This window comes from Passer montanus, unplaced genomic scaffold, assembly GCF_014805655.1.
Source record: "Passer montanus isolate IOZ18808 unplaced genomic scaffold, ASM1480565v1 scaffold2, whole genome shotgun sequence".
Taxonomy (NCBI): Eukaryota; Metazoa; Chordata; class Aves; order Passeriformes; family Passeridae; genus Passer; species Passer montanus.
Window position 1 is genome coordinate 16009115 of NW_024366591.1, and position 60318 is coordinate 16069432.

Below are 60318 nucleotides of genomic sequence, written 5' to 3' on the forward strand. Positions count from 1 at the left end.
GGAATGGAGTCTGTGGAGATAGAAGATAATCCAGCCATAATATCAAGGGATCTTAATGTATATTGCCAATTGCCAAATACTTAAGCCTTTTCCCCCTTTTTTTTTAATTACCTGAGCTTTTAAATGAGTCTGGCTCCAACTGAAGTAATAATTTGTGTTTGCAATGTGATTGATGTAGGCTCAGTTTAATTGCCTGAGACTTGTTCTGAGAAACATCCCTGCTAGCTGATTACTTTTATAATGTTTGCAAACCTCCCAATCCCCACATGACAACCTCATCCTTTTGTATTTGTATATTTAGGAAGTATCATTTTGTTTGCACAAGACACAAGTACTAGCTGAGGATACTTGGATAATATCAAGGGATCTTAATGTATATTGTCGATTGCCAAATACTTCAGCCTTTTCCCCGTTTTTTTTTTGTTTGTTTGTTTGTTTTGGGGTTTTTTTTGTGTTTTTTTTTTATTAACTGAGCTTTTAAATGAGTCTGGCTCCAACTGAAGTAATAATTTGTGTTTGCTATGTGATTGATGTAGGCTCAGTTTAATTGCCTGAGACTTGTTCTGAGAAACATCCCTGCTAGCTGATTACTTTTATAATGTTTGCAAACCTCCCAATCCCCACATGACAACCTCATCCTTTTGTATTTGTATATTTAGGAAGTATCATTTTGTTTGCACAAGACACAAGTACTAGCTGAGGATACTTGGTGTCTCTGAGCCAAGCTCTTCCATGTATTTTATGAGACCTGGAGACAGACAGCACTTCTGAGGTCAGAAATGAGGAAGATTGAGAAACTGAATCAGAATCTAAAATCAATATTTTAATAACGAGGGAATATTTTCTTTAAAGCTTCATTTAAGTGATTGCTATGGTTACAAGCCCTGTAACAAGGATATTCCAGTTATACAAATAATTGAATTTAGCCTGCTTTTACATCTGTTTTCTGCCAAAGAATATATTGAACTGTGTGGAAGTCTTTCCTTGCCATTGGTCAGCCTCTCCATTTGGTGCAGTCATGGCTAGTTTGTCTGCCAGGTTGCTGGCAAAAGGGGATCAGGCTGCAGACCTCAGCATACAGCCGGGTGGAACAGGGAAATGGAATGGCTGGGAGCACAATAACACACAAAGTGTAATCAACTGCTGGAGGCAGTGCAGCAGCCAGGTTGGTTGGAGTAAAAAGTGCAGAGTAAGGGCCATTTCCAGACGTAAGTTTTACAGCAATTCTTCCTGTTGATTTTGTATTCAGTTCCTCACTTAAAAATTGGCAATGCTTGTGCCTTTTGTTGAATTTAACTTCCTCTGCCTGTTCCTTACCTCTGCTGTCCCACCCATGCTGGAGTTGAGGGGATGCTCACAGCTGGGGGGGATCATGGACCTGGCTCTGTGCACCTTAGTGCTTGCAGGTCCAAGATGCAGTGTGGGGAGTTGGAAGCCTTGGAGAGGGCCAGCATGGACATGGCTGAGCTGAATTGTCTTGCTTCTGTGTTCTGCCTCGTCATCTCTGATATGCTTGTGACCTTCTTCTGAGAACTATTTATCTAAAAGGCTGTCATGGAAAAGCAAGGTAAAAATCAGCAGCACTTAACCACCTCTGTTGCTACATGTCAGTGATGTGAGACCTGTTACACAGGGAACCTAGAGCATCATGAGCCTGCTCAAATTCCCAGCACCATGCAGGTGGAAAGGGTCTGGAGAGGGTCCTTGCTTTGTTAGTCATGCACTGGAAGATTGGTGGGAGCACACTGTCACTACCATGGTGTGTGTGACTGCTTAGTGCTCATGGAGAGGGGGCGGCCCAGCTCCGCAGCAGGCGGAGCAGGATTGCCCACCCACCTCTCTGCTCTGTGGGAAGATCCTAATAGAAGTAGGTTTCAGCAGCTGCCTGTTTGTGGCTGGAAAATGTGAGAAATGAGTAGCTTGCAGCAGATCTAGGAAGCCAAGACAGGATTGCATGCAGTTGTCCTCTGTCTCCTGAAGTCTGTGAAAATGGGTTGTGCCTGTTTATGCCAGATTTGTGCTAGTGCTTTGGATAATTGATGGACACCAGAACTTCAGTATTGCTGAGAACAAGCACTGTACAAATTAGCCTGGTCATGTGTTTGGCAGATCTCTCATTAGCCAGGAATTCTTAATAAGAATTATAGTATTAATGGGGGTTTATCTGCTAAATCCCTTTCACAGGAAGAAAAGAATCAGAAATCTGACTCAAACAGTAGGTGAGGACATTTGGCTGAAGGCATGGAAGAGGTGATGGGAGAATTAACATTGCAGTTCCTCTCTGGATTGTGTACAGCAGAGCAGGGCTGGAGGGAGAGACATTCTGACTCAACAAACTGGGGGAGAGGTGGAATTAGCACTTTGGTGAAGACTAAGAGTGCTTCAGTCAAGCTGTTTGATGACTCATTTAGTTTACTTGCAGTATAAAGTTTAGCTGGTGAGAAACCTTGTTCAAATACGAAGAGCTTCCTCTGGTCTCTGTCTTGTCATTAAGGTCACCAGAGCTGGTGGGAGTCACCACCCACAGCAGTGGTCACAGCCGAATGCAAGGACGCCATGGGAGGGGAGTTTGTGGGTTGCAGTCAGCTTTTGCTGAGGATGGTGTCTGCATGCTAGCACTCTCTGCAGTGTTTGCCTTACTGGAGTTCTATAATTTGTGTGGATTTTGATGTGCTTCATGTCTGGCCTCTGATGAAGATGTGCTGGCAGGAGAGGAGTGCTGGAGGGCCCAGCCCTGCTCTGCTCCTGGGTTGGGAGCAAGGCTGCCCTGTTGTCCCATGACCACTCAGCTGCCACCTCGGCACAAACACACACCTACACGTAAAGCAGCTGGACTTTCTAGTTCAGATTACTGCTGAATCCTCTCTTCCCTCTGTGCTCAGCTGCTGAGTAGTGGAAATGCAGTTTTGTGAGGTAAGCCAGAGAGAGTAAGCCAAGTTTTAAACTATGTGTGTATAATCTTCAGAAAAAATACTGTGTAACTGTGAACTTTCATTTTTTCTGATTATTTTGATGGCTGCCAAGGCACGATAAATGTGCATGTGGGAACTTACACTGGCTTGACCGTGTCAGTTTGAAAATGCACAGGATCCAGAAATGTCAGTATCACACCTTTGGAAACCTGTAGTGTGGCAGTGAGGACCCCAAAATAAGTCTGGCTTTCCTTTGTGGTACTGTTGCTCCCTCTGACTGCTGCAGGTGCACACTGCAGCAGCACAGGGGAAGATATTTCAGACAGGCTTTTTTGAGTCCTGGAGTCAGTAGTGCTAGGGCACAGACCATGTGAGAGCTTCATCATATTGACTTAACCTTGCCCCTGTCTTTTGGGACCAAGCTGATTCCTCACAAGTCCTTGCAGTTACGTAGTTCATCAGCCATGACTGTTAGCTAAGTTGTTTCAGCAGTTTTCAAAATAAAAGTACACATCCAACAGACTTCTAAAGTGTTATCACACATATATTATTCAGACTTTGGTGGTTGGAAAACCTCTGGGAGATGCCCTGTAGGATATGTTCATGTTTAGTATATATAAAATGATCTGGATGCAGCAGTTGATTGTCCTCTTGGCAGGTTTGCTGACAGTAGTCAGCTGGGAGGTGCTGATGACTCTGGAAGGAGGAGAGGCCTTGCAGAGGCATCTAGATAGATTGGAGTACTGGGCAATGATTCATGGGATGAAATTCAAGAAATCCAAATACCGGATTCTGCACCTGGGACAGAGTAACATCAGGTACAAGTATAAATTGGGAGAGTGGAGAACAGCTGTGCTGAGAGGGATGTGGGGGTGTTGGTGGGCAGCAGCTCAGTGTGGGGCAGCAGTGTGTGCCCGGATAGCCAGGCGGGCAAACTGTATCCTGGGGTGCATCAGACATGGCACCACCAGCCTCATCTTGGGCACTGTGAGCAGTTCTGGGGCCCACAATTTGAGGAGGATGTGAAGGTCCTTGAGTGCATCCAGAAGAGGGCAACAAAGCTGGTGGAAGGGCTGGAAGGCATGTTCTCTGAGGAGTGGAGAAGGACTTTGGGCTTGTCTGGTTTGGAGAAAAAGAGGCTGAATTTTGACCTTGTTGCTCTCTGTAGCTGCCTGAGGGGACATGGAGAGGGAGGTGCTGATTTCTTCTCATTGAAATCCAGTGATAGGACACGTGGGAATGGTTAAAAAATGCAACAAAGACTGGGTATTAGAAAGCATTTTTTTTTAGCAAGAGGGTGGTCAAACACAGGAACAAGCTTCCTGGAGGAGTGCTTGATAGCACAAGACTGTCCGTATCTAAGCGGCATTTGGACAGTGCCATCAACAAAGTGCTTCAGTTTTTGGTCATCCCTGAAGTGGCCAGGCAGGTAGGCTAGATGACCATTGTAGGTCCCTTCCAACTGAACTGTTCTATTCTGTCCTATTCTACTCTAGTCTAGAGTGGCTTCTCAGGAATAGGCTGGTGCAACAAGACAAAATATCTTTAAAAAACTGACTTAAGCTTCTGAACCTTTAAGGATTAGAAAAGACTTTTGCTTGTTTTGCTTTCTCTGTTTGAACATAGCACGTGTGGGTGTGCTTTAACTAAGTTCTTGCGCTGCTGCATTTTTCTTCTTCTTGATCCTTTGTAACATTTTGCTTGGCAAGCAGGAACAGTGTGTGTGGAAAGTTCGTACACCTGTGTAAATGTTATTGTTAACAATTACTTGTCTGCTGAGGACTCAGAAAGTTTTGACAAAACCTCAGGAGAAAAACTCTATCAAGCACAGGAGTCTGAGCCTATGGGAATTAGTGCTCAAGTAGCTGTTGCTGTGCCACTCATCTGGTGGGAGCTGCAGCCGCAGAAGGATGAGGATTTTGCATTCCCAATGGACCTGGATGAACCCACCTGTTGGCCAACAATGTTTTCTCTGCTCATCTGGCACAGCTGCCTACAAAGTCATTCCCTGAGCAAAGCCAATTCAAAACGATTTGATTTGCTTAAGCATTTTCATAACAATCTAAAGCTGCCTGAGGCATTTTCACCAGGCTGAGTTAGAAAATTATTACCATGAGCTGCCATGCTGCAAAAATAGGTGAGAGTTTCCACTGTGATGGAGTTCATGCTGAGGTACTGGTGGATGAATGGGAAGTGGTGGCTGCTTTACTTGGATAGCAGCAGTGTGAACAGGCAGGGAATGCACTGCTGCAGTTAAACATGTATGTGAGTTCTCTTGCTGTGAAATGAGAACGTCCTGTGTCATCTCAAGGGCTGGTTTTGTCCATCCTGGAGAAGGCTCAGAGGGAATCTTGAACTAATGATGGGATGCTATAGAGAAGACAGTGATGCATAATGGCAAGGAGAGAGGCAAAGGACATCGGCTGCACCAAGGAAGATTAGACAGAAAGAAAAAAAATCACTGTGAAGAAAAATCAAATACAGGAACAAGTGTCTGGAGACATGCAGTCTCTATCCTTGGAAATGCTCAGAACTGACAAGACCTGAGCAACCTGATGTAGTTTCAAAATGGATCCTGCTTCCATTAGGAAGGGGAGGTGATCTCTAAAGTTCCCTACCAATATGATATTACATGATTATAATTTTTAATGGCATCTTAAATTAGATGAAAGCAATTGGTCTTATTGAAAAGCAAATGTTACTTGCACTCAAAATAATTCACAATCATATTCACTACCCACATTTTACAAGCAGCAATATGAGGCAGAAAGGTCATTAATTTGTGTGAGACACAGGGTCTCAAGAGCAGAGATCATAGTGCAAAATTTGCAGGAGTTCCAGGTGTACCACCACCTGATGTCTGCATTCTATGCCTCGCCCTGCTATCCACTGGTACTTGTGGGATCCTCCAGGGTGCTGCATGAAACCCAGGGCCTCTCTGGTGTAGAAGGGTGACAAGGAGAGCAGCAGTGTCCCTGCAGCTGTGATGTTGCAAGGCTTACACCACTAAAATATCTTACTACAGCTCTGCAGGTCTGTAACAAAACACCTGCATCACTTGATATGTTACATTAATACATAATTAGGATGTCAGTGTGGTATCTGTCAATTCACTGGTAAGTGTGGCTTAAGCTGTGCTTCATTAAGAATCTTTATTGTTATATGTGTAACAGAGACACAGAAATAGATAACAGCAAACATAATAAACTAAAGATGTGGTGGGTGGGTTGTCAGCTGCTGTTCTGCAGGCACAAGGTCACTGTGAGCTTTTACAGAAAGGGAACTTCAATATTCTTTTGTCCTAGCTTTGTCCGGAATAGGGTTAATTTTCTTCCTAGTAGCTGGTACAGTGCTGTGTTTTGAATTCAGTATGAAAATAATGTTGATAATACAATGATGCTTTAGTTTTTGCTCTCTAGTTCTTATTCTAAGTCAAGGAATTCTCAGTTTTCTGTGCTCTATCAGCAAGCAGGTGCACAAGAAGCCAGCAGGGAACATGGCCAGGACAGCTGACACGAGCTGTCCAAAGGGTTATTTCACACCACAGAGTGAAATGTGCAGTATATAAACTGTGGGGAGCTGGCCAGGAACTGCTGATCACTGCTCAGGGACAGGCTGGGCATCAGTCAGTGGATGGTGAGCAACTGAATTGGGCATCAGTCAGTGGATGATGAGCAACTGAATTGTGCATCACTCATCTTCAGTTTTACTTCTCTCTCACTCTTTGCTATCTCCTGTTTCATCTCAATAATAATAATAATAATGATAATAATAATAATAATAATGGTTATTGTTGTATTTTAATCTATCTCAGTTGTTAAACTGTTCTTATCTCAGTCCATGAGTCCATGGGTTTTACCTTTTCTGATTTTCCTCTCCAACCCACAGTGGGGATGAGAGTAGTGAAGGGGTGGCTACATGGTATTTAATTGCCAGCTGGGGCTAAACCATTACACCTTTCTGAGGAGACAGCTGAACATACCATGGTGTTGTGAACCATGCTTGTAAACTGCAGTTATTTTCATCTAAAGTGTTATGGGTGTATTTAATGATGCAGAAAATGCCAGGTGAGATAAATGGGTTGACCAAGGCAGGTGCAGAGATCTGCTGCTAAGACATCTTTCATGATGGCAGGTCCATCTCTTTCCAATTGTGTCAAGCTGCTATTTCTGTCATCAAGACTTTTCTGAACAGACTTTCTAGCTGTGCAGAATAGCAGCAGTTAAAGGTGTGGGTTTGTGCAATGGTCTGGCAGTCTAGTGATGGTCTAGAAGCACAAACTTAAAACTGTCTTCAGTTGATGTAAATGTGACCTTGGATTTCAGGAGGTAACACTGCATTACCAGCCCACAAATAGAGGCTGCTAGTAAAAATGTCATGGACTTCACTGTTTCTCTTCTTTCTGTGAAGAAAAAGCTTCATTTTTTTGATATTACATTCAGCCTCCAGTGTAACAGAAGCAGAGTTCTGTGTTCTGGAGTGCTGTGGTCTATAAACTTTGATTTAATAACATTTTGGAAGAGAGAAGAGAAGAGAAGAGAAGAGGAGAAGAGAAGAGAAGAGAAGAGAAGAGAAGAGAAGAGAAGAGAAGAGAAGAGAAGAGAAGAGAAGAGAAGAGAAGAGAAGAGAAGAGAAACTCAGTACATGCATACTGCTGAGTCATTTTGCCAATTAGCCTCTACCACAGCAACTGGGACCAGAGACATGATCCTTGAAGTTTGAGTGATCACCCTGCTGCTGGCACTTGACCTGTTCTGCTCTTTGAGATACCAGGGTGTCTGTGTGGAAGTGTGAGAGCTTTCTTTTTATGCAGAAGATGTAACACACAGTTCCAAAACCTGCAGCTGTCATTACGATTGTGCGTTGGATATTGTGTCTTCCCTGTCTTTTATGCGGGGTCAGACTGAGTTTTAAAATACAACTTTCCAAATTCTGTATTTGGTCCAGGAGAAGTCTGTTAAAATAGTCAATGGAAAGGCTGCCATTAACTCTGAGAACAGCATTATACTCCAGAATTAACATCCAAATGTGTGGATTCCTTTATGAACAAAGGATGGGTGGAGTTCAATTAGCAGTTATGGTGACCAGAATTGAGGTCATGTTTCCCTAGATACCATCAGAACAAAAACCCAGCGGGATCACTGCAATGATCTGAGTTAAAATTAGCTCTTCTTGGTGATTGTGGTGGTGTATTTTTAACCTGTATTGTTTGAGTGACCCAATTCAAATGCAGCCATGCAGTGGCACACTGGTGAGGGCAGTGGGTGCAGCATCTGAGTGGGAGCGATGCCTTGAATGGGGGCACGGGGGACAAGATGTAACTCACACTTCTGCCAGAGATGGCATTTTATTTTTGTTTGTCTGGAAACTGGTGGGAAACACATGGGAAGAGATAGCATGATGACTAGCAGCACTCGACACTTGGGACTTAAGGTTCATTTCTGTGTAGGATTGACTGTGACACTGGAGGTGTGTTCAGCTTGCAACTTTGTTTTTCAGAACCTGAACTAGCTGGCAGTGTGCAGGCTGAAGCTTTCCCACGTCAGCCATAGGGCACCTGGACCACCTAACCTGAGAAAACAGAAATTCCAGAAACCAAATGAATGTCAGCAGATGCTGATTTTAAAAAAAGCTATTGCTTCTTAGTAAGGAAGAAATAGCTACCATCACCACCTCTTCTCACCCCCAAATCTGTGCCTGTGAAGGTAAGGGAATAACTGTGTGAAATAAAAGCAAGACTAAAGGAGGCAATCACAGAACACAGCAGGACTGATGAGAGTGCCAGATTAGTAGAATAATGATGATAACAATGAACACTGGGGAGACACAACTCACTGTCCCTTACTGCTTCCAAATGGGTGTTGAAACCCACAGAAGTGTGGGTTTCTGTGCCTTGAGTGCAGAGGCACCTGGGGAAGGGCAGCAGAGCTGTTGTGCAGACTGCCATCCCAAAGGCTTTTCACAAGGATACTGTGCATAGTCAGTTTTATATTGGGTACCAGTGGAAAAAAAGAGCAAGGGAGGCCAGGAATTTATGTTGAAGAAGAATGAGACGATCTAGGTTAGCACACAGAAATCTGTGATGGTGATTTAATCTTCCAGTCTGATGCAGTGGATGATAAAGAGATGCTTGGTTATATTTTACAGATTTTCCACTCCAGTTTTCCACAGCTCTACAGGCCATGAGATTACACATGAACCATCTCCATAGTTTGACTCTAAATACTCTATGCAGCCTGGGATCAGCCAGAATCTTCCCTACAATTCTCATCTCTTGTAAACACATGAAGCCAAATCCTGAAACTAAAATCTATGAAGGCCACTCTTCTGTGCTTTCAGTATTGTATGTGTGCATACATACTGAAAATGAGGAGGAAACTGCTGGGGTAAAATTCACTTGGTACTTGAGAAAAGAAGAGAAGCAACAGGTCTGTGAGAGAAACTCATAGTAATAGGAGCTGCAAGTATGTGAGTGTTAGAATTTTGCAGTGTTAGAATTTCAAGGGCAAAAATGAGGAAGGTGGAATAGAGTGGGAGTAATTTTCCCAGAAGGCTGTGTATTTATTCATGAGGAATGATGCTGTAAGAATAAATCATAACTCTGTAGGAAGTTTTTATCTGCAGGATCCTTGTCTCCCTGCCTGCTGAAGTTGGAAGATATGAGACATGAATTACATAATTAAAGATGTGACCATAATGATTATGTAAAATGGAACCAACCTAAAGTTGCAAGTTCATTATTATTGCATTAAATATATGAATGTATAAGAAAACATCAACAACTGAAGGCTATTTGAAGAAAAAGAAGGGCGTATTTAAAGAAAAGAAGTCAGTTTCATGCAGGTGGTTACTAAAATGGCAACAGAATCAAACAAGATCAAGAATTAAAACCCCCAAAACATTAACAAGTATACAAATTGCATTAATTTTAAAAGTCACCCTGATAACAAACAAAACTTGTAACAGAAACAATATTTCTACCAACTTAAGTCAATGGAAACTAAAAGAAGTGTATCAGGTGAGTATAACTTTTTATCTTAAGATACAGATTTGTTATAATGTTTTCACAGGCACAAAACTGGCTTGGTTTTTAGAGATGGCCATTCACTTAGGGCTTTGAATCTGAATATTTGATGGAATTCACGTTGCCTAATTTAGACACCGACAACAGAGGAATTAAATTTAAATTAGTTGTCTTAGGCTGGCTCTAGTATCTGAAGGGAAAGATCATCTCCAGAGAGAACGTAATTCCTTCTGACTTGGATGCCAGTCTTATAATGGGATAACTTGTCCTCAAAAGATGCTTTTCCTTCTCCACTGTTTATAAAAGGAGCTTAAGATAAATAAGACTCAAATTATCTACTTTCACATGATTAAAGACATGAGATAAATCCTGTAGGTCTTGTTATCTAACGTGAGGCATTCACAATTGAAAACTGTAGTCATGATAGCTACGGGCCATATCCAAACACTTTTGCAGTTTTTGCTCTGTATACCCCAAGGATCAGCTTTGTAACCAAGCAGTTCATGGACATATTTAATCAGGACCATGTTGGCAGTAAGCAAAGATTTAAACCCCATTTTTGGAGAGTGACATGCTGGAAGGACTGTGTGGCCACTGTTTCCCACAGTGTGTCAAAGATGACATCTTTCCTCTTGGCTCACCTGTACTTCAACTTTGGCTTGAACAAGTTGCTTTGTCTTTGGGTCTTCTTGGGATTTATCTATAAACATGGGTTTCTTTGATTGTAATATTTCCCTTTCCAACCTCTAAACATCTTGTTTAATTGCCCTTTTCAAATTCTTAAGCTGTTCCCAGCTAAGACTGAAAATCCTGGGTGGAATTCAGAGGAGGGAGATGAGAAACAAGGAATGTCCCCCAGGATTATTTTAACCTTCTTTCAAAAAGCTTGCTTACTCTCCTTGCTTGAGACAGTAGAGCTGTCTTGGTAGGTATCCTCCCTTGCCTCCTTCCTTCTTCATCTCTGTTCTTGGCACCAGCATAAACCAGTTTTGAAAAGGTGGCTACATTATTAAGCAATAGCTCTTGGCAGGCAGATGGGAAGAGCCAGTTAGACAAGAAAGGGGATGGGAATGTAGCCAGCCCCTGGAGGTATCTGTGAGAGGCATTCCTGCTTTCCTGGTTCCTCTTTGCTTCTGGCTTATTGACTTGTGCTCTGCTTCCAGAATGGGGTGACAGGTGAGTCCTCATCCTTCTCCTGGGAGCATCAGCACATGCAGCAGTGCCAGGAGGAAGCTGTGGTTCATGTGGCTGTAACTGGGATGGACAGTACCATCCAGAACCATGATCCCAGGACTATTCTTCTGTATTCTTCTGGAATACGTCCTGGTACCTTTCACTCTTCTTTTTGCTCCTTGCCTAGAAACTGGGATCTGCAACCAACTTCTGAACTTCTCACCTCGTTTGTGAGCTGGAAACAGGCATGATCCCCACTGTCGGCCTTGTGATTCCAAATAGTAGGATAATGTAGCAGTTTTCTGTTGGATGTAGAAAGAGAGTTGTGACCCCTACCTCAGGAATTGCCATCAATTTGAAAATTGCTGTTGTTTTCAGTTATTTTATGTCAATCTAGAAAAGCTCTTTTCCCTTTCCCTGTAGTTTTGTTGAAAACAAAACCTGTTCTAGAACACTGAGCAGAAAAGACCAATGGAAGGTAAGGCTGAAAGCTTGTGGGTGTTTAGGTTACAGTGCTGAGTGGTCATTTCCTTGCCCAAAAATTCACCTTTGGTTGTTGCACTGCTCCTTGGACATGGCTGACCACATTTATGGTTTCACTATTTTACTTTGTAATTACAAATGCCTTTCACCTCATTTATTAAAATCACTGTGTGTCCAAGTAGGCCATCTTTTATGCAATGTCAAAATAAATAGAATTAATATGAGTCTTTAAATATATGCATGAGAATTGCAATGGTTTTTGAAACATGGAAGTGCAACACTAAAATTATTTTCCTGAATGAGATGAATCATCATGCCTGGCAAAAAAGATCCTGTGAATTCATTGTATTTCCATGTCATTAAGAAAATATTATACTTCAAGCAGATGAAGGACTGCAAAATTTGGAGACCCATTATTACTGGATAGTGGTAGCAAAGAGAAGTGAATTGCATTTGCATACAAATACATGAGTGTGTTTTAGGAATCAACTTTTGTTTCTTAAAAAAAAAAAAAAAGGTATCCATTTAGAGGACAAAGCAGAGCTCTGGTATGCAGAAGACAAGCCTGGAGACATGGTGTCTTCAATCCACTGCTTCCATGTCTGTGTCCCCTGTTTGCTCCACAGACTGACCCTGGACAGATCTCTCTGCTAGGTCATCCACACATTCTGCAGCTTTTGGTGGACCCTGAATGGGTACTGGCATATTCCCAAGGGAGATGGGTGTGCTTTGTGAGGGGGTTAGCACATTTTCAGGGGCTGCTGGCATGCTTTCAGTGGGTATTGGCACATTCCCAGTGGGTACAGGCACACTCTGAGGAGGCACTGGCACACTTTCTGTGGGTGTTGGCACCCTGTCTGGAAGTGAGGGCGTGCTTTTGGTGGGCTTTGACACGTTCTCAGTGGGCGCTGTCATACTTTCAGTGGGTGCTGGTGTGTGTTCAGTGGGTGTTGGTGTGCTCATGCTGGGCTGCTCAAAGTTTTTCCCAGCCTCTGAATGTGGAGTGAGAGGAGCAGGAGGTTCTGGCACCAGGACAGGGTTACATGTTTGAGTGTCACAGGTCTCTGGATTGCTGCTGTTGCTTGGGAGGAAGTCCTCTGCCTTGTGGGACACCCTGAAAGCTTCAGCCAGCTGCTTCAGCATCTTCTTGTCACTCTCATGCAGCTCTATGCTCGCCTGCTCAGAGGGGGAAGAAATTGTTTTAGTATCATCTTCTTCATCGTCTTCTTCTTCTTCTAAGATGCCATTTCCATTCACCTCTTCTGGGAACTGTGCTTGCTTTATTTTTTTGTACAATTCATTTCTCTCTTCCTGCAGAGCACGGCAGAGGTTCTCTAGTCTCTGGATTTTCAACACGAAGCACTCATATTCCTTGGACCTCATGGCTTTCTGTAGTCAAAGACATCAGGCAAAGGTACAGGCTCAGTTTGGATGCATGCGATTCATGAGTGGAACTGACAATTAGGAAATTATTTGAGCAGCCTTTAAAGGATGCTGCCAGGTGGCTGGCTTTCACCAACTGCTCTTCAGTAACTATGGTGTTTTGGACCAAAACTTCAAGAGGAAATTCATCCCTGTAACTACAGTATATTAACATTCTGGATACATATTCAGATAAATTTCATTCAAATATATTTGCAGGAATACCTGCTGATGATCTGGAGAGATGGAAAAGCATAGTGCATGTCCATACAGATAAGCAACCAAAAGCCTGCTTAGACTTTTGGTTGATATGGATGTGAATTTGGAGGAAAACAAGCTGCTTTATTTTTTTTTTTGTTTATCTTGCTTCTGGGCTCTGTAAGAGCATCCTGAATTGGAACATTTTCTACACCCAGTGAGAAACAAGAGATACAGAAATCCATAAAAATAGAAATAGCAATAGCACAGAGCTACAAAGCTAACCAGAAAGATCTGGTCCAAGTTCAGCTTATGTTAGGAGTGAAACTTCAGGCAGCCTCTTATCTTCTTTGAATGAGTTCCAATGTGCTTATGAACTTCCTTTGCAATGCCCCTGGGACAGCACATTTAAAAGTATGGTGAGACACAGTACTTGCTTTTGACTCTTAGAGTCTGACTACACAGGAAGTTAATGAAAGGCATGATTTTAAAGTTCATTAGCTAGAACACATTAATTCCCTGTGTGGATGCTCTTATGTAGAAAGTAGCATGAAGTGAACTAATGCCAATTTGCTTGTATGGGAGAGCATTGAGAATCACCCATTTTTAGAGCACTTAAAATTCAGAGTTACATAATTCAGTTTCTCACGGATGTAGTGAATGTCTGCACAATCTAAAAGCACTACCACTTGGGATTGTCTTTTTCTCTAAAGACATCAAATTATCAAGGTAGCTTGAAAGAAAGACCCTTAGATTCAATAAGAAATTTTTCACTGACTTCTGGGATTATCTCATCTCCTAATTAAAGCTTTATGTGGGAAAAAGGATGCATCTTGAGATGGGAAAGACTGCTCACCTCTTCAATCATGTCCAGTAATGCTCTGTTACAGTTCTCAAACCTGGATTTCCATGTAGCAGTATCCTTTTCTAACTTCTTCATTTTCTTTGTCATCTATAGAATCAGGAAGAAAAGCTGAATCACACCGAAATTCCATGCTAAAGATGAAATTAGGACAGCCCCTTTATTCAAGTCTTTGGCCCTACTCAGAGCTCTGCTACCGGCTGTAGTGTCTCTGCTAAGTAATAATTAATGTTAAGGGATGGATTTCATTTGAAATAGCTTCTATATAACTTTCAGCCCCTAGTCTGTAGTCCCAACAGTAGAACCAGTTGATTTTAGCCAACTTCCAACTTCCATACAAACTACCACAAAAACAAAAGGCAAAGATTTTGGTGGAATCTGTTTGTCTCTTTGCCAGACTACAGTGTTAGATTGCCAGGAAGTTAAAGATGGGCTCTTCTGAGCCCTCAAGGCCAGGGAAATTTCCTCTGGACTAGTCACCCCTCTATACTACCTCCAGAGCACACCACGAGCTAAATAGCACCATTTTTCCTGTTGATTTTTTGCAGACAGAACTCTCTGTGAAGAATTATTAGGTGCTGCCTGGCTCAGGGCATGAGGATTTTGAGCCTTGGTGGCAGAGCAGAGCATTGTTTATTACGAAAGCAGGTACAATATGTAGATGTGTTTGGTTTTTAACTCCCACTCATGACAGGAAATAAGAATCCCAGCTGCAAGGAAACAGTCTCTTGGACTGTTTCCACATGGTGTAAAGGGGTTGGTGGGCTTCAGCTGTGCCTACACACTCTAGTAGAAAGATGTGTAGCCTATGTCAAAGTCTCTGTACCAGTGTCAGTCATCCAGAAGTTTCTGGGCGCTCCTGGGAACATGGTCTGATAAATGTGGCTCCAGACTCCCTCTCTGGTATGTCTCAGCGATCTGTACCCAACCACCACATTATATTTTAAATAAAATATTTATTCTTCCAGGCATTTTCAGTTTTAGCTGAAATTGAAAGCTTTCTACTCTCCTTTCTGCTGTTCAGCTTGCAAAGCTGAAATCTAACCTGCTGTCAGTCATGGCTGAGTGTGTCCTAAATCTTATTTGAATGTTGATGAAATTGTTCTTCAACATGTGCAGAGATGGTCCCATCTCAGGTAGAATTATTAGAGTGAGAAATATCAAAATCTAAAAGGAAAGTGTCAATTACAGAGTTCAGGCATGAGCTCCTACTCACTTTTTCCATCTCCTGTTTGAATGTGGCAAACACTTCATTGCTTTTGGCCAATGTTTTCTGAAATTCTTCAAATCTTTCAGAGTAGAGAGTGATCTATATTGACAGAGAGAGAGAGAAACAAAAACCCCTCACTAATTTCAGAACATCCCGGATGGTGAACTTCTACTTTGGTAGAAGATAATAAGTATTGTGTTTGGACACAGAAATTAGTTTCTGTGTGGAGACCAACCTAGCACAAACATCAGGGAACAGAAAGTCTTTGCAACTTTTTATGCTTGCAAACTATTATGATTTCTCCATTGCAGAAATATAAACTGAGTAAGAATAGAAAGAGCCAGGCAAGTGATTTTAAAAAGACCTGGGAGTTATGGATGCTCTACTCTCCTGAATGTTGCAGCTGTGGTATCCCTATACAGGTGTCCAGAAGAAAAGTAATTCTGTAGATATTAAGACTTCGGAAAACAATTCCCTTGCTTTGATCCCTAGCCCATCTCCATGGGCAAGGACTAACCTGAGCTGGTCCAACCACTGATGCTGTGGAGGACAATCCAGTGTGATTAACTCCAGGTGAGAGCCAGCGTGAGCAGAGCTGTGCCTGAGCTCTAAGCCTTGCTTCACCATGATAAACTGAGTAAGAATAGAAAGAGCCACATTTCCCTTGCTTTGATCCCTGGCCCATCTCCATGGGCAAGGACTAACTAACGTGAACTGGTCCTGATGCTGTGCAGGACCATTCAGTGTGATTAACTCCAGGTGAGAGCCAGCCTGAGCAGAGCTGTGCCTGAGCTCTAAGCCTTGCTTCACCATGCAGATGTTACCAAACCCCAGCTTTAACCTGGGGGTTTCAGCCCTGACAGAGGAGGCTGATACTGTGTGGCTGCCTGGCTGTTCACCTGCCTCGTGGATTTTTCAGAGTGCTCTTCCAGCCAGGCTGGGACTTTGGTGCTGCCCTGGCTAGGATGCTTTTGATGTCCAAGTGAGCTGGGGGAGAGGCATCCCCCACACCACCTGCAGTCATGGTTTCCCTTCTTCCATCTTTCCACCTGGTGGCTCAGGCTGTGGCCAGGGGCTGCACAGGCAGTGCTTGATGTGCTTCACTGGACACCCCTGTTGAAGAGGAGTGCCACTGCTCACTTTCTATGTTACCTGGCATATAAACAAAGCCCACCCTTCACTTTCACGTCTGGATTCCTTCAGGAGGCGTCCCTGTACCACAGCTTGAGCAAGCTGAGAGGGCACCTTGTCAGCTCTGTTTTGGACTGCAGATGTAGGCAAGGCCAACAAAGACAGAGCAAGCCATCCCCAGCCAGCCTCTTTTGCCAGTTTCACTTCACTCTGAGAAGCAGAGCAGAATGAAGTTCTGATGCAATGTGCCAGATTTCAGACTACCAGGGCTCCATATTTTGCTATCAGTTTATACCTGGCAGCCATATGAAAATTTATCAGTGGCTGTATTTTGTCATAATTACAATTTTTTTTTGTATCTAAACTCATCAGATGGTTTTGGGCCAACAAATGTTCTAAAGATCGGAGGTTAGATTTTCTGTTTATCAGTGGCTGTATTTTGTCATTATTACAATTTTTTTTGTATCTAAAATCATCAGATGGTTTTGGGCCAACAAATGTTCTAAAGATCTGAGGTTAGATTTTCTGTAAGATTTTCTTGTTTTCAGCTTTTCCTGCATGGTTTGTTGTTTTTTTTTATTGTTGTTGTTTTGTTTGGTTGGTTTTTTCTGTTTCTTTATATTTTCCTGCATGGTTTGGTGGTTGTTGTTGTGGTTTTGTTTGGTTGGTTTTTTCTGTTTCTTTATTTGTTTGTTTGTTGTTTTTTTTCTCTTTGGAAAAGAAGACCAGCTCCAGCTTGTTCTGTTCCTTCTGGTGCCAGAACATTCCCAGCAGTGTTTCAGTTATCAGACATTTCATCTGTCCAGCCTGGCAGCTGTTAGGAAAAGTGATTGTGTCACATGTGCTGGCTGAGGCAGGGTGGCTGCAGAGCACTGGGAGGGTCAAGAGCAGCCTGCAGTATTCCAGGGGTGGAATACTGGGCGGAAGCTGGTTGCCCTCTCTCTCCACACTAGCAGGGAGTTGGATAAAGGATGACCTAGGAGTTTTTCTTTAGTATAGTACCAGCCAACTCACCCCCTCCCCTGATACTACTGTGAAGTTACTGAGGAAAAGAAGATTTAGAAAATGTTGCTAATAGTGGAGTGGGTTTAATTCAGATTTTGAAATCAGGTACAGTTACATTATGTATCATGCATGTTCAAGCTAGTTGTTACGGTGCCTCTTGCCACAGCCACGAATGCAGGGTTTGCTGGTTACCGTGTCTCTTCACACCAGCAGGGAGCTGGATAAAGGATGCCTTAGGAGCTTTTCTTTAGTGTAGTGCCAGCTAACTCACCCCTGATACTACTGTGAGGTTACTGAGGAAAAGAAGATTCAGAAAATGTTGCTAATAGTGGGGTGGGTTTCATTCAGATTTTAAAATCAGGTACAGTTATATTATGTATCATGCTTGTTCAAGCTAGTTGTTACGGTGCCTCTTGCCACAGCCACGAATGCAGGGTTTCAGCCAGGCATTCCCTGGGCTGTAAGGGCCTTGGAGGCTGAGAGGAGGGCACAGAGCTGGGTGAAGACACGGGAGGTTAAACCCATACAGAGCACTCCTTGGTGCCAGTATCAGAGCTAGCTGACACGAAGCTTGCATGTTTGTATTTATACGCTGCAGCCCTTCCCCACGGAGCACTCATACAGAGCACTCCGTGGTGCCAGTATCAGAGCTAGCTGACACGAAGCTTGCATGTTTGTATTTATACAAGGCTGTAGTCAGAGCTGTGACCTAGGCACAAGTAAAAACTCAGAGGGATTTGTTTTAGCAGCCCAAGTTCCACAGCCTAGGTGGGACACTGCTACCAGGTGTAGCAGTGGAACATTGGCATTTGGAAGAGATGTCACAGCTCGAAGAAGAAATGCCTTCCCAAAGCCAGGTGATGGAGAGAGATGGGAGTCAGAGAACTGAGGCTCCTAGCCCAGATCTGTTTTAAGAAATTCTCACCTTAATTCTCACCTCAATTCTGTCTCTGCTTTCCCTTCCAATTTTTGCGTATTGTTTAATTAGGTCAAAAACATTTCACATTTGAACAGGGCAAGCTCTGACCTCAGCTGAGTCCCTAAGGAGCACCACAGCACTAAGAATAGCTTCTGCAATTTAAACTGAATAATAAATGAATGTTTTCACAGTGGCTGGGAACAGGCTGTAGGAGATGTCACTCACTGGGAGCATGCACTTGTGCTCCAGGATCAGGGAGATAAGAACTGCCTTGCTGTATCCAGCAGGACTGTGTGAGAAAAGAGAGCAGAGACAGCACTGCTATGAGTGCAAGGCCTTGGGAAGTGAGGGCTCCTCAGCACTGCCATGCTGAGAGAGTGCTACAATGGGGACACTCCTCTGGCCTTGTTGTGCTCTTCTTGGTTGTCATGGTTTAGTGGTTGCCCTGTGCTGGCTACCAAACATTAAAGGTCTTGTCTGGCTTCTATCTTTTTATTTCGTTTCAATGCGTGAAGCTAAAATAGTCTGCCTAAGCATCGTGCCTGGGGAGAGCATGCAGCATCCTGGGAAGCAGCACCACAGCTTGGGTGTGCCTCCTCAGCTGTTGCCAAATCCCTGTCATCATTTGGAGTGCCGGATTTGGCTGTATCTGGCACACTGTGCCATCCACACACTGGCTGGCATGAATATGATGTCCCCAGTTCCTTCCAGCTCAAGGAAGAAGCGGATGTTCATCACCTCCTCTGAAACAGAGTGATATCTCACTGTGAAGGTTATATTATTATGGCTTCTCCCTATTTCACTGACCCAACATCATCTCATAAATTTCCATGCAGCTGTTCCTCTGTTAATCATAGTATCATAGTGTGTTAGAAGGGACCCCAAAGACTGGCAGGGACACCTTCCACTAGACCAGGTTACTCAAAGTCCCATCCAACCTGTCCTGGAACACAGGGATGGGACATAATATCAATTTATTGCTTTGCATTGTTTGTATCAAAGAGCTCTTTATGCTCTTTCTGTTCTGCACAACACCTTGCATTACAGCATCTTGTCCATGAGGAAGTCCTTTGGTGCTACCATACTGGAAATAATAAATTTTTTAAAAATAATTTAAATAATGTTATTATTCTCAGTAATTCCAAATGAAGACTGGTATGTAAGTGACAGAGCTCTCACACTTGAGCAACACACTTAACTGCATATTTCATTTCAGGAAGCAAATTACCTAATTTTTGTCTGCACAAGTCTGTGAGGAGCACATGTATTCTCAATACTTTTACAGACTTGACTGTGTTTCCTAAAAACACCTTCTGTTTTTCAATAACTCCAGCTTCATTAAGCTGGCTATGGAGGTCTGCCTGCATATTTTTTTTTCTTCTGGTTGAACATAAAAGTTTAATTAAAACCACTCTGAGAAAACTGGGAGCAGGTTTGCAGTCAGGACAGACTCAGTTGGAGGCCTTGGAGGTTTCATTGCAGAAACCATCAAACTATTGTCAGCAGCAGTTTTATATGATGTTCTTCGGTGTGCCACTGGCTTATCTCAGCCTCTGAAAAAACACACAAAAAACTAAACCCCTCTTAGCATGTTTCCAGGTTATCAGTTTAACACTGAAATTTCTTGATGGCTCAACAGTCATCAATTAGACCATCTGCAAGGAAAAAGCTGGGACAACTGATACTCTCTCTTTTTGATGTCATCTATTGTTCTCACTCATTGATTCAAGGTCTCACTCAGCAATTCAAGGTGATTATTGTATTGCTCCCAAAGTATAGTATATTCTGCCTATGTCTTGGTTTTACTGCCTTTCACTCCAGTTTAACTCCTGGCGTAATTTTGGCAAGTAATTTTATTTTATTGAAGGTTTCAAATTACAGTTAAGCACTGAAATCCTAGAGACCCCTCTCTATAAGCCTTTAGTAGACAGAATTCCTGTTAAAGTTAATGAGAATGCTGCCTTTGCAGCCCAGTTCAGAAAAGCATATGTGCACAGCAGCTCCAGTTTGGTACACTTGTTTCCTGATATGTATGTACTGCAGTGCTTTGCTGTATAAGAAACCTGCCTGAAGGGTAGTTATGGTGAATAATCAAGGCACACATGTTGTTCTGTGGTTGAGCACTGTAGATACTCATAAATCAGCACTTTAGAATTATTAGGGTCAGAAGGGACCTTTAAAGATCAAGTGGTCCAATCCTTCTGCCTTAGGCAGGGGCACTTTCCACTGCAAGGTTGCTTCAAACCCCCTCCACCCAGTTTTGAACACTATCAGACACAGGACATCTACAGCTTCTCTGGGCAACCTTTTCCAGTGTCTCACCATCCTCACAGCAAAGCATTTCTTCCTTATACATAAAAGAAGTCTCTCCTCTTTCCCTTTAAAACTGTTACCCTTTGTCCTACCACATACCCTGGCAAAAAATCTCTCTCCATCTTTATAAACCTCTTTTAAATACCAAAAATTTGCAAAAAGGGCCTTTTCTTTTCTCTTTAAACTAAACAACCCACATGTCAGAGTATGATTTGCAGTATGGGCATTACCTTACAGTTGGCTTGAAAATAACCTGCCTCCTTTGCAATAGTCTATGGGATGTAGAATGAGGCTAGAAGGGATACACAGAAAGTAGTTTGGGTACTTTACCTGGGATGTGCCTCATGGGTTAAAAACTGGCAAACAAAGGCACACCATGCAATCACCTCTGCTACGTCACCTGTGCCTGTAGGACAGTCTCTTGCTCCTTTAACATTTTGGCCTGGAGCTTCCATTCTGCAGCTTGGTTCAGGAGCTGTGTTTTGGGCAACAGAGAAAAAATTGTTAGGTCCCCAGATTACCAGCTGGAAATCCTCATCTTTCAGCTACTCATGTTACTGTGATAAGGAGTGGTCTAACTTTCAGGTGAATATAGTTAGAGCAGTTAGGTAAGGCAGACTATTTAGTTTTATCCTGACACATGGGACAGGCTATTTGCATTCCATAGGCATATTTGAATAGGAGTTCAAAACCTACTTGGAATTAAGTGTGCAGTACAGTGGCCTATGAAAAGTGCGGTATTTAACCACATCTTCACCAGACCTCTAGAAAATGGTTATGATACCTTCTGGCACATTCATTTCAGCACAGCTCCAGCCAAATTCCTGCTCTGTAGTGAATGGCAAACTTCCTTTCACATTAACAACCATGAGTTAGCATGTGGGGATGGTCACAGTCAGACCTGCATCAAAAAATCTGGGAGTTTTCAGGAACCCAGTGCATAGCAAATGTCATACATTTACTGCTGTCTGTTATCTTTGGGCTCTGTTTGCACTGGCAAATGGAGAATTCCAGCTCAGGGTGATAAATGTCTCAGGTTAAGTTGGCAGTCCAGGAGGAGCTTGACTGCAGTTTCTTTCCTGATTTCTCCTGGTTAGGTGTGCTTCCCTACTCCAAGGTGTTTGGCAAAATCACATTCTGAAGGGCAGGCTGCAGATAAAACAGGTGGAGGATTGGTCAAGGCTGTAGGAATGGTTTGGTCAAGAAGGAACTGTAGGAATGAGGTTTGCAGAGACCTTTCCTGGCTACAGTTCTGAGTCAGCACTTCCAAAGTATACAGTAATATTTTAGCAATTGGTTTAATCTAAAAGCAGGAAACATTTACCAGGGTGTTAAAGAAATGTCCCTGTTGTCTCCCAAACATTTATAAAGTGTTTTATTAGTCAGGCCAAATATATTTTAGAAAAAGAATGCTAATGATAGCTTGAGAAATGAGACACAAAGAAGTTATTTTACCACAGGATTTTGCTCTGTTGGATTAAATTGAACTCTAATTGTACTGTAAATTGTATTTAAAATAGCACAGCTGGGCTCTGAAAATATATTGATAATTAAAAGGACTGTGTACGTCAGTGGATCTTATACTGGAAGTGAAAGGCAAGTAGAAGCACATGTAGAAAATATATTTGATCCCCAGTAAAAACGTTTATTCTAACCATTTTATTGGAAATAACACATGTATACCATGCAAATACCACCTGGTAAAAGAGCTGAGGATGAACCTTAAAATGCTGACGGTCTCCAGCTATTTGTGGCATAGAGCCTGTCTGAATTAGATTTGCTGTGTATATCAAGATATGTATATTGGCTCTAGAAAAATATTTCTTCCATCAATTCGGCCCTTTGATTTGCACCCACTGAATTTTTACCATCTAAAATTTCCTAGACTTTTTTTTTTTACAGCTCAATTATGAAGAAATGATGTGTTGTACTAATTTTATACCTGCTTCTTAATATTTATTTTGAGAATTTAATTTGATGTTTGATTTCATGGAGATAAGTCAAGTTTTTTAATTCAGGTCTTGTTGATTAAAATTTGAAATAGGATATGCCATGGCCAGTAAAAAGAGTTAGCACAGGTTAAATGAGCATCAGTTTTTGCATTTATTTTCTCAAAAAAACCCCAACCAATTTTTAAAAAATCTGGATGAAATCTGATTTTTAAATTTCACCTTTCTTTGATACCTACTTTTTTTAGAGTATCTTTTAGAATTTACAGGGTTTGAATGATTTAATGAAAGTGCTTTGAAAGCCTTCAGAGCTACCCAGTCCCTAGGCCAGTCATTACTTCTAAGGACTGGACTTATATCTGAATTGCTTTAATCTCAGCTAGGGTTACCTCCATACCCAGTGTGACTGGAATAACAAAAAGGTCCCACCTCCTCCACCATGTCTTTGGCCACAGCACAACAGATGGACAGAGAAGGCAAGGAAAAGTTGCTTTTTTTGCCTCTTAATGAAATCCCTCTCTCTTATTGACCCACATAACTTCTGCAGTCAGCAAAATCCAAGCATTAATAAACTCTTCTGTAATGGAAGCAAGCCACAGAGAGGCTTGCTCAAATTAGCACACGTTCTTATGCAGCCTGCGGTCATTTGCAAACACCAAGCTGGGAGAAAATGAATCAGAACTGATACATTTATTAATAGACTATGAAGTGGTAACAAGGAGGCTGAAGTATCAAGAAACGAATAAATATTGCATGTGGTGTTTACAGAGCAGCACTTTAGTGAGGGGTGGTGATTCTACACTCTATTATTAGAGCTATGGTAGCTGCTGGAGGCCCAGACAGTCACAGGGGCTAGCTTAGTGAAAATTAAGCTTCCCTTTTTGCCGTCAGGCTCTGTAAATTCCAATTATGTAGTGCTGACCAGTTGTGGGATGATGATCAAATTGCATCCTTAGGTCAAGCTGTCCCTTTGTGGAAACCACACATTAGGAACCACTGCTGCTTCAATAGGGAATTGCATTATTTGCTGCATATGTAGAGTGAACTGTGCAAACAATGAGATGACCTTCTTTTGAGGCGTACATGCTCTGCAAGACAGATCGTCTCTCATTTTCTGAGGTAAAGAAGTTTTGCATAGGGGCAAGGATTCCCACATGGAAGAAGTGCATGGGAAGGCATCAAAGTGAGCCTTCAAAGAGTAATCAAATAAATGAAAGCATACAATAATTTTCATTTAAGAACACTTGCAAAATTCTGCAGCAAAGGTCATGCACAGGGATGAGAAAATTCTATGGCGAGAAAGGTTCTGAAAGCTGTTCTAACTTTGCACATTACTGAGCTGGTGAGAGTTATAGCTAAGTGAGAGAACTCCATCAAAAGCACCTTGATTTCATACATACATGTATATACATTACTCCCACAGACACTAGCACAATAGCTGGGTGGGTGGGACTAAGAGCACATCAATAGAATGGAGGTGGGAGCCAAGTGTAGGCCAGCTCTCTGGGTGCTGGGCTACCTGTGACGAATTGTGACATGCCTAATTATGCCTTGACTCATTGCATGGCTTTTGGCCTTAATTTCTGCAGCTAAATCTACCTTGCTTGGAGGTGATGTTAGCCATACATCACCAGCCTACCTCAAGGACAGGATTTTTAAGCATTCATTTGGACAATGGGAAAAATATTCCTTGTACACTGTGCGTACCATTATACACCCACTGCGTAAAGGTTTTTGGCTTGTTTTCAAACCTGTTATTTCTTACACACAGCAAAGCCCAAAAGAAAATCTTGGGCTCCCAATTATAGACAATGATGACTTTCAGTGCTTTAAAAGAAATGAAAATACCAAATCTGTGCATACCACTTCTGGATAATACATACGAAGAAGTTTTGGCTAAAACAGGGACAGTCAGAGATGACAAGCAGCCCCAGAATTCATGTTCTGAGAGGTGCAGCATGAAAGGTTATTGACACAAGGCTGTATATGCCAGTTTTCCACAGAGACAATGCCTGGTCTTTTATATCTTTTGTTCTGAGTTTTTTTCTCCCCTCAGTATTTGAAATCTGGTACTCATTAGCAGAACTCCCAGTGACATTAGTAAAGTAAGCTCATATTTGCTTTGCCATTGTAAGTGATTTCTTTGACATCTGGAGATTTCTGGAGTTTAAATCTGCCAAGAATCAATGGTCATGAATGAAATTTTGAGGTTTGGCTTTATGTAGGTTCCAGAGTGAAGGAGAATTAAGTCAGCTGGACTACAAATTGTCATGCAGTGATGTGCAGATTTGCATAGAGAAGCCCCAGCTCGTTTTCACCCTCACTCTTTAGCAGGGAGTAAAACAGAGCAGGAGTGGGTGTTCCAGCTGCAAGATAAGTGCAGAGAAAGAGGATAAATGCTCTTATGGACTGCTTTTGGTAAGAGGTGTATGCTGTGTTTCCATTGTGCTCTAACTACAAGACTTAGAGCCCCATGTTTTCATCTATTTTGAGTATTTCAAGATACCCGTTAGAGCCATGCTTGTGCTAATATATCTGTTTCCAGATATGGGGAAGGGATAAATGTCCTCTCTTGATAGAAATCTCTCATGCTGCTCCCGAGTTAGCTGGAGGACTGGTAAAAACTAAAGCTTTCTTCCAGCTGATGAGAGCCTGTCACTCCCTCTGAGAGCTACTGCCTCCACGGAGAAGAGGGACTATGTGCCTGCATTGAACTCCGATCCTTTGTAGCTGTGAAAATACCAGGCAGTCTGAGAAAATTATTTTAGTCTGGTTGAGTCACAAAATGTGTGAGACTACAGATGGAGGAGTGTCCTCCTTCCATCCCAGATGTGCCTGCAGAAGACACCGCTCCTGCTTTTCCCTGTCCCCCTGCTAGAGATGTCCCCGCTTCCAGAAAGGGAGGAAGAGCAGACAAAGCTGATAAATGGATCCAGACCCTGCCTGCCTGAAAGAGGCACTGGAAAACCAGTACAGGGAGGGAAACAGTGAAGGGAAGGCTTTGTAAGAGCAAGTGGCTCCTGTGGATTCCTCCATGGCAAAAGTGGATCCATGGCAGGATGCCTGGGGAGCCTGGAAACTGGGGTTATAGCAGCCTTCAGCCATTTCACTTCAATCCCACATTCTTGGGCTCCTCTCTGATGGCTTAGATGTGTGCATTCATTGTGTGGGGAGATGGAGTACCAAGTACCAGAGACAACTGAAAATCAATGGCACCACCTGACCCAACATCACGATGCACCAACTGCACAGTAACAGTGAGTTAGCTGAAGCAGTCTGGGCTCTAACCCACTGCTCTGCAGCATGCCTCTAAAACTGTAAATGCCAATGAAAGCAGTCTTTCAGAGGCTGTTCCTTCGCACTGAACACTGACGGTAGCCAAAAAAACTTCTCTGCTACTGTACACCAGATTGGACCTGAATATATTAGTGAAATAGCAGGCAGGGCTTGTTTTGGCCTAAAGCTAGATAAGAGACAGACAAATTAGAAGGATAGGTACATACATATTCCTTCTCTTTCTGGTGTCGCTCTTCGGCTTCCTTCATCATTTCCTGAGACTGTTCCAACTTGGCATCCACCAGTTTCTGTTGAAGTTCTCTGTGCTTAAATATTTTGTCAAGGTGCTGGAAAAAAAAATCTGCTGAATGTGCAGGTTTAATTATCTACATAGATGTTCATGCTTGAACATGTACAGCTATTTACTGGAACATTTAAAAGACAAAATCATTGCAAAACAAGAAGACATTCCTATTGCAATTACTAAAAAGTTACAGTTCTGATAACATTAAAATGTTAACAATAAAAATGAATTAGCATGGGAAGGGAAGCTGGTATACATTATCAATTTTGATTTATTGGAAGGAAAAAAAAAGCCTTAGTATCTTTGCCAGTTCTAAGATCTATATATGCGGTCATCAGTACAATCTAGTATGACTGAAGATCAAATAATTGCTCATCAATAATAAATATGCTAGGGACACACTTTTTTAGCTGTTAAATGGCCAGTGGATCTAAGCCACAGTGTGGATAATGGTGTACTCCTATTGCAATTACTAAAAAGTTACAGTCCTGATAACAATAAAATGTGCCAGAATTAGCATGGGAAGGGAAGCTGGTGTACATTATCAATTTTGATTTATTGGAAGAAAAAAAAGCCTTAGCATCTTTGCCATTTCTAAGATCTATATATGCGGTCATCAGTACAATCTAGTGTGACTGAAGATCAAATAATTGCTCATCAATAATAAATATGCTAGGGACACACTTTTTTAGCTGTTAAATGGCCAGTGGATCTAAGCCACAGTGTGGATAATGGTGTAGATGCATTGCACCTACTTGGGACCACATGCACAGCCCATGGCATCCTCTGTGTAAGTACAAGCCCTGCACATCCCCTTTGGTCTGGACAAATCTGTGTAATGGAGGGCCTGGGTGACAGGGCATGAGTGGGGATCTGGAGCTAAGACCAAACAAACCAGAGGCCTCCTCTAGCCTGTAAAATGTCTGCCTCCATGGTGACTTTCAGGAGATAAATGTTGCTGATAGCCTTCTTCACTCTTAATTCACTTAGATAAAATGCATAGGAGCAATTATTCTGTGTGTGTCCCTCTGGTTTACATTTTCTTCTCGTAGACACCACAAGAGAGGAATGTACATTTCCTTCATTCAGTATAGGAATTCATACATGATTCAACAGATTTGGAAAAGCAGGTATTGTATCAGTCATTCCAGATTGTAAAGATAGATAACTTATGTTTTATTCAGTATGGTAATATTGTCTGATTGCACTGAGGCTCACAGTAAATGTATTTAGAAACTATAAAAAGACCCATTGTGATATTTGTTGATGTTTGCCATATAATAAAAAAAAGGGTAGTTTGGGATTTTACTGGAGGATTTTTTCTGGTGTCAAAATTTAAAAAAAAAGAATCTATTTAAACTCAAAGGGTCTACTTTGTCTGTCATCCTAATTTTCTGCTTTTGGGAAAGGGTCAAATAGTTTACCTCAGAGCCCTTCTCAGCAACCTGCTTCTAGAGGGAACAAAATATATTTGTTGTCACCTGCAGAACAGGCTGCCTAAAGGAAAGGGAGATGGGATGTACCCAGAGGGAACTTTGTGGGAAGGAGGAAAGGGATGCTGGGGGAGGTCCCCAGGGATTTGGGGGAACTATGATGGGGTTGGGCCAGCTCAGCAGTCAGCTGGCACAGCTTGGGTGCCTCAGCCCCTCTCCCCACCGCGGCAAGGCTGCTGTGTCTGTCCATCACAGTTCCATACCGCAGAGAGCAGAGGGCTTGCTGCAGGCACGGTGCTGCTCAGGGGGCAAAGCATGGTGGGGGCTACCCTGTGAGACAGCCGAAAGATGGCCAGGCTGCTGGCAGTGCCTCCTGCTTGCCTTGGGACTGCCAGGTGTGCTGCCCATCCCAGCCAGCGGCCAGGGCACTGCTCACCTCTTCCCGCAGCTCATACTGGTCAATGATGCTCTTCAGCTTCTCTGCCAGCTCCGTGTTCTCCTGGCAGAGCTTCATGTTCCTCTCACTCTGCTGCTCAATCTGAGCCTGGATTTCACTCAGTGTGCCCTGGAAGTGATTAGTTATTTCTTTCCTCTTCTCATCTTCCTCCCGTGCCCGCTGGATTGTTTCCTCCTGTTGTTAAATGGGAGAGAACACAGTAAGTGAGAGGCATAATAAGCAGTTCCAGAAAAATACTGTTTCAGAGTAGCATAAGGCTTCCCTTTGAAGGATTATACGTGTTTGCATTCCTCTTTGGAGATTTTCTTGCTTTCATCTGCTCCAGCATTAGGCAAGATTCTAAATTTACAGAGCCAATTACACAGTGGCCTTGAAAAAATTAGGGAACTAAGAATTTGCATTTATAAAGATGGATGTAGAGCAGAGCTTCAGGTCAAAGCGAGCCTGAAGGAGAAGACATACATGAATGACTTGATTCATGATATGGCATCACACCTTTTTCTTTGGAAAAAGATATTTAGTGGAAACAGTCAAAAGCTCTTTTATCAAAATTCTCTTTGACTGAATTTAAGGAACAAGGAATCTTCATATCAAATTCATGGCCCTTAGGAATTAAATTTTCAAGAGAAATCCATCACTTGCTGAAGAATCCCTTCCAATTCCTCAATTTCCTTCCCTAAGTTTTTAACTGACATAAACATTTGCACTAATTTACTAGCTAGTGAATTCAATGAAAGCTTTTAAGCTGTTTCCTACAGAATTAAAGCAGACATCCAGATTTAATTTTTTCCCTATTATTGAACTTCTGTTTTAGATTTGTTTAAATAAAAGACAATGCAGAAAGGATCTGGATTCATTGCTTTGGATCCAGTAATGCAGACTATTTTTATTCCTGCCTCATTTTCTCCCAGGGCAGCCTGCCCTTCTGGGGAAGGTAATCCTGATATAGAATTGCTAGACCATATCTGCTGTAGTTACAAATCAGGCCAGGACCATGTTAAAAACTCACTCCCCAGCATGCAAATGGCATACTCTAATAAGGTTTCAACTATCATAGTAATTTGCATAAAAATCTCTGGTAACACTGCATATGGATATTTTCTATAAATATATTTGAATAAAGCCTTAGCTGACTCTAATAAGGTATAATTTGTATCATGAATGTGACACAGCAGGCGTTGATTTGGGCCCTGCTCATAAAGAAAGGTGAATACCAAACAACCCAATTTCTGCTTTGCATGCACAACACGAGCCTGATCTAGGACAGCTGCTGTTCAAGGTAGGGCATGTTTGTCCTTTCACTGTCCGGGGAGCGATAGGGATGCCAACACCTTGGATGATGGGAGGAAAGCAATGAAGCCATTAATAACACCCTGGTGCACAGAAATTAATAATACCCTGGTGCACAGAGCCCTGCTGTGCTCTGCAGTTCACACAAGAACCTGTGTGTGTATTCATAAAGAGTAATACAAAGTGTGAACCCAGAAGGACTCTCTCTCCTAATAGGAAGGAAAAATTTCATGTAGAACTGGGCAAATGACTTGGGGGTTTTGGTCCCGGTTCAGTATCCGGCTTGGAAATTGGACTTCCAGAAAATTTGCATCAAGATGAAAGAGAAGCTCTCCAATTTTTCTTTTCTCAGTTGGTGAGAATGATTTTGAAACATTTTGCTTAACCAGCAATAGAGCTGTTTGTAGGTATTTTTTGTTTAAATTCTTTTAGCAGAAGAATGACCTTCCAAAATAGAGTTAAAAAATGCTGCTCAGAAGACGTCTTAGATCTATTGCTTTAGCATTCCCGAAAGGAAACATTTAATTTTCTTTTGAAAGGGCATGTTTACAAACAATGTCATCCTTTTTTTTTTTATTTGAAACTTTTTCCAAATTTGACTTGAATTCCTGGGTAGTTTAGATTAAGTCAGAATTCAATTTTATCTCTAATACACTGTTTAAAAAACTCCTCATGCCTTTTAGTTCTCCATTACATAGGTGCAGCCCTGAGCAGGCAGAAGAGTGCAGGTGCTTCACTTCCAGAAGTCAGAGTGAGAAATTTAACTTGCATGTCTGAAGTTGTCTTGCTGTGGCTTCAAAACATCCTTCCTCAAAACCATTTTATTGTTATAATGCAGGTAGCCTTATAATGTGTCACTACTGTGATTAAAGCTCTCCAGAGTAATAAGTCCATATGAATATAAACCAAGAAAGGTGGATTGTGCATATGTCATACCAAACAGTTCTGTTACAAAGTGAAACGAGACATCCTGAGACTACCAATCATGCAAATGTAAAAAACCCAACCCTCTGCATACATCTTACTCAGAAGATCTTATTTCCTGCTCTTCCAAGGTAGAAAAATGATACAATACAGAGCACAATATAAAGATTCATGGTTAAAGACACTGAGCCAGCCAGCATTTATTTGCACGATGTAGGATTTCTCTGTATCTGTTCTGCTTTGGAGAAAAATATACTTGAGAAGGATATTTGCTTGGGATGGGAGCTGGTATGTGTCCTGGGGAGCTCTTCAGAGGCCCTTATTTGTTAAATCCTTGAGATCCCAGTCACGGATTAAGGGGAACTAGCTGAGCAGAAGGACAACATTGTGGCTACAGCACTGAGTAGAGCCCAGCCATAAACTCTTGTTTTCTTTTCTCTGCCCTTTCTGAACCTTTGCACTCCCTGTTTACCCTTTCAAACATATGTTCTTGTCCTAGTGCAGTACTGCTTTTGCTCTCATGTTTTGCTGCCAAGAATGTAAGATTGCTTTGAGTAAAACCTTGTTAAAATTAAGACAGGATATTTTGCAGTTTGGGATTTAGCACAGAAATGTGAGATCATTTGTGAACAGAAGACTGTGATTGATACTGGAGTTGTTCTTGTGCCTCTCTGGGGCAGTTCCAGAAGACTATTGGTCTGCTGAAGCCATATCAGCCAAGATGATATGAGCGAGGAATCCTTTTTTCAATGAGCTGTGCTCTTCATTCCCAGGCACCACGGTCTCAGCCAGTTTGGAGCTGAGCCCATAACTAAAGCTGTTTACTTTTGTGGCAGCATTAAGCAATGACTTTCATTTGTATGAAAGTCATTGCTTAATGCCTGGTGGCAGGGAGGACGAGGGACCTGAGATGTTCATGTCACTACAAGATGCTAAGTAGCTACCAAACTGTCAGATAATTGGCAGAACATGAACTCCATGCAGAGAAATGAGTTGCTGTTGCTCTTAGCAGAGCTGCTCTTTATTGCAGTGGGAACACATTCCACTATTTCACAAACCTTTATTCTGCTTTTCTTGGAGGGAGAGTTAAACATCTGTGTAACTGCAAGGAAATAATCAGAGTAGCTGGACTGTATGTAAGGGAGAATTTGAGGCTGGTATCCAATACTAACCAGAAATTTTTCTCCTCTGATCTGTCCTGTGAATTTTCAATGCAGCTTTGCATTGCATATTCATCACCACTTGGCTGCATGGTTCTGCAGTTAATGGGAATTCCACACACCAGATGAGTGAAGATGACATTTACATGACATGATGTGCATATAATGTACCACATGGTAAGTCAGAGGGGGTTTCTGATCTGGGCAGGCCAGCTTCCTCCTTTGCTAGCTTCTATTTTCCACGTTTGAAACATAATCAAACTGCTAATCCCAAGTACTAAAAAATTATGACTCTCTGTCCTGCCAAAACCAAAATAAAAATATTTAAGCATAAGATTTTAAAAATACCATTTGATGGATTTTCTGGTTTTGGGCCCTCTCAGTACAGTCATAAGTGAAAGAAAATTGCACTCATATAAATAGAACATGAGTTTCTGGACATTCACAGATTTCCAGGAGCTAAAGCATAAAGGCATATATTCCAAGAACTATGCTAAAATTCTTAGAGAGACAAAACTGGATAAAGATAATGAATGCCTTTGTTTCTTACTTTATTTCTCATGCAATCTGCAAGTGTATTTTGTCTTACTGTCTTATTTAATTTTGGGGTTTTTTTTACACTGATAGCATGAGAACCAGAGGAAAGATAGTATTCTGGGTTTCTTAAAAGGTCTCCCAATTTTTAGAAAGAAGTGATGAAAATGTGAACATTTCTTCCTAATACCAGATCACCTCAGGCATATTCCCTGGCTCAGCTAGCAAAGATACACAATAAAAATAAGAACTGAGCCTGAAGTTTATAGGTTAATTTAGAGAACTTAGTCACAAAGTAAAGTAGTCCAAGAGGTAAAAATATGTTGAAAAGAGACTTTCCTAATTGTAAAGATGAAATGTGTAAGGAAGTATTTATATTCAAAGAGAATGGAAAAATCATGCTCTGTCTTAGGAAGATTAATAAGCATAACGTAGCTGGGAAACTGTATGAGGAAATCAACAAAATTTGTTCCAAATGTTTTCCAAATAGGATTAGTTGCCCCAGTCTTCACTGATTTGTTCCACCGATATGATTTGCTTAGGAATATCAGTTAAGTCTATGCAAAGCACTGTACACTGTATCCTTAATTCACTTTAAATCTGGCTTGTATTTCTTTTGAAAGATTTTACCCACAGGTGGCCTGGTAAATCACTGTGGATCAATATTGAGGAATAGCTCAGGTCTAATACAAATGACAGGTACAAATTTAATTTTCACTACCAGTTCTGCATGACTATAACTGAGCACTGAGAGATTTGCTTCTAGATTCCCTATGTGTTAAACTGCTTTTATCCTTCTGCTAGGACATACACTAGTTTGAGTGTATGTGTAACTATTCCCTCTCCCAGCTGTATTCTTAACAGCACACAATGAAAGTCAGAGCAAGACCCTGAAGGCCCACTCCTGAGCCAGTGGAAATGAATGAAAATGCATTACCAGTAATAGAGGTTATATCAGGTGGAATTCTTGCTGCTGACAATTCCTATGAGTAATTCTATGCATAACTATATCCCCATAAAGAAAGGGCTTGAATAGATCAAAGCAGAGGCCTTTTGTATACTAATACCAACACTATCACTAACATGCACTCAGAAAAAAAAGGATGATCATAACAGAAATATTCTTCTTGAACATACTTTTTTCCAAGGAGCATAATCATATTATAAATTACACATTTAAGTGGCGTGATGCACCAAGCAATTGGCAGACATGGTGTATGGATCCCAGCATTTTGATACTCCTGAAAATTTTCTCTTTTAACTGATTCTCATAATCCAAACAACTTCCACAAATAATGTTGGCATTTTTTCTGTCTTGACATTTGGTGTCTTTAGGCAAATGTCCCGACTGACTGACCCTCACACATCACTTGAAAAAGTGCAAGTGCTTGAATTACATCAAAACACCCACCAGCCTCCTGTGAGTCCACTGGAGCAAAGCTGGTGTTCCTGTGGTTCTGTCCATGCATGTGCACTTGATCTGCACTCTGAGGGACGTGGTCTGTTAGCCTCACTACTCTGCAGTGAGCTCCCTAATAATGCAAGGAGGGAGAGCTTAGAGCTAGTGTGGGCAAACCCAGTGTCCAAAAGTGCTGGGATATTTTCAAATGAGAAATAAAGGGGTCTTGGTGTAAACGGACCTCAAGATCAGAGTGTATATATAATTATTATATATTGCATGTGCAGATGCAAAAATCCCTCTGATTTGGTACTAGAGGGAGATGGCAAGGTGTCAACATCATCTGTCCCCTCACTTCTGGGTGCTGTGATGAGGCTCCCACTCACCTTGAGGTTCTTGTTGTGCCTCTGGAGCTCCCGGCACAGGCTCTCGAGCTTGCTGCGGGCAAGGATGGCTCGGCTGTGCTCACTCTGCAGCTGGTCCTTCTCCTTGGTGATCTGGGCCTGTCTCTTCTGTAGATACTTTAGCTTTTTCTGCTCAGCGCGATGTTCTTCAAGCTGGGCAAAACGGGGATTAAAACAGGGAAACATTGATTAAAATGAAACAAAGAGGGATAGAAAAGAATAGAAAATTAGCTCTTTTGGTTTGGGGAAAGAGTTCACATTTTCTTACCCTCTTAAGAAATCTTTTCCATTTATCATCTCTAATGTGATAGGAGAAAAGAACCTGGAAATTCCCAAGTCTGCTTGCTGCAACAGTCCCAAGTGTGCTGTACTGTGGGCGAACATAATTTTTTAACATTCTTAAATCACCATTTTAGCTCTTCCTTCTTCGGTTTGAATTTCTTTGAAGGACATCTATGAGGTTTTTATTTTTGTTTCTACATTTGGAACTAGAGGAGTCTAGTGTCTACTACTAGAGAGTAGGGCTTTATGTGGTGAGATTTCTCCAGATCATGAGGTGATACAGTAGCTGTTAATCCTATTTTATTTTTCCTGAAAAAGAAGCAGTTTCCTAAATATCCGGGAACCCGCTGGACAAAACAACAGAAGAGGTGCTGGAGACCAGGAACGCTGTTCATGTGGGGGCTTTGTTGCCGATGGAGGAGAATTCTCTTCAGAGAAGGGTTTCCCAAAGTGTCATGTGCCAGATTCCTCTGGCTGACAGGACCATGTGAGAGCATCTGTCAATTGTGTTTCTGAAGGTCCTGTCATCAGTGAGGGTGGGTCATGGCACATCAAACCTCTTTTGGGCTCTTTGTCTCTGTATAATTCCTGCAGGAAACACAGACAGTCCCTGATGTTCCCTTGGGAGCCTGCTGTTCTGTGGGTGCATGACTCCTGCCTTCCCTAGAAGGCTGGTAGGGAGTGGAGTGTATTTAGAGGGGGCAAAGAGGACCAGCAACACAACTGATAATAGTAACCCATGCAGTCTTGTTTCTTTTGATGCGTGTCCATCACTGGATGTTTCAAAAAAAATTCCTGTACTGTAAATTAACACCCTAACAATAAGGTCAAAGAAGTCTTTCACCTCTGAAGCTTTTAATGATTTCACCTTCTGTTCCAACACACAATAACCCTCCTCACTGTATCACAGATGTGCATACATTACAAGGTATTTCTGAAGTCCAGATGTTTTCTGATCAAAAAATGGTAGCACATGAGCTTAAACATGCAAACCTTAATAATAACAGTTGCTGTTAGGACTACACTATCTAATGATATGTTACCACTTGTACTAGTTAACCCCAGTATGACTGGGAAAGTCTGTGAGCACTGGGGAATGATGTGCAGCTCAAACAAGACAGTCAACAGCATCATATTTTACATTTTCATCTGTTTTCTGCAGATGTTCAGTAATTTATGCTTACAGTTGAGAGGTCGATGCATTATTAATCAAATCACAGCTAAGTGTACCACAAAACAATGCTCTCACCAGCTTGGAGTATATTTACAGTTTATGTCCAACTTTTAACAGGTATATTGTCTACTTTTGCTCCTGTACATCACAATATGGGTATTTGCATCTAATCAAGTTGCACTAGCTGAAATAATTTTTCTAGTACTGTAGGAAAAGAAATTTCTTTTCTGTATTTAAGGCTGAGATCTTTTTTCTTCATAAATTTGTTTTTGTCCCCTTCCCTTTTATGCTGAAAAACAGAGAAAGTGTTCTTTCTTTTTGCTCCACATTTTGCATGCACAGCCTGTGCTCAATGGATAATGATTTATCCAAATCTCATGATTCACTCAACCTGTGCTTGAGATAGAGGGCTCAGAATAAAGTTCATCTTAATCATGATATGAAAAGTCTTCCATGCTTTTTTTTTGCCTTTTTTATCCTCCATTAATATTACTTGCACTAGAAACTTGTATCTCAAATTTCTCAGGAATATATAAGACACGGTGTTACTTTTGCAATGAAAAGGGGAATTTACTGATAAATAGGAATGCTGAAAGGGTCCCAAATCATAAATTTTTAGAATAATCATTTAAATAGAAGCTAAAATTAACTGCAAATAGGAGCAATTTTGATTTTTGAAAGCTGTCCTAGAGAAATAAACAGTCAATTTAAGAAAAAAGTTTTATCTTGATCGCACTGCAGACAATGTCAGAGCTCATATTTATTTTTTAGCGTATTGCTCTTGCACCCAGCACTTGTGAGACTTGCAGGACATCTGAAAATAATCCAGTTATAAACAATTCTGCAACAGCTGTTTGTAAGCAAAAGCTGTTGTAAACCATAGTCTGCTTTGCTAACCCAACACACCAGATTATTTGCTGGATAGTGAATGAAATGTTCTCTGCTGGCGAGTAGTGTGGCAGAGCTTGTGCCCAAATGGCTGTGCCATCTCACTTCCCCATCCCTGCTGGTACAGCTTCTACCTTCACCAGCCCATGCTCCAGCCTGCAGTGTACCCACAGTCGTACAGACTGTGCCAGAGCACAGGCTGGCAGGGACATAACATTGCTGGGTGGCCTCTTCAGCTACAGCCTGCCCCAACACTACTTGAAGCAGGGGAAGCCACTGCCAAGCACCCAGTTCCATGGAGGGGAAGCCACTGCCAAGCACGCAGCTCCATCACATCACCTTCCCCTGAGCTGTGCTGCAACAAGTGTTTGTGTCACCACACGGCTCACCAGACCAGGGAGCTGATCTGGCTGGAAAACAACTCAGCAAAAGCAAGATGTGATCTGAAGTGTGTGATGGGGATGGACAAGAGGGAGCAGGGAGAGAGGTCACAGCTACAGCCAACTGCTGACAAGCCATTAATCACCACATGCCCCTCAGCCGCTTGGAGTGAGCAGGGTAAGGCTGTCTCCCACAAGGTTTTTGTTGTATTTAAGGAATGATTTATTTCAGTGACATTGCACAGTATGTCAGAAACAAGTGTTCAGTACTTTTGTTTCAGCACTTTCTCCTGCATGGGCTACTGGCAATACAGCCCCTCTTTTATACAGTGCTGCAATGCCATTTGAATGCAGTGGAGAGTACTTTGTAGAGAAAGAAGAGCCATTTCAGTTAATCCGTGAGCATGAAGTCCCTTTAAGCATGAGATAAACTATGAACAGCTTGAACCCAATTTATGAAATCAGAGGATTTTACATGGAAAGCTAAATTTCACTTCACACTCTGATGAGACATGGACACATCTGTGCATAAAACCAATTAAAAATCAATGTTCTGCTTTGCACATTTTTCAGCACTCCACAAAGCGTAAAATGCTGCAGCCTTGTCATTTGGAAGATTTCCACAGCTTATGGTCATACAGTCTTTTGACTACAAATGAAAATATCCCTTCATCTGAAAATAACCCATCTTACGTGTGGAAGGAACAGTCAGGTAGGTGGCATTGTTACAGGAGTGACATTATGATGGTAGGGGCTTTGACTCTTCATTTCATTGTGCTGTGGCTTCTCTTACAATTAGTCTCAGTTGTCTATTATCTACTTCCTAATACAGGAAGCTTTATACCAAATCCTGTATTATTTTCATTTTGATGAAATCACCAATGCATAATTTAAAGCAATACCTACAACAGAAACATGCAAAACTCCTGGCAGGAGGTGAAGGCAGGAGCCTAGACACCAGTCTCCACTATGGGTCAGTTTGATAGATTTGCCTTTAAGTACAAATATTCTGCCTCATCAACTTTCTGGCCCAAATCTTTTTTTCCTCACTTTTTACTTTTTTTGTCTTTTTTACCCATAATTACCTGTCCATGTATTTGGATTCACTTATCAGGACAGACACTACTGGTATGTGAGGTTTGACCATGCTGCATGTCATGTATTTTTTATACCTTCTTGTGCAGGCAGTTTGTACAGAAAAGAGCCAACATTTTACTCACCAGCTCAGCATACTTCTTAAACAACAGGTCCAGCTTCTCTTCTGGAGTATTCAGCTTATTCAAACTTTGCATCAGTAAGGTGGCTTCTTTTCCTTAGAAAAAGAGGAAACAGAGATTTGATGCTAGAGATAGTTTGTAGTTGATGCACTGTTATAAAATTGGTTGTTTGATGCATGGGTCTGTAAAAACACAGGGTGAAATGAGGCATTTTGGAAAGAAAGGAATAATTTTTACTGTAAATTTCTGAGTTTTTCTTTGCCTTATAAGAATAAACACGCTAGGACTTTCCTCCACTTCAGATCTCAGTAATGGGCTTTTTTCTAACAAAAGCATTGTCTGTGAAATGCTTTTGTCCTGTGAAATCTGATTTTCATTCAATGTCTTTGCAAGATGATTAGGTTAGACACATGGCACATTTGACTGAAATAAGACTGAAAGGCCCTGGACCCCAAAAGTTCAGGAAAAGCTCTCTTTGCAAGTAAACGTGGATCAAGTCTGGTGTATTCAGCTCCTTTGCTGATAGACCCACACAAGACATCAAGAATATTAATTCAGATGTAGAGACTATGGTGTGGAAGTAAACAATCAGAGAGTGGTAGGTGCTGCCAGCCAGGTCTGGGCTACGTGATGCTCGTGTAAATCAGTTCCCTGACTTGGTGGAGAAAGCTTTTATTCCAGAGAGAGTCTAATAACTCCCTGGGTGTGCAAAGCTAAATCACTGGACAGCCATTTAGGTATTGTTTCTCCTCTGATACCTCTTGGTTTTCATTTCAGCCCCAGGTATGAACTGCAGTGCTTGTTCATCAAATACAAAGTATCCCTGACATCCCTGGAGATAAGGTTGCCTGTGGTCCCAGGGGCTTGGACATGCTTTTCCAAATATTCCTCCCTCCTGAGACTGTTATACAAAATCTGCTTTCTGCTTTGGGCTGGACATTTTCTATGTTTTTAATTCCAGTGCAGTACAGCCTCTGGAGAAAATCCTTTATTTCACACTAAATTCTCTCTACAGCATCAGCATAAATAAGTGGAAGTGAGCTAAAATCAAATCCTGGTGTGAGCTGTCACAAGGGCAGATGGAGAACTGTGTGTTGGTAAGGTTTTCACTGAGCTTGCTGAGGTACCAGTAACAGCACCAAAGCCAAGGCAGTAGAAACTGAGGAATTTTCTTCTGGATATTCAAGAATTTTTGAGGAAGAAAATCCATTCCATGTCCTATGCTTAGTCCCTTGTCTGTAAGAATGTGCTGTAGTGATTCCTTTACAAGTTTAGTCTGCATTTGGGTTTGGGTTCTCATGCAAAGGAGAGGCTCGAAGATTGGCTGGAGTTAAATGCAGGAAGGGAAATAATTTACATCTATATTAGATTAGAATGTAACTACATTGCTCTCTAGTGGCTGCCCAGCAGAAAGTACATGAATACAAAAACTTGCTAAGACTTCTTTCTAGCTCAGCTGACAGCCCTGCCAGGGCTGAGGTGTTAGAGAACAAATGTATTGGCTTATTTCATATATATTATATAATGAGTCCAGGGGTTTACTAAATGAAAAATAACCTGGTCATGACAGTAAATTTATTCTGCAAGTCCCCATGCCACATAGTAGCACCATTATGACTGTTGTGACCAGTGAGTAGTCATATCTGAGCAGACAGGAGAAGAAAATATTCACTAAGGTACAAATGAAAGGCTAGGTTTTTCTTCTTCTAAGTGACTTTGAGTTTGTCATTGGACTGACAGCTTTGGCTAACCAATGTGGGTGGCCCAGTAGTATATCAGTGTTGTATGATACAACATTTTTTTTAAGAACTAATATCTGATATAGGCTACATGTTGGGTAGTGCCAAAAATAATTAGCAGTTATAGAAAAGCTGTAATGGTCACTGTCATTTTCAGTGGTAGCTGGAGGTCCCTATCATCCATACCAGAAACTTAACATGGTAAAGAGCAAGGACCAGGGAGTTCTCACTTGTGTTTGCAGAAGGGCTGCGTGAGTATGTAAATATTTACCTAGTCCCTTCAGGATTTTCTTCTCCAGCTTTTGCTCCTTGTTGCCACTGGGCTCCTTTGCTTTGGAAGCATCCCCAGGAGCCAGCTTCTCTTTCTCACTCTCTTCATTTCCATCTTCATACTCTGCATCCTCCAAGCTGCCTGGCTCTCCTTTCTCAGGTCTGTCTGTTCCTGTAGCAGTGCTTTCCTTCTCCATCAGGCTGGTGGCAGACCCGTAGGTTTTAATGATGTCCTCCAGCTGCCGGCTCAGCTCCTCTGAGATGTCACACACGGCTGCTTCAGGCCAGCTACTTGGCTGCTCCATGGGGACTGGAGCAGGGGATGGCAGGCCAGGGGCAGGTTTGTCCCCACTCTGCCCCTGGATGTCCTGCCCAGGTGAGGTGGTAGACTGGTCATTCTCCATGCTTAGTGCAGCACCTGACAGAAAAACAAATGGAGGTTTAATTTAAAGGCATAGAACTAGCCATATAAAGAATTAGCCATCAAGTTGTTCTCAAAGCTTGGCCAGGATGTGAGTGATTTAGTGTGAAATTTGGGATGGCAACTTATCCATTGGTTCTGGTTTGACAAATATGTCACACTTAGATAAATAACCAAGGTGATTTGCCTGCAAGGAGAAAGGCAAATTATACACTTTCCAAGAGGAAAGCCTACCCAAATCTAACACTTAAAAATGAAACCCTTTTATTCCCACTGCCAGCAATGACACATGAAGTGACACCCCAGTCACTTATACTATTTTCCTCCTTGAATAAAATATTTGCCACATGTTTACGTTTCTTGATCTGTTTACTGGCAACACTGGCTTCCAATATGGGCAGCTTCACTTCAGAGCCGCGTTAGTTTCATTTCCTCTTTCTCTCCTGTTGACACATCTTAAGTCAATAATCACAAAAAATATTTTAAATGAAACTGGTGCACTGAAAATTGCACTGTGCCCTTGGAAAGCCCAGCATGGTGCTTGATCTACAAGAGACGTGCTTTGGTACCGTCACAATAACAGCAAAGAATAAGATTAACAGCTATAAACCACCCTTCTCTTGTACTTGCTCCATGCTGCTGACAGATTCTTTGACAAAGTACAAACTGCAGAATAAATCACAATGAAATAAACCCAACCACACATAACAGTTTGATAGTCCATGGTGTATTGTGGGGCGAATTTCAGCTAATTTATTCCCAGTTTGCAAAGGGAAGCGATTGTTTTCTCAGGTTTTTGCACAGCTGTGCTCAGCCAGGCATATACAGAGCCCCCAACATATCTGTGTTCCTGCTCTGGCTTACCCAGGACCTGGTAAGGAGGTTGTCAGCAAGAGCATCCTGGGTGACAGGAAAACTCAGAGTAGAGAAGGCCCCTTCCCTCTTAGAGGGAGAGGCTGCTGGCTCCTCTGTGTTGCCCTCATGAAGCAATGCAGAAGTGTGGGGTGCACATCTGGACCTTGATCTGCAACTAACCCCCACTACTGCTTGATTGCAGATTCTGTACTCTTTCCAGCCATGAGTCCTTTCTCTCTCTTTTCCAGACTGACATTTTGTTCCTCTCTTTAATAACATGATTTATAAAGGTGCTAGTGGGGAAGACGGGAAGAAGCTTACTTGATTGATTCTTTCCAGCATCTGAAGTGGTTGCTTTCTTATTTTTTGAAATATTTTGAAAACATGGAGCTAACTGGGAAGCATTTTGTTCCCTGTTCAAACAGGCTGCAACATATGTTTTCTATAGTACAGTTTCCAAAACTGTAAATAACATGACCAAGGGCATTATATGATAAGAGAGATGTCATTTACTGTAATAAATGACTCCGTGTTCTTAAATTCTCCCCAGTCAAAGTGATGTTTGGAAGTGCAGTGATGGCCATCAATAAGCAACATTTTTGAAGATTTGATTTTCTAGCTATATGATGAAGCTTGCAGATAAGATGGTCAAATGAGTTATCATCTCTCAAGCAAATAATTGAAAGCTTTGAGTGGGCTCAGGAGGGGCTTGAAAACTATTAGTTATAAATATATGCCCCTGCAGCCCACCCATAGATACAACTTGCCAGCAGAAATGGCTCAGGAATTCATCTGGACCTGGTCTCACAGACCTGTCACACTATCGCGTCCCATTCTTTCCTCACTCCTTGTGGCATAGTCATCATATCACTGCAAAATGATTGTAAAATTATATATGATTTGATATCATATCGAGTTTAATTGACATTGAAAAATTAAACCCTGTATGTGCAATTTAAGTAAATAATTCCAGATAGCACAAATGCTAGCCTCCTGTTTGTGATCTTTTTAAACTAGAGTTAATTGACTTCCAACTGATTCAAGGTCAGTAAGAGTATTGTAAAGGCTAAGCTAGACACTCCACAAAATATGTGTTTATCTCTGACATGTTCAGGCTAGTGTTTACTGTTGCAATCATTAATTTGAGCTAATTGACAGTTGGCAATCAATCAGCTAGAAAACCCAGGACTACCAGCTCTTGTTTAGGCTGAATAAAACTCTCAGAAAGTATATCCAAATTCAAAATAGCTATTTTTGTAATATGTTTATCACAAAGGGAGATCAAGACTGCAAAATGCTCCATTTCCAAATATTGATTTATTTTCTATCTCCCCCTCTTTGTAAGAAGGCTCAAGCTGATGTTCTCTCTGTACCCCGACTCTCTCCCTTGGCTGCCTCCCAACTTCATCACTCATGTGGTAGCATTCTCTGGCTAAAGGTTTCCTCTTATGTGAATCACAAAGCATGTCTCCAAATACTGCAGGCTTTAAATCCACAGTGGCAATTGATCTGTGCATGATGTGCCTCAGTAACAAGAAAAAAAACATGGCTAAATGAAAAAGAAACTAGATTATTAGAATCAAGGACATAAGATGTGTACAAGCAGGCCTTGCAGGAAATCTTTGCTAACATACATTCCTGGCTAGAAAGGGATTAGTTATAATCAGTCTGAAACCATGGCAATTCACAACTGCTGAGTTTCCATCCACCAGCCCAGAATGGTGAGCAGGAACCACAGAAATACACAGAAATGAACTTCTAACCCAAAGGTGCCCACCCACTGGGTCATACTAGCAGTTGTATTTACACACACAAATAAATATCCTAATGTTTTATTTTGCTCTTCCTCAGACTAAACCAGAGGTCTGATAGCTGCTTCCCAGCACAAACAAAATGCCTGTGAAGACTTCTGTACCTTGTTTTGAACAACAGCTTCCACAGCACTGCAGTTCATGTTGAGGGAGTCACAGCATCTGAGAGTTACCTGTTTACAGCCTTTGATGCTGGGAGTTTTTAGTGCAATTGGCCCCAGTTCTCCCTTGTACTCCATCCTGCTTAACCTTGATGTACACAAGGAATTCTCCCTTATGAAGCCATAAAAGACTTTTGGTGCCAATTTCAGCAAGACACAAAGTGTTTACATTATACTCTATCTTAAACACAGTGATGCCTAAAAATTAGGTGACAGAGTCCAGAAGAGGAATTCCTTGGTTTTTCAGACTTGCCCAATTTTAGACTGGCCACCTCTTCAGTTTTGCAACTCCTACTAGCATTACTGTTGCCTCCAGGCATCTGAATTTCCAACACAGCCTTATCCTGTTTGATGGCAAGTGAGAGAGAGGACTGCCCAGTCTGAGTCTGAGCATTGCATCTTGTTTACTCTTTTTCTCCTGCATTCCCAAATCCTGGAACTGTTCCACAGCTGTGAGATCAGCACCTTTCTTGGCCCTGGTGTTTTGGATGGAAACTTGACACTTGTGGTTGCTGCCTGCAAATAGTCACTGTGGTCCTCCTCTCCTTCAGTGGGGAACACCCCCAAAAGCCAGAGGGTGCTGCTGCCTCCCCACTGTGAGAAAGACTTTTCTCCATTCTCTCTGTCAAGAACTTGGGAAGACTCAGGACAGAAATGCAGCTTTCAGCATAGCTGAGCACACAGCACAGCCACAGCTGCAGCCAGAGGCAACAGCAAAAGGTGTGTGCCTCAGATCAGTCTGGTTACATGCTGAGTTTGTCTGCAATTATATCCCTCAATATTTCACATTTACAGCACAATTTACCTTCACTGTGCTTTGAAAACAGCCAGTATTTCCAGCGTAAAAGGTCAGTATGCAAGGGCCAATGACTCATTTAGCAGAGCTGCAATAGCCATCCCACTGCTGCTGGGAAAACTGTTCCTGTGCTGGGGTGTGCCAGCCCACCTCTCACACTGCTGGGAGCTGGCACTGCTGCCCAGGCACCCTCCTGGCATGACCAAAACACAAATTAAACATCTTCTTCTTAGCTTGCAGGCTGCCTTGAAGAGGTTTACAGAGTTTTGTTTATCTTTTATAAACAGTGTGCTTCCCCTTCCTTCTGATGGGATTTGCTTCCTGATTTCCTTCTTGCAGCTTGAACTTCTAGAGGGTTTACAGACCAGTCTATATTTAGCTTTTGCATCCCCATGTATTCAGCAGAAGGACACATGGCACCTGCTCTGCAGCCAGGAGCTATTTTAAGCCCTTCTAAAATGGGTGATGGTATTTAGCACTTTATGCTCAAAGTTCACATGCATACACATTTCTCTAAAACAAAGCTTTACATATATTTGCCCCAGCCAACACATGCTGATAAAATCTGATTTTTAATCTTTATATAAGACCAGATTGGTCTGCAGTGACACATCAAAGCAGCAAACATTAAACTCTGGAATTGCCCCTGCTACCGTAACTCTGACCACCCTCCAGAAAAATACAAGTACCTTCTTACAGTCTAGATAGACGGTGCCCTATGTGTTACCTTAGAAAGCAGAGATAAACCCAGCTATATCAGCTACTCACAGCATTTGAATAGCTTTATGATTTATGTGCAATTTTCTGGTACAAAACTGAACAAAAGTTTGGAGGTTTCATGGCAGTTTTCCAAGACTTGGAGGCTTTCTGAAGCCTCCTACCTTACGTCTCATATTGCTCCTGAACCTTGACCATTGTTGTAGCAGACCACACATGGCCCCCAGTCTCAATTCAACAAGTGCTACCAAAGTAATCTTGAATTTTTCTGATTATTCTTGATATAAGAATTCCTTACTTTCACTAACAACCTTGGATTACCCTGTTTTCCTCAGATGTGACATGGTGCCCAGACTTTCCTAGTTCTGTTCCTAGAAAATGCAGGTTGACTCTCCCAAAAGGAAGTACTCACATTAAAGCTCTTGTGCCATGTCACAAAGCAGTGACAGCAAGGAAGCTGTTCATCAGACTTACCGGAGCAAAGAGAAGATCTGAGCAGAGGAAAAAAGCCAGGCAGAAAGCTCAGACAAGGGCACGCCAGCAACAGGTTCTGCAATCCTGCCACTGAGGAAAGAGAGACAGGAAGACCAAGTGAGGCGGGAAGGACAGAGTGACACAGGAGGAGCAAATAGTGCAGGGACTGAGCACGCACTGTGCAGGGACTGTCTCTGATAGGCGCAGGGGAAGCTGCCTGCTGGCTGGCAGCATGAGCCAGCTATGTTGGCTATTCCCTGCTCTGACAGAGATAGCACGAGACATTAGAGACTTGCGCCCTCAGAAAGAGAAAAGAAAGGAAGCATACTTACACAGCTGCTACCTTTCAAATTTAAGTCTTAATCCCTCAATGACTTGAGGCGTTATGCTGTGTGAAATTTGTCTGTATTGACAATGGATTGGTCGAACTTGGTTGAATTTTTCTATTTCTGCCACAAAGACTCAGATGGATTTCCATACGTGAACTCCCAGCTGTGACTGCCCTTTGCAGCCTGAGATTTGGGCAGGATTTGTTAAAAACAGACAGATTCTTAATCATAGACTCACTGGCTGGAAGAGACCACAGGATGTCTTTAGTTTAAGCTCTTGCTTGAAGGAAGCTCAGCTGTGATCTCAGATTAGGTCTCTCAGGGCTTTAAACTGGTCTTTAAAACTTCCATGGATGGAGATTGCATGACCTCCCTGTGAAGCCTGTTATCTGGCTTGTCTGACATGGCACTGAAAAAGTTTCTCTTTCTACCTAGCTTTAACTTCCCTTGTTCCAGCTTGTGCCTATTATGTCTTCCTGCTTTACACTCCTATAAAGACTGTCTCTATCTTCTTGATAATCTCCTCCAAAGCTGTCCCTTTTCCAGGCTGAACATCCAATCCCTCCTGACAGGACAAGTGCTCCAGTGCCAGCCACCATGGTGATCCTCTGTTGAATTGATCAACTTTTCCATTAAGGCAGTGATGCTAAAAGAGGTGACTGGTGTAGCTGCCCCTGATCCCAGCAGCTCCCAAACAAATATTGTAGCCAAGATAACTTGCCTGACCTACTTTCTGCATGTGACCATGCTGGCTCACGTTGACCCAAAATTGGTGATACAAGCAAGGAGAGTACTTCCCAGGGAGCTCAGCTGCATGCTGCTTTCGCAGCAACCAGCACTTCCCACCTCTGTGATCCACAAGCTACTCAAGCACCATCTTGAGATGCCATATCACCTAAGCACCATCTGCTACCCACTCCCTAGAAGGAGATGTAGGTCAGTTTAATGCACAGATATGCAAACAATGGAGAAATGATAGGCTGGCACTGGAAGTGGCAGCCAGGGTTATGAGAAGAGAAATGGCACTTTCACTGGTCTCCAGTGAAAAACAAAGAGGCTCAGAACAAAGGGTGGCAAAACCAAATGTATACTATAATGATTTGGAGCAGTCAGACAATCCATGGCAACAGAAAAACCAGAAATGCTTTGTGCCTGATTTAAAAGGGATGCCAGAGAAAGCAGTGCTGGGCAGCTCAGTATCAAGAACTTCCAGCTCAAAAATAGTCTGTATGTTAGCAGCATCTCAGAGTTTTACTGGAGAGGACTAAAAGTCTTGCTATATTTGTGGAAATGGTGGGGCAAAAAGTTCACGCTTGAGGTGGTTTATCGTTAGTCTTATTTCTCTGCTTGGAGAAGGCAGCTCCTATAATGTGGGGATGCATGGACACTGTGGCTTCAGGGAGAATCAATTCTTCCAATTTTCTTCAGACAATGGTGGTAGCTTGGTAGTATTCCCAAGGAAGTTACTGATTTAGGGGTAACAAAAAGGAGTGAGCTTGCAAGGTCAAGGGCTTCTGTAGAAAATCTTTTGGAGAGGGTTGGAAACTGGCTGGATATGTTTTGAGAGAAGATAAAACTCTGGTGATATTTGTGACAGGGTAGTGTAAGAGATCAGAATACCAGTGAAGATAAGAGTGTTTGTATGGGCTCTTTGTGCTCCTCCTGATTTGACTGAGGAATTCTCCTGTTCCAGTCCCTGTTCATTTTTCTTTTGAAATAAAATCAGCTCTGAGATCAAAATGCACAAGTGAGCTACCAAGGAGCTAAGTAACAGCTGCAGAAACTTACTCTGGCATATTCTCACTCCTTGGCAAAGCAAGGCAAGACAGGTTCAGCTTTGCTCTCTTTCACTGGCGTTAAAGCTATCACGTGTCAGCTCATTTTTGCAACAGCCTCACAGCATGCATGGGAACCCTTATCACAGCTCAAATGAAATGATGGGATTCACTGGGCACTGGGAACTTGATCATGTCCCTGAGACATCAGAGTGCACTGATAATGGGAAGTGAGTTGGGGGTCATCATTATAAAAATCAGCTACAAGTAACACAAAGCCACATATTCTGAGTTGTTCCTAAATATGCAATGTTCCTAAATAAAGCAGTCTGTGGTAGAGTCAGGAAATAGAAAGGCATAGATAAAATCAGTATTACTAAGTTTGTGGGGAGTATTTGGGTTTTGTTTCAGAAGATTAAAAGGGATCTGCTGGATTTTGGGCTGTGAATTGAAATAACTGTCTTAGAAATGGAAAGGGAAACTCAGACAGAGAAATGTAGAGTGTGTTGAAACTGCCATGAAATTTACATGCTGAGGACAACCAACTGACTGGCATTTACAGACAGAGAAATGTAGAGGAGTGTGTTGAAACTGCCATGAAATTTACATGCTGAGGACAACCAACTGACTGGCATTTGGACTATGCCATGCTGGGATGGTTACATCTGGCTAGCTCAGGAGAGAGTGGACTGAAACTGCTTTCTGTGGAGCCTGCACAGTGTCTGAAGTCTCATCTCTTGTAATGTTTCAGGCATTTCATGTCCCTGTTTTGGGGAAGAGAAAGAAATCATTCCCTAATACATGAAAAAGAGGAGAAATGTACCTTCCTCATATTAAAGCTAGATGACTCCTTGAGAATTTGCAGGAATAAAATTGAGTTTATTTTACAGATGCGTTCAGCTATGAGCTGGATTGCATATGAATAACCCTAGGCTCTCTTTGTTGCACAGTGGCATTTCCATGGAGGTCATAGGGAATATCACAAAAAAACAATCTATTTCTGGATTAAATGTAATCGTCATCAACATAAATCTACTGAATGATAGACTTCCCAGAAGAGGAAAAATAATTCTACCTGCATTTGTCATTTGCTCTAGACAATAGTGAATGTGTTAAGCCTTACCAAATGGAAGGACAAGTTCATCATTAAGTCAATGCTATTGAAGCTTTTGGGTTTCCTTCCTATCTTCCTCTGACATACCTTCTCCCTTTGCCTAGGCCATTTTCTACAGCTGCAACATTGAGCTCTCACCTGCTCCCTCCTCTCCTCACTCCCTCCTGCGCTAATGTTGCTTCTGGGAGTTTTGTGTGTTCTTTCTGTGTCCCATGGGATAGTTGAGGTGAAAGACTGATGGTTCATGTTTAGAGTCTCTCTCTCAAATGCCCAAGGGTTTTAAAAAATGCTGACACTGAAGGCAATACTGCATTGGATAAAACCAATTGAAAAAGTTTTGAGGGTTTCTTTTTCACCACAAGCAATGGCAAGCCTTTGTTGTTCTACCACCTAAATGAACACTTAGTTTCTGCAGAAGACCTAATATCCGCTGGAAGCCATACTGACTGATTTGTCCTGCAGGCCAGTCTTTTGGCAGAAGGCAAAGAGGCTGCAGAGGTCTGGCAAGGAAAGGGCTGTTTACACCCCTCTACAACTTGTAGCTGCTCTCCTCCATGACCCCGCTAGCCAGAAGCAGAAGGAAATTTGGAGACTAGCATTCCCAGTCCTGTCACACACAGGGATGCAGACGTCAGTGGACTGCCATGGTCTGCTACTTCAGTGCCAGTTCTGTATCAGTGAGAGTATAATTTTTTTATTCTTGTGCAGGAACTTCTCTAAGAATCTGAATGAGTTTTTCATGGTTTTCCTCCTGAACAGTTTTTGGTTTATTTTTTGACAGATACAGTTTTCTCAAATTATAGTGTGTAGGGACAGAACCACTTGCTGTAACACCACTATTTCAGTCAATTATATTATAAACATCATTAGAAGACCAAAGACGTCCCGGACTGCATCAAAAGCAGCATGGCCAGCAGGTCAAGGAAGGTGATTCTCCTCTATTTTGTCCTTGTGAGACCCTACCTGCCCAGCACAGCACAAAAAAGGTGTGGATCTGTTGAAGCAAGTCCAGAGCAGGACCACAAAAAAGTGGGAGGACCTCTCCTATGAAAAAATATTAAGAGAATTGGGATTGTTCAGTTTGAAGAAGGGAAGATCTGGGGAAACCTTATAGCAACCTTCCACTACTTAAAGGGAACTTATAAATGAGAAAGAGTGACTTTTTTCATGGACAGATATTAATAGGACAAGGGGCAATTACTTTGAACTGAGAGATGGTAGATTTAAATAAGATACAAGGAAGAAATTCTTTACTGTGAGGTTGGTGAGGCACTGGAACAGGTTGCCCAGAGAAGTTGTAAATGCCCCATTCCTGGAAGTGTTCAAGGCCAGTCTGGATGGGGTTTTCAGCAACCTAGTCTAGTGGAAGGTGTTCCTGCCTGTGCCAGGGAGGTTGGAACTAGATGGTCCCTTCCAACCTGAACCATTCTATGATTCTATGATGTTTAAATATGACCATAATATACTTATGTCATTACCTAATAATATACTTATAACATGATAATATACAGTAACAAGCAGGTATGTAAAATACATAATGAAAGTATAGCATTGATGAAGAATTTAGAAATGCCTATAAACATAAAGCATATAATTCAAATTTAGAAAGAGCGCTCATAATGGATCTTGAGACACAGAAGCACAGTGACATGTGAAGAGTGGTCTAGAAGTCGAAGGCTGCTGAATCTGGTGGTGGTTTTCTGCCATTGGCACTGTCCTGGATTGCCAAGCAAATTGTATTCTATTTGCCATCTGTATGGCAGTTGTCCTCTATTAAGTGGACAGTTTTCCTTACCTCTTCCACAACCACTCCTCCCTCTGGGAAGACATCTGCTGATAATGGGCTGTTGAATGTCACTGCATGACTGATAAGAGCTATAGCATCCCATTGTGAGATGCTCCACCCAGAGGGAAAAGCCAAGCATTCTACCCAGGTATAATCTGGACATTCTGGAACACCAGCATGGCTTCTCCACTGGATTTCCCAGAGGAACAGCTGCCTCTTCCACTGGATTTCAGAGGAAGACTACACCCTTTCTACAGCATCCCTGCTCAACAGAACCACACCTGGCACTCCAAGAGGATTGCAGCCACAATTCCAATTGGACTGCTACCAGGGCGTCAGGTTGTGTTCTGACTCTGTCAGTGTTGTTTTAGTTTACTGCATTGTTTATTTTATAATTTTATTTTCTTCCCTAATAAAGAACTGTTATTCCTGCTCCCATATTTTTGCCTGAGAGCCTCTTAATTTAAAATTTATAGCAATTTGGAAGGAGGGGGTTTACATATTCCATTCCAGGGGAGGCTCCTGCCTTCCTTAGCAGATACCTCTTTCGAAAACAAGACAGGCACCGACAACTAAATCAGTATAGGGAGAATCCTATGATTTTTCAATGAAAAGTTTGTCAAGACCAATCTCCACTGGGTTTAATTTACTTGGATAGAAAGGTTGTAAACACCAGGACCAATAGGACATTTTCCATGGCAGTCTCTTGGGAATCATTTCTCCCCTGGTAAGTCCTGTGTTAATGTGAAAAAAAGGAGGGGAGGGGGAATAATATATTTGCATTCCACACTGTATCAATTTTCTACAGATTTCCTAGCTCCACATCAATCTCAAAAAGGTTGGAAGGTTGTGATTTGCCTTCTAATAAGATTTTATGGCCTGAAGAGTTTGTCCTATACCTAATGTTTGCCACATTTTTTCTTCCAGAGCTCAAAGATCCTGGCTACCAATGGCACTTAATAACACAGCCAAATTAGCTGACACAGAAAACCCCAATAGGCAACAGACTTAACTATTTTAAGCAAATAATTTAATTCTCAATCTACATCACTAAGAATATAATTTCTGCAGTGTAGCAAGGAAACTACTCTAAGAATCTGGAGGGAATCCCCATGGTCTGCTACTGAACAGTTTTTGATTTATTCTTGGAAAGATTCAAGTCTTTTGAAACTTTAAGAGCTAGCAAAATCAATTATCAGGGTTTCAATTTTCTCCAGGCAATTTCCATCGCTTCAGCTTGCCCAAGAGACAGACTCTACATAAATACATTATGCTATGTGCTACTTGGAGAATTTGGCAGAGTCGAGAATAGCTCCACTTGAAAAATCACACAAAAGGCAAAGAAAACCCTCAGGTGAGGCATGCAGTCACACCTGAATGCATATCAGCAGTTTGAAAATAACTCTTCTCCATATATAAAGGTAATTTATTGGGAAGGGAAAGAGCAGTATTAGCTGTTTCTAGTTATTCTGGTACTGCAGTAAAGTTACTGCTGATTTACACCATTATAAGTGAGCACAAATCTAGCATGAAACTTCAAAACGGTACTGAATCCTGAAACAATCTATTTTTGTAATGTAATTTCATTTTAAAATGATACTCCTCCAGCTTGAAATCATCTTCTATCAACACACAATGGAAACAGAGTTGGGCCAAGTCAATCATCAACCCCAGACATTTTCTAAGCCTGCCAGGGGAAATCTCTGGGCCCAATTCAGATGTGATCATGCTGTAAATCACATTTCAAATGTAATTTGGAAGTCTTTTAAATGCCAGTTGTATGTTAGTCAAAGGTGAGTTATAGAGAAGAAATTATTTATTCTGGCATGATAATGTGGACTGAATTATTTTGTAAAAGGTACTTGCCTTTGTCTTTTCCTCCCTTTTCTAAATCCTTCCATTTGCTAGTAATGTTCACTTGCATCAGTTTCATTATCAGTATGTATCATGTATTTTAGATTGCTGCTAGAACTGGCTTATAAAAATTAGGAATGGGAAAGGCTCATTAAAGGCTCAGTCCTGCAACTGCTTTGCATGTGGAGCTGTCATTGATTTCCCAAACAGCACCTGCTTGTGAGCAGCAGAGAGAATAAAGCAAATTAGAAATTGTAGGCGTGAATCTCTCAGCTGTATGAGCTGTACATGGGCAGGAGAGCATCTCATAATTGGAGCCAAGCATCTTTCTCTGGAAAGGTCCAAATTCTGCTGATAATCATAAGGAAACTGAGGGGGCAGGGGGCTGAAGAACACTGAGGTTATGACTAACCTGTCTAGGAATACTGGAGGAAAGATTAGGGCTTGACACAAGGAAAATGACACAGATTGAGATAAATGATGCTTGGAAATCAGGCGAACATTTGTGGTGAAATATAAAGGTCTGTAGAAAGAAGCGGGAAAAATAAGAGATAGTGATGGCGAAATAAGTCCTAATGAGGATCTTATTTTATAGGATAATGACAGGGTGGACAATGAACTGTTAGTTCAGAAGGAATGATCCTTGTGATCAGCAGAACTGGCAGCACTACCCTGTGATGTCTAAAACTGCTGCTGATGTAAACACCAATGACCTATTTTAAGGCATGCATGAAAGGAGAATCACTACATGGAGAACTCAAAAGGATGCAAGATGTATATTGGCACTGGAAAACCAGAAGAGTGAAATGGTGTCAACTGGATTTTTTATAAGAGTTTTCTAGCTATGCAGAAGCACCTTATTAAACATAACATTTGTGGGACCAAATTAACAAAGAAGAAAAGAGAACCCAAGAGATGAAAGGATGAATAAAGAAAAGATCAGGTGAGAGTTAGCTTCATATTTTACTAAGCTGAAAGACAAATACAGGAGGTGGCACCTATGTCTCCAACTTGTTAGGATATAGTAAATCTTCATTCTGTGTACATAAAAAGCCTATGCAAGTTATATGTATTGGGAAAGGCAATTTGGCCCCTAATTTAGATCCTGGACTTGAATAGGAATATACGGAGAGATACATACATAATATTTAGCCTTAGGTATCTTCAGATGTGTCTCCAAAACTCTATTACTATGAATTTAAAGAGTGTTTTTCCTCTAACAGCACGCTAAAGGAGAGGATGGGTCAGATCTCAGTGCTTTTCAATAGCCTCAGAGCAGTTATGTAATTTGAGACTCTCAAACTATTTGGAGTATGGGGAATTGCTGAACTAAGGGAAGAAAATTAACTATTTAGCCCCCCATCTGGAATCAGAGATAACAATTCCAGCTCACTTTGGAACTCATCATCAGGCAATCTGTAATACTGTCTGTGTTTCTAGAGCATTGCAAGATATATCACTAATTACTGTTTGCTTCTGTGGCTTCCAGTGTTTTCCAGTTGTGTAGTAGCTTGCATGCAAGATTGTAATATGACCTATTAAGTGACTTCAACATCAAGCAGCAGTGAACTGCAAAAAGCACATTGCACTCATTATTTGAAAGGGTAAACTGGGACATAAAGTGTTACATGTTAATGCACAATAAATAAGGACTTACCCAAGGTCATGCAGATGGGAACAAGATGTGCTCAGATTCTTCTCTACTTTAATTGTGGCATGCTTACTTAATAGAGGAGGACCAGAGTTGCGTACTTAGAGTGAAAGGGAAGTCCACCTCACAAAAATGTTCTGTGTCTTTGTGTGCTTTATATGCCTTCACTTTCTGCAAAGGGTTTACATAAGTTGAAAAATTCATGCAACCTGTCCAGAAAGCTTGAGTAAAGATGGTCTAAAACCCACATTGCTTTTAACAAAGGAGGGCTCTTAGGTAAATATAGGACTGCAGGTCCTAAATGTTAACCAATCAAATCTATTCCCTACAAAGGAACTGTAGTCCACATGACCAGGGAAATGAATAATTCTGATTTTGATTAAATTAAAAAAAAAAAAAATCTGTGAGATCTCGGAGAAATTTCAGAGGTTGTAACTATGACAACCCACACAGGAGAACGCAAATAAAATCACAGGACTGTAATATCATTGTTGTAATGACTAATAAATATTACCTTTTCTCAGTTTGTTTTTCTTCCCCCCATCCTTTGATCTTTCATCTGTCTTCCCTGTCTTGTAAGATAGACAGTGAGTAAGTCATCCAGAGCCACCATTCTGTTATATGATTGTGCTTTCCTGGTGCAGCAGGCTCCTACTGTCTGGTTGCACCTCCAGGCTTCTCAATGTTGGCTTCTGTGCCATAATCTTTTCTCTCTAGATCAGCTAGCAAAGCAGGCAAGAAGGATAGTTACAATTCATATGACTGTGGACTGTTTTACCAACCAGAAAATAGAAAAAAAAATAAAACTAGTCTTTAGTCCTATTCTTTCTCATTTATTTGCCAGTCAAAAAGAGGAAAAGCTTTTGGAGGGCACACCAGTGAGTAAGGCCCCCAGAAACCTCCTATGTGCCAGCCCAACAACCAAGCAAGGAGAAAATACGGTTCTTTTGAGTCTGGCTTTCTCTGTATTCTCTTTCCTCTTATGTCACCAACTAACATTTAACTAGCTGGGTTTTTGTGAGGCTGTATCAATTTCAAAGTCTTGTTCCATGACCCAGTTCCTTTGTAGACTGTCAAGTGTCAAGGATACCCACAGGTCATCAATCTTCCATATAACCCTTAATCAACAAAGTGGAAGAAGAAAGTCTTTCAGCATTTCAGCATGATCACCCACCTCAGGCAACAAGCACTGAAGAGTCATGAATCTGGTAACTCTTGGCACAAGCAGGAGTAAGCTGGCAACTTGCCTTTCTAAAGGAAAGTACAAAATCTCCCTGATAACAATGGATGCTTCACTGGCAGTGTGAGTTGGTTTTGATGTTATATATGATATACACCTATGTCTTTACTTTTTTAGCAGAACAACCAGAAAACAGAAGTGTCTATAACCCGTAGGTGTGCATACATGAAAGTGATTCATGAATGTACTTAAGCTTCTGTAAAAAGCAACATGCAATTTCCTCACAATGAAAGAGGCTGACCAAAGCCACAGATGAGCACTTTGTAGCTGCTCATTTTTGTGGGGGAGGAAAAAAAATTTAGGAAAATGTTAGTCAATCACATTTCCATCTATTTTCCTTTCCTTCTCAGTAGTTAAAGACCACCTGCTACCAGGGTGATACAAAACCCTCAAAACTAAGAAAGAAGACATTTTCAAGTTATTTCACTTTAGGCTGAGGGGGAAAAGCTAATCAGAAGGTCACAGTAGTTATCAGAATGATTTCAACAGTAATAAACCCCAGTAAGTTAATGCCAGAGCAAAATATGGGTCAGAATGTACTCTAATCCATTCTTGACCCAAACAACACTTTAAGATTATACTCAAATATGTGACACTATATTTGAATTATGTTAATGAGAACATCAGATAGACTCTCAGTCATCACAGTGATTGCAAATTCTGACGTAATCCAATCTGAAATTTCCACTGTTACGTGAGATGCTGGAGTTAGAGAGGATAGTTCATGTCTGCATCTGCAGTGCTGTACTCATGCAACACTTCAACTTGATCCAGCAGTGTCTCCAACAACACCACTCCAGACTCTCAAGAAGGACTGAAAAAACCCAAGACTAAATTACACCACTATGGTATAACCTAACCAAGCAACATATCGTCCTCCTAAAATGAATAATGTGTTCTGAGCACTTTTAGGCCCACTGATTCTGGTGGGGTGACTTTGGTGGGGGGCTGAAGTTACTGCATTAGACTCAGAATGTTATGCAGTTTTGGCATAAAGTTCTACCTGCTCTCCAAAAAGGATCCCTAAACTATGGCTTTATACTGGATAAGCCATAAGGCCTTAATTTTTGTCTTGGACTTCACTGACCAAGCAGTTACCTAGGTCAGAACTGGACCCAAAGATCACTGATCTAGATTTTGGTTATAAAGCATGTCTGGGAAAAAAAAAAATCACAGGTGAATAATGAAGTTAAATCCTGTTAATCTTTACAATTCAAGACCACTGTCTTTTGAAAGCTAGGCATAAAAACCCAAAAACTGAAAACCAAAATTAACTACAAACAAAAAACCCCACTAAAAAACCAAAAAAACCAAAAACCAACCAACCAAACAAAAAAAAACCAACCAAAACCAATAAAAAACCCCAAACAAACAAAACAAAACAACAACAACAAAAAAAACCCACCAAAAACCAAACCAACAAAAGAAGGAGAATAGAATGTAACTCCTGAACTTCTCCTTATCTACAGTCACAATTTTGAGAATGCCATTCAAGGCTAAGTTGTTATGTACAGTAAGAGCTGGGGAGATCTGAAAGAGAGGCAAGGAAGAAAAGTAGTCTCCATTCCTTCCTCAGGCAAAAATACTGAGAGCTCAGCTTTGGAATTTAGAAGTGCTCTGCTTCACTGATTCCTGTGGAACCAATCTTGCCCTTTAAACACACACCTTGGTAACAGTTTGGGGGAAAACAACACAGTCCTCTAATAAGGGACTTAATTGCTTGCAATATTTACGTGTAAAACGATGTCAAAAAGACACCTGGACTAGGAGGTTTGGACTAAAGGAATCTGTCCACTAGAGTCACTGTGTGCATTAATCTAATTTTTGTGAAGGCATTGTGGAATTGCCAAGAAGCAATTCTTGCACTAGATAAAGGCTCTACTCCATAAGCATCCATCACGACTCATTCTGACTACATTCATTCAGTTAAAATGTATACTATAAATCAATTTAAAAGACTGCTATTTTAAATACTTTAATCAATAAGAAAGGCAGGGCTTCAGCTACACCTAGCTACAAGCTCCCAGTACTGCAGCCTCTCCGCAGCGCTCTGACAGGCTTTATCTGTCGTGGTAAATGACTACTGCTCTGCTTCAATACAGAAACTGTGAATTGAAACTAAGCACCTCCAAGTAAGCATCAACAATTTAAACAGCTCCTTGTAAAAAATCTGTCTGATCATCTGTGCATTGGCATCTTTCACGTAAAACACTTAATTAAAAATGTCAGGCAAGGTCTCAGAAGGCGACAGCTCAGACGGAGACCAAGAAGAGACGCGATGGGATGGCGGGCTGCCCTGCAGCAGGTCCCTCTCTGCGGAGCCGGGGGGGGCAAGATGCCTGTCAGAGGTTGCTCTTTCCCTTGTAGGGCAAAGCCACAAGGTGACTTGTGACAGACCAGTTGTCACCGCCCCGCCATCCCAGGGCACTGCTGCAATAAGGCACCGCACTGGCTGACCGTGCATCCCAAAGCAAACACGCTGCTGCCCCAAGCACTTTCAATGGTTACATTTGCCCGGTTAAACCGGAGTGAGGACATGAGGAAGCACAGGGCCTGTGGTGCTTCCTGGCCACTGAAAGAGTCCCACCAGACAAAGCTGAGATAGTGTATTACACGGGATTTAAGAACAGAGAAGGTCGTTTTTAGAAGCAGCATGAAGCCCATCCTTTGGCTACAATAGTTTCCAGTGTGACAAATGATGGGAATGAGACAACTGATAGGAATAGGACTGCTCCCTACTTGCAGTCCAGGAGCAGGGACATGCATCCTGTACCCACCCTCAAGAGCAGAGAAGCTGGTGCTCAAAACTGCAGGCTTCATTGGCTCCATCCAGCAGCAGCTTTGCTCACTTATGTTCACCTAAGAAAATTCAGGTTTTTCTTGTAAATAATGGTCTATGAAGAAGGTTAACATGTCAATACCTCATGTTTTCTCGAGATTTTCCACTTTTCTGGCACACAGTGTTATGCCCTATCAGACATGATGAGTAAAACCAACCTGTCCTGACCACTCCACTAATAGGCACCAGTTCAAGTCTTCACTGGTCTTCAGACCTTTTCTCTAAAACTTTCTGTGTGATGGTCACGATTTTTTTTCTGCCTGCTACTTAGAGACACTTTGTATTCATCCTCATACCTGTATTTGAACATTGCCCTTCATCTCTTTGTTGGATCACACACTAGCCTTAGTGCAGCCTGCTGATAAGCAACCCAGAATATAACTATATAACCCTTATAATCCTATAAGGAACCTAAAATATAAGTATTTAGTTTCTATACAAAGCAGACGTGTGAAAAAGCTTGGTGTCTTTCCTCATCATTGGAAAATCCTAGGAATTAATTTCTGTCTTCAAATACATACTCTACTTCATATAAAGTTGATGGAGGGCATATAACTGTTTGAGGTTTGTAGACAGAGATAATATCACTTATTAGACCAAATAGTGTAACTTGAAGTAAATAGAAAAGATTTTGAGTATCAAGCCTTTAAATACGTATCCTGGCAGAGAGAGAGAGCGAAATCTGAAATACTCTGTGTTACTTGTGTTTGAATAGCAGCAGAGAAGACATTTTATATACTTTCAGAAATGTCTCCATCTCCTGCACAGTGCACAAGTGCTACCAAAGCATCCTGCAGCAGAAAACTCACAGGGCAATTCTTAGGAGGCTCTTGGTCAAAACAGCCCTCAGCATCTTATTGAAATGAGCATCTGCTGAATAATTAGTTTTTGAGCTTAAGAAATGCTGTGTACTAGCACAAATAACTTCAGCCACAGTTTTAGGAACTTGACAATTCTGAAAGTTTCTTTTATTTTACTTTACTGCTTATAAAATAGGCAATATGTTGCCAAATGAACACTCCAATAAGAGAGAGATAACAAAATGGCCCAGTGAAAGAAAAAGGTGTGAAAAGTGCTTAGCATTTCACGAAGCCTGATAAGGTGGAAAATGTTTTGCTTGGTTTTAATATGGTAAATGAGTATTTCAAAATCTATTTCAGGCCTGTGATCAAATTGGCCCTCTGTAATTTTTTAAGAGGGGGGAAAGGCACAGCAGATGGAGAGGGACTGAACCAACTCTATTAAAAACCTGGTGTTGCAATTTTTTTCTAAAATGAGGCAAAGAGAATAACAGAGAACCCACCATAACAGCAGCTCATCTGTTCAGTCACTTGATGTATCTCTTTATTGTTGCAGTTACTGAGACTCAGCTTTATCTTGCGTGTGAGCACAATAGTGACACCATATTGAAATGTGTAAATATATTTTCATAAACTATGTAAAACACCTCCTCTTTACTGACAAAATGATGCACTTAGAATACATGAAATCCTGAGAAAATGCTGCTGCCTTGGGTTCCAAATTCCTCTGATTCCTCATCTGAGTTTTATTGCACATGCACTGTTATCTGACAAATATATCTGCCAGACTATTTAAAAAATACTTTGTCTTCTCATTTAAACAGCTCCTGTCAATGTTACCTAGTCCTTGTTCACACTGCTATCCCTATGAGTGATGATACAGAAATAGATCTGGCTAAGGTCGGTTTGCGTAGCCCAGATCCATAACATTGGCGTTTCTTATTCCTGTCTGCAGTAAAATCCAAAGTATTTTTGAAGAAATGAAGGCTTCAAAAGGCACAGCTGTAGGGTCAGGGACAAGAACTGCTTTTTCTGACTTCATTTCCCTCCGCTCAGTGCTTGTGACCCAGGATTTTGCTGGGGTTTCTGATACAAGGGTGTATTGTCCCCTTGGGTACCAGCTCACACGTTAAGCCCTGGTGTGCCACGCAGTCAGGAGGAAACAGAGGCAGAGGGCAGGAGGAAGAGGGCAGGAACAAGGTTGGAATAGGATGACTCCTATAGCCAGATGTTGATGCAGAAGTCACCTATGCCCTGATAAACTGCTCCTGTGGGGCTCCACAGACACAATCCTTTGGCTGGACACCAGCGATCCACAGGGCTTTGTATCCAACTGAGTGCGGAAAACATCTCCCTGGGGAAAAAGTAAAAAAAAAAAAAAAGAGTGACTAAAAAATGAAACAAATGAAAGGAACTCCGCAAATCCAGATGTTGGAATTTTCCAATCCCCCTAGCAAGACAAGATAAGCAGGGGATAATCCGTGTTTATATAACTTTTCTGTTATTTTTTAAAATTTTTTTTAAATTTATTTATTTTTTTAATAAAACCTGAGACCAACAGGAATGTTTGCACCCTTTTTTTTTTAATTTTTATTTTTTTTATTTATTTATTTTTTTAATAAAACCTGAGACCAACAGGAATGTTTGCACCAGGTTTGTGTGCTTCTTTTCCAAATCCGCACCGAGCCATTTTGGGAGGGCCCGCACCCGCCTCGGGCCGGGTGCTGGGGAGGGTCTCCTTCGGCGGGCACGGCTCTCCCCCCACGGCTCTCCAGGGGTCCCTCAGGCAGGGCAGTGACAAGCACTCGGCCGGCTGCCCCGGCTGGTAGCCAGGCCCCTCCTGTGCCCCGGCACGCCTGGCTGCGGGCCCCTGGCTCCGCACGGCCCCTGGCCGCGGCGAGGACGGAGGTTCCCGGCCGGGGCGGCTCTGGGCCCCCCGCCCTCAGCGGGCCGGCGGCGGAGC

At 41.8% G+C, this 60318-nt stretch overlaps 1 protein-coding gene across 1 annotated transcript; it reads right to left on the minus strand.

Annotated features, from left to right (window-relative positions):
• Positions 1–3438: 3438 nt before the first annotated feature.
• Positions 3439–45136, minus strand: TXLNB (taxilin beta). Its single transcript, XM_039706792.1, has 10 exons — positions 44968–45136; positions 39734–40150; positions 37727–37818; positions 33765–33935; positions 28051–28245; positions 26105–26224; positions 21053–21127; positions 15291–15383; positions 14069–14164; positions 3439–12981 (listed from the first exon to the last, which is right to left on the minus strand). Exons 2-10 carry the CDS (start codon positions 40134–40136, stop codon positions 12175–12177), a joined length of 2052 nt encoding a protein of 683 aa, XP_039562726.1. The 5' UTR covers positions 40137–40150; positions 44968–45136; the 3' UTR covers positions 3439–12174.
• Between the last annotated feature and the right edge of the window lie 15182 nt (positions 45137–60318).

Excerpts from the sequence above, each read along its gene's own strand:
- TXLNB (XM_039706792.1), bottom strand. The coding sequence starts at position 40,136 with ATGGAGAATGACCAGTCTACCACCTCACCTGGGCAGGACATCCAGGGG. Across the intron at positions 33,936-37,726 it reads TTAAGAAGTATGCTGAGCTG|CTTGAAGAACATCGCGCTGA; the intron begins GTGAGTAAAATG and ends CGTTTTGCCCAG. Across the intron at positions 15,384-21,052 it reads AGACTGTCCTACAGGCACAG|ATCACTCTCTACTCTGAAAG; the intron begins GTGACGTAGCAG and ends CTGTCAATATAG.